Here is a 60,948-nt window from a genome sequence, read left to right as displayed (position 1 = left end):
TGATTTCTAGGGATTGCAATCCTGAATATTAGATATTTTCAACATGGCCATATAAACTGAAATCACAATATGAACAGGAGTTATTTATTGCTATGTTAATTAATAATGTGATATTGATAAATGATTAATGTATTCCACCTTCACCTGCCACTTTAAGTAGGCATTCATGGTTTAGCAGCTTGTGCTTCTCCAATGTAGGAAATGCTGCCCTTACTTTTTTAAGCTGTTTCCAATGCACTTCAAATCATGTCTAATCTAATTAGAAAGGAACAAACCGAAGTCCCGTTTTATTCTAACAGGCAGCAAATAGATCAAATGACAGTATATGATGTAGTGTTGGTGTGCATTATCCATTCTGATAATCTTTAACTTTACAATCAGGCACATTTGCAGTTTCCTCAACTTCCATGTCAGATAACATCTTTGATGACACATGATAGCATAACAGGCTGTATACTAGTATTGCAATACTCATAAATATACATAGGAACAGTAAGGGTGTACCGCTCATAGCAAATGAACAACTGCATAATGACAATAAGCAACATACTGTAAACCGTAATGCACACAACCATCTCAAGCAAACTAAACTTGCATCATTAATTCATTATCATCTTTTTCAGTCACTTTCTACTAATTGCTATCGTACATGTCCTAGAAAGACTTATTAAATTAAACAAATGGCTCATAAGTTATAACATATGTATATAAAGCAACAGAAAAACCATTATCACATATCCCAAAGAAAACTAAAGGTATCATTCTAATGTTTAATTTCACCATTTAGATCAATGGAAAATACACATGCATGGAAGTTGTATGTTTTGTTTCTCAAAGAGTGGCAGCTAAAGAATGTAAGGACACAATATACATCCATGTTTCAAAGTTTAGGAAGTAATGGCATGACATAACAAATTTTCTGGAGAGTTATTATGTGGAGCTAAGCATTCACGCCTTCAGATTGTGCTGGAGTATCTGACTTGTTTTGTGAACTTTGCGTTGCTACATCACCCTCACTGTCAGGAAAAACTTCTGGCTGCAGCGAAGGTGCAATCTTGTTAACTTGAACCCATGTTGCTTCCCACATGTTCTCTTCACTGGTGCTTGTATTTGAGAAAACCCCATTTGCTTTTAGCACCAGCAGTATGTTCTTCAGTAGCTCTGGGATAGCCTCTTGTAGCTTCTCAGTTCTTCTCCCTCTCACTTTGACTTTCATAAGCTTTTCTATCATGTCAAGTACTTCCAACCACAGCTTACTGAAGCTGCTCTGCGATGAAAGGTCATTAAGTGACTGCAAGAACACTTTGCATAGAAGTTTTACAGCATGCAAGAGGGACACCTCCATGTTTCTGAAATCCTTTGGTGAGTAATTTTGTGCAATCTCCAGCAATTCATCAAGCAACTGGAAAACAATATCAAATGACATCAACCATGCTGAAGATGACACTGATATTCCATCAACTACTAAGCACCTGTGCAACGATAATAACGCATGGTTCCTCACTTCCTCCCTCTGGTCCGTGCACACCTTCCGTAGTGCCTGCACTAGTCGCAGCCACATCTCAGCAATACCTTCTAATATCCTGTCAGCCTCTCCACTAGCTTCCTTAACCTCACGTGACCAGCGTGTAAGACAATTCACTGATTCTCCCATAAGGTTCAAAGCATGGATAGATCTTTCTGCTGAGCCAAGCCTAGACTCTGCAAACTGTCTTGAGGCCTCCACCGAAAGGACAAAGTTAGCAGGGGAAAGGTGTGCTCCCTCAGACATGATAAAAACTAGTGCTTCAAAACCAGCATCAGAAGCATCTGGATGGCGAGCAGTGATGCAGAGTAAGGAAATGATAGTTCGCCAACCCATCTGGGACTTGATATGAGTTGCATTGGCCTTCACCAAGCGTGTGACCTCCTGAGTAATGTTCTCACAATAAGCATCAGCTACACGAGCATCAAGCTTCAAAATTAGCTGAAGCGACCTCAGTAAATCATCAACAAGATTCTCCTTATAAGGAAGCAAGCGCTGACAGATGTGCAGCAGCCCAAAAACAGCCTTCTCCACCAGATTGCAGGGCATCACTGTAGACTGAACAATATGAGTAATGTGCTCAAAAACACCCTGCCACAAAAGAACAATCCTGTCTCTATTGTTCAAAGTGACAGTAATTAGAAGCTCTAAGCAAAAGACTGATGTGCTTTCATCATCAAGTGAGCTGGTGATCTTTTGCGGTCTACCTGCTGCCTGAGTGAGGGCACTAGCCAGATTCAAGAGTGAGTCAGCTTGCAAGAATTTGCTATCAGTGAAGATGGTGCCTATTTGGCACTTCTTTATGGCCTCCGAAGCATTCCTCTGAGCAGCAAGTTGCTCTTCAGTTGGCTGGAACCTTGGTTCTTCAGCATCTAAATACAGTAGTTGGCTGAACCTCCCCATTAGCCCATATGTTTTTTTAGGAGTGCTGATTGGCGCAACTTGTGGTACAGCTGGAGATGAGGCAAGCTTGCTATGCAGCATATCTGACGAGGACGACTCCTGATCATCAGCTGCATCACCAGTGAGGCAGCCAGGAAGTAGGCCTATCTTATGCAATCGTAAAATGCAATCAACTATGTTTCTCCATCCACTGCGTATGTGATCACCATGAGTACTTGCTATAGTAAAAACAGCCTCGGTTGCCATTCTAGCCTTTGTATCCTCACCAAAAGTTGTTACAGGATCATCAATATAGGAAGTGTTCAACAAAGTGGTGAACTTACATAGTGCCACAACAAGATCATTCAACACATCATCAAGATGGTAGAATGCCGCCAACTTTGCCACTGATAGAAAACCATTTATGCATCCTGTAAGAAATTCTTCATGCTCAATATTATCAAAAACTACTGAGATAGCAGCAACTGTTGGTCCAGCCATGACAGTGAACATGTCATGATCGACAAAAGGGTATGAGTCACAAGCAATGTATGCTGATGTCCTCTTTGACTTCCACATAAGATCAACCCAACGGCTGAAAGACATCTCAGCGCATCCAGATCCTTGCTCTGGAATGGTTCTGATTTCGTTCCGACAAATAGAATAATACAATTCTGACAAGAATTCCCTAGGAAGATCATTCCCACCATTGATACGGCGATTATTCCTAATAAAGTCTTCTTCGGTCATCTTCTTCTTAACCCTTACATTGTGCTGATCTGTGTTGAGCATGATTACTGAATATGACAACACCAGAGCAGCATCTCGGTTAACAAACATTTGTGGTGATTGTTCATAATATCTCTCAGAAAAGGCCTCAAGAATCCTTTGTATCTTTTGCGACTCGCCAGGCAGCCGAAAAGTTTCCAAGAAGAGCCTTAAGGCAGCATCCAAATTCATCTCCTTGAAGTCAAAGGTTTTAGCAAACTCATGAAGGACCAGAATGGAGAACTCATCATGATTTCCCAGGTAGTCCCCAAGAAGATTCTTATCTAACCCGGGTGTATACCGGAAAAACAGGGCAACACTGTGTGGATCAAGTTTTTCAGGAAGGAGATGAGCACCTTGCAGGTACTCAAAGCCCTTCTTTTTGTCCCTGTTGAAATGTTCAACACCAACCATTAGTTTTCTCTTGATGCTCTTTTGCTGGTGAACAAATCTAACCCATTGATCAGGATCATTAGTGTTCTCACATTTCAACTGCCAAAAAGGGAAATATTCACTTATTTCTAGCACTGTTTGTTCATGATGCTGAGGTCCATTATCAGTCCTCTCTGCTATTGCCTGAATGACAGAAACCAAACCATCCAGAGCAAGCACATTCAGGGTGGACAAAGGACTTCTCACAGGGAATGCACTTTTAGACAGAAGGTTAGCAAGATCTTCGAAAATATTACTGGATTGCAAGTCACAATCCATGTTTGCATACATCTCAGCCATAAACTCTTTCTGCCAACAGAAATCCACTAGAGCCTCCAGAGCAACTTCCTGTTGCTGATAACTAGCACCATATCTACTCTGGCCTAGTCTTATGATCACACATGAGAAGAAAGCCTCAAGTTGTAGCTTAAGTTCCTGACGCAAATGGTAGAAGAGAGTAAAAACAATGCTGCACACAGTTGATAGAATCAAAGGGCTCATTGACAGGCCGAATTGCATTAGGTTGCGGAACAGTTCATCTTGTACAAATGCCAGCAATTTTGGGTGTTTGTGTATGGATGAAGCCGACAACTCAATAGCAGAACTGATCAACCCAAGGGCAAAGAGTGGCACATCCTCATCAAAGTCAATTGGATTAATCCTTGGGTTCACTTCAATGTCTTCTGCTATGTTCAAGAGGGAGCACAAGAATTGCAATATCTCTACCATGCAAGGAACCCCAAACAGCTCCATCATAGCCTGGTCTTGAACAACACCAAATCCACCTCCCACCTCATCTCCAGAGCTATTCAAGCACACAAAATCACTCTTCCCATTCCCTATCCCTCCAGCACTCATACCTTGGTTCTTGCTACCAGCCATCTGCAGAACAAATGCTATTACCAGTATTAATGCATTTAACTTAGTACAGGGACATACGAACCTTCTTACTACAAAATGCTCCTTCCTAAACAAATATGATCCATGATACAGGTATTCAGTAGAGGCCAGTACAGTCAGTTGCAAGAGTGGAATGGCAGCATTCTGAACTACGTAGACAATAAACCATCTAACAAGAAACATACTATATTCATTTGTTTAAACTCACCTATATGAGTATCGCAAGTTAAATTTATCATGTTCAGTGGAATACGATCACAACATTTTCCATGTTTCAGTGCACAAGTAGAACAGCAAGCTTGAATCATTTCAGGAAGGAACCACACCTGCCCATCGGCAACCACGGTGGCGTCAACATCAGGCAGGCGAGCGAAGACACAACGGACAACCTCCTGCATCGTCTGCCGGGAGACGCGCTGAAGCAGCTCCCCCTTAGTGCCGGCCTGCTGCACGACCCGGAAGCAAGTGCTGACGATGTTGCAGACGTGGCGGTTGGCCAGAGCTGGCGCAGCGCGGCCACGCACGCACGCGAGAAGCACCTGGAGGACACGAGCCAGCACGGTCTCCTCGGACGCCGGGTCAGTAACCTCGAAGCGGCATCCCGTGACGGCCTCCACGACGGCGCCCATGGCCTCCGCGACGTTGGGCGCGTCGGGGCCGACGAGGTCGAGCGTGAGTATCTTATGCAAGGACGAGAGCGCGGCGCCCGTGATGGGCGCGCCGGTCTCGTCGGAGCGGACGACGTCGAGGAAGGGGCGGAGGTAGAGGAGGGGCTCGACGTCCCGCCACTGGAGCGAGTCCCAGCCGGCGGCTCGGCGGCGCAGGGACTTGAGCCCCGCGATGAGTGGGTGGTCGAGGTGCTCGTCGTCCGCGCCATCGTCGCCGCCGTAGCGGACGCCAGCCCAGCGGACGTTGCGGCGCATGATGGCGAGCACCGTGGCGACCTCCGACGACAGCACGCACGCCATCGCCACGCGCGGCGTAGGATCCGATCCCGCCCCGGCGCCTCCGCCCGACGAAGGCGACGCCGCCCTGAGGCCGCCCATGGATCTGGGCGCACGGGGTGGGAGACGACGACGCGGCGGTGCTCAGCTACGAGGGCATTTGGGAATTGGGATCTGAGACAGGGAGGAAGAGGGAGGGGGATGGTGAGATGAGATCTGATTTTAGTGTTTTGCACGGGCTTTGGATCTGAGAAGAGAACTCGTAGTAGTGGTCTAGTTAGTATAAGTCTGCTGTTCCATAATTCCATTCTCTTTTGTGACAAAATGTGATTTTGTGCTTTTTGAGTGGTTTTTATTTTGGTTTAGACTCTCTTGACTTGGTTTGATCTAACTTCAAAATGATCTCACTCACAAACTTTGAAATCATTTTAATTTTACAATTCATGAGATTATTTTGACTTTTCTTTGACAACTTTCGGTCAAACCTTTGATATTTCTAAAATGGCAAAATTTGGTATAAGACATCATAATTTTTCATCATATGGTGTATGACATTTTTAAGGCCACGTTCGCCCCTCCCTCTAAGTTAACTTATCTATCTTGTTTTCCACACGCACACTTTCCGAACCGCTAAACGATATATTTTTTGCAAAAAAATTCTATAGGAAAGTTGTTTAAAAAAAATCATATTAATCTATTTTGTATTCTTTAATAATTAATAACTAATTAATCATGTACTAATTTATTACTATGTTTTCCGTGCCGAGATAAATTAAATTATCCCCCCTCAAAAGAAGGCAGCCTAAAGGTAAAACATAAGAATTGTTATCAAGATGTATGGTTACCAACCAGCTAAGCTAAGCATACAAGTAGATAGGGTAAAAATAACCTCAAGCATGATATGAAATAGAGCAATAACGAGCAAACCAAGATAGGAGACTTATGATTTGTTTTGCTGAAGTTCGGGTCCACCGATCATAGTTCTGTTGAGGTGCCACAAAGGTTAGGTCTCTTTCAACCCTTTTTCTCACGGGGTTGCACAAAATGCACTTCTCGATTTCACTCTTGATTTCTTTCCTTGCGAAGACAAAATTGAGACCTTCATAAAATTCCCGTGACACAACGTAACCTTGGGTGCTCAACGGCAACTCCTATCTATATAAGATACCTTAGTATCCAAGAACGATTTGCTTGTTGTGAACTCAAGTGCTCAAATGAATGGAGTCAAGCTCACTAACTCTCAACTTCTCAATATTTGAATCCAACTTTCTCCTTGTCTCAAATCCCTATCACAAAGAGATACCACTAAGGTAAGGGACTAAGGTGAGCTCTTTAGCTTTGGATAGATGTTTTTCTTTAAAATCACAACCCAAAAAGGACGGAGGGTAGAGGAGTTTATATACCCGAGTCTCTCAAAACTAGTCGTTACACACATCAGGTATCCCGTTGAACTATAGGAAATTATGATATTTTTATTAAGATAGACAATAGAACCGACCATGCTCCTTAACAAAACTTTCAACACAAAATAACAGAATTTCCATTATTAACTGAACTTTCGATGTTATTCCAATAAAACGGGCATAACTTTTTGCTTGGAAGTCCATTTTTTATGATCTAGTACTATGTGGAAAACTCACTCATAGGATATCCAACCAAACTCTAAAACTACTCAAAGGATATATCAAAACGGGATGAAGGTGGGCGCAACTGGCAGCTTGGGTGGAGGACAACTGCAAGCGTGGGTGACGCCCTTGAGCGGATGACGGTGGCAACGGTGTCTTCGAGCAGCTAGCAACGACCATGGCAGCACCTTTGAGTGGCATACGACGGGGTTGTCATCTTAAGTGGCGGATGGTGATGGCCTCACTGGTGACTTGAGTGGCGGACAACGGTGGTTGAACGACGCCCTTTAGCGGCAGACGACTACAGCGACACCTTGAGCGAGCTTTGGAGCAATGGAGCAGCTTGCGTTCGGAGCGGGAATCGAGGGCTATGGGAGGTTCCAAAAACTGAGGCAGTGATGATGAGATGAGTCCTATGTGGATTGCTAGACAGAGATGTCTGTGAGCAATCTGAGCTGTTTTATGAGAGGATCTGACGACTGAAGAGTGAAGTGAAGGATTTTTGTGTATGTTTCATTGGGTGACCATAAAAGAACCAACTCCTTATTTTTTATATTTAGTACAGATATAGATGAATTGCATACATCTCCTTAGTGCTGATGTGAAAGCAGGGAATTTGATAGACGCACTTCTGCAGTTTTTTTGAGCTTCCTAGTGATTTTTTCAGGTAAGCTTCCTAGCAAGTTACTCGTACCAGCAATAAGTTAAATAGTCCACGGTCGTATTCCCAATCCCCCTATCCAAGCAGAGGTTTTAAGGGCCTGTTTGGGGAGCTTTAGATTCTAAGAAGCAGCTACTTGGTCCAGCTTCTGTGAATCTGGAAAAGCTCATAAATCCAGCTTCTCCAATTCCTGGCTTCTTAGTTCATTTTTCAAAATCTATAACTACAGATTCTCAGAAGCTGTGGACAGTTTCTGGCAGAAGTGGCTTTTGGAAAAAGTTACAGCTAGGAGAAGCTCCCTCAAACAGGCCATAAATATCCTCTAACAAGTCACCTGTCATCTTCATGCTAAACCAAACAAGGTATAAGGATTAAAAATCTAACTCCAGCCGCGTTCGTTTGTAGGTCTAGTAATAGGCGTGTAAAACATAGGAGTGTATTAACGTATGGTTAATTTGTTATTGGTTAATAAAAACTTGAAGAATAGATTGATATAATTTTTTAATCAACTTTTCTTTATAAATTTTTTTAAAAAAACACATGTCATTAAGCAGGTTGAGAAGTGTACGCACATAAAAGAAGTAAATTTATGTTAGTTAACATGGGCTGCATTCGCCCCCGGCCATAAGTTAACTTAACCCTCTTGTTTTCCACGCGCACGCTTCCCGAACTGCTAAACGGTGTTTTTTTACAAAAATTTTCTATAGGAAAGTTATTTTAAAAAATCACATCAATCTATTTTATATGTTTTTAGGCCCTGTTTGTTTCCGCTTAGGATTATGTAAGCTGGATTATTAAGTTAAGATTACTATAAACTAGATTACAATAAACTAGAGGAGAATAAGTTGTAATTTGTTTGTTTACCGGATTATTGGATAGCACTAGATTACAGGGTTTGCATGACTAAAGTTCGGAATGCCCTCAACTATTTTGGGGTAAGCGGTGGCAAGGTGTGTAATTGCTTCAAAATATCAAAGGGTAGTGGGTCTTTAGCCAACCAATAATTAAAAAAGCACCTATGGAGGTGCTTATCAGATCATAGTAATCTAGCTTATAGATTATAATAAGTTATCACAATAATCTATCTGTTTGTTTAGATTATTCCTAACAATCTAGATTATAATAATCTTGAGTGGAAACAAACATGGTCTTAATAATTAATTAATTATGTACTAATATATTATTACGTTTTCTACGCCGAATAAGTTAACTTATTACCCAGCAGCCGAACGTGGCTTGGTAAAGAACCAATCCCACCCTCAAATCCCTGTCCAAACATGCCCATGAGGAGGAACATGCGTCACGCTGAGCAAACTAAAGCCTTACGTTCAACAAGGTGACTGATCCTCCGAAAATTGAGTTGCCTCCAGGAACGATATGTTACGTGGATGCCTCTTGGAAAGACAGTTTAACTAGAATTGAGATTTTTACACATGACCCAATTACACATAAGTTTCTTTCTCCTCATTCAGGCCTGTAGTTCAGATTGGACTTCTCCCTTGCAGGCTGAGCTAGCAGGAGTTTGGGGGGATGTCAACATAATAAATGTATTTTTTGGATAATAGATCAGATTGGTCCAGCTTTTACTGAAAGCATACGGAAATATGACAAAGTTGCTGGGGATACCAGCTTACAGATAGGAAACAGCTTAAACAAGCCAAAACAGATTAAGATGGAAAGGCTCTACACAACCTACAAAGTTCAGAGCCCCATCCAACAAAATTCCAAAGAAACAACTCTAAAAAACCTTCCAGAAACTCTTCCAACATAACTCAGAAAACTAACTAGGACTTTAACCCACACCCATTCTATTCCTGACATTGCAACTCCTCCTGACCGCCTCCAGAATCTTTTGAATCCACTTGTCCATTTCTGCATCCTCCTCTTGTTTCAGAAGCGCCTTCCATTGCCTGAGAAAACATCATAGTTTCTGTGATAGGGTTAAGACCCCTATCTGAGAATCAACCGTCCACCATCTGTACTAGCTAGGCAGGAAGTTCTCTATCTCCAGAGGTTGTTACTGACAGATAATTTTGTCATTCAGCTTGCTTCCACCAAACTTTGGGGCTTCAACCTGGGTTGACGGATTGACTGTCCACTGGAAGGTTGATTTTCGGAGTCAACCGAGCTGTGAGCATCAACAATACAGCACTTGATTGGCTTCTGAACCTTGCCGAATGACACATCCTTTTGGGAGTATAGTTCAACAAACCTGCAGATATAAAATAAATTTGTTGAGTATAAAAAAAATAAAGATTAAAAGGCCAAGAGAAATTGCACTACAGATACAAATGCATGGTCCTCTCTGGCACAATATAAGAAACCACATTACCAATCCAAAAAAAAAGCACACTCAACTCGTTTAAGGTCATGGAATGTTTTTGAAACTGAATACTCCATAAATTGTGTTTTAAGTAAAGAAAATGAAAACATATTGTGACCAGAAAACAAACTTGAATAGTCTGAGAACCCATAGAGTGGCTACGGGGTGTTTAAGGTTGGCTCAAAAGGAAGTGAAAACAAATAGAAAACATCGTTGAAGCAGCAGGGCAAATTTGCACATCAAATCATGTATGCTGCAGTCTGCATGATCGAGACATGAATGATATAAAAGAATAATGCATATCCAGTATTGCCTCCTAGAAGAGGCCTGAAACATGGAATCCATTGGCATATGACATTGAGGCGTAAAGTGCAAACATGCATCTAGCTTCACATCGGGCAATAAATCAAAATGTAAAAAATATGATATAAAAGATCTACATGAACTTCTTAATTTGGTCCAGCTATTTATAGAATTTTAATTTCAGATTCGACAAATGAGAAAATTCAGACACATGATAAATTAAAAGGGAAAGCGACAAGGACAAATGTAAATATTTAAATTGCAGAAGCAACATGCCCATGCATTTATAAATTTTAAAAGTCAGTGTGAACCTGAAAGAACATTTAGCTGGTAGGATAGTGCGCGCACACAGCCTTGAACATCAAATAGGGAAGCCATTTATACTGAGCAAACTTATCATTTTTGTTCTTCCACCAACACACTTTTCAGTCGGAAGTTCAAATTAAAGGATGCTTTCTCCAAATTTAGTCATGCTGGATTAGGGGCCTATGCTGAAGTATGACGGCACAATTACATCATAAAGGTATATCATAACTGACAAGGAGTCTTTTCCACAGCTAAAGCAAGCCAGGATACTACCATGAACAAAATGAAAATAATTGGAAATAATATAAAAGATTGTACAAGGACATTAGATGAACTGATGAAGCAAATGACCACAACATCCACACAGGACAACAACAAAGCGTAAACCAAATTTACAATAACGATTAAGCTGGATTGAGAGAAAGCTTCTTACGTACAGAAACTATTTGGCATCTGAAGGAGAAGTACTTGGGTTTGTTAATAGAGTAGCAATAATTTAGTGAGTTTCAGCCTGTGAGAATCAAAGTTCTTGGCTTATTCGGCGAAGTCATGTGCATTAGGGCCCATATAGATGTACCCCCACCCCCTCTGTCCAGAAATATAAGCATCATAGAGTTTGGAATTTGTCAAGAATATAAGCACTTCCTCATCTCAACCAATCAGAAGCTCACAACCATCCCTCATTTAATTTCCCTCCCATATCAACCAATCACAACCATCCCTCATTCTCAACCTTAATCTCTCTCTAAAAAAAACTCCAGATGTGCTTATGTTCCTGGATTGAGGGAGTAGTAATCAACATCTCTAGGGCTGGCAGCACTGCACGTGTGAACAGTAAAAACTAAGTTACTATTCAAGTGAGTGTATTGTCAGCAGGTTGTTTAGATTAGATTTATTTGTTTCTATAATCTATAGATAAGTTTCTTAAGGGTCAAGTCATCCCATCTATCTCTGTTAGTTGAGCAAGAAATAAGAAAAGAAAACCTTTAGTCCCCATCTTCTGCCTACCTTGTGGTGTGGCAGCCACCATGACGCCGTCGTACTACTTGGGTCTAAGGATGCCTTGAACAGGTCTGAGGATCTTGCCCCAACCATGCTCATCATAGCCATGCATCATGTCTTTAAGCCCAATAACCAGATTGTATGAGGCATTATGACAGCATCGAAGTTTCACAGTATGTCGGATTCAAATATCAAAATATGTTTCACATGTTACTATTGACAAAGCAAGAGCAGCAATAAATCACACCCATATGTGCAAGAATGATAAAAGTGAGGTACTATCCAAACACCAACTTCAGAAAGTAAACATTGGTAACATGACAAAGTCACATCAGGGTTGTATTTACACAACATACTAAAATTTTAAAATGAGGTAAAAATATAATTATTTAGAATTCTATTGGTGAAAATGTGCAAACCAAACATAACTTCAATGGATATCATGAATAGGAAACAAATCATATGCACTCATGGTCACATCCTTAACATATGACACAAAAATTCCCCCCAAAAGATTCAACACATCTAATCTTACTCCACCTATATATAAAATTTTATTTTTCAGATTGATTATATATAATGAACAGCAAACCATAGACAATTCTGACAAATTGATTATACATGGAGGTTGAAAGTTAATAAAGTATTGTACTAAAATAAATTACCTGGCAGCAGCCTCCACAGATTCCAGTTTAAGATATGCGAAACCCTTGCATATAGGATCACGAGTTTTCTTATTTGCAGAAACTGCTGGCTCAATATTTACGAGGCCTGGAAATCCCTTGAAAGCAAGATTCAGGTCCTTGTGTATGTTTTTCTTTTTTGGCAGGTTCCAAACACGAACATGGACACCGTCATTATTGACATCTGTGACAGTGACCATGTAGAGAGAATTCATCAAGAGACAATGCTTATGTCTTGTTAATTGTTTCTTAAAGTCAAACAAGATTATAAGGCATCTGAGGCATCTATTAATGAATGCAGATAAAACAATATAAAAATCATTTACCTCTATATATTGACATGTGAAAGAAAATTACAAATTGTATCACGTTGATACAAAGAGTGAAGCTTAATGAATTTCATGTGTACTGAAGGTTACTGAAATTTGTTAGTTTACTTACAGATGTTTACTGCCCTGTCGATAAGTAATATATAGTATATATATATATATCTGTATTTTGCTACCTTGTTGCCTCGAATTCAGTGAGAATTAAGTACTACTCCAATAAAAACTCCGAACTTCTTAAATGTGCAGCAACGGAGGATTACTTGTATGATGATTGATTATTCCTAAACTGAAATGAGAGGACAAATGGTTCACTTTTTTCAGTTCATGAGAGCGGATAGCGCTAACCTTCGCCCGTTCCCTTCGCCGAGTTGGCGGCCGTGCGGCTATTGGCAGGGATTGGTCCGCTCCCGCTCCTGCGCCGCCCGCCGCCCAAACCCATCTCCCGGAGAAGCTGCTCCTCAACGTCGGTCGAGTACGTCTTCCCGGTGCCGAACCCGACCGGTTTCGGTCGGTTCTTCAGAAATTCATCCTCATCAACCTCCACCTCCACCTCGCCGTCGTCGTCGCCGTCCTCCTCCGCATCCTCGTCGTCAACATCCTCCTCGCCGAAGCTGGTGGCCACGGGCTCGTGGTCCCGGCGGCCGTATTTCCTCAGGCGAGGGAAGGCGAAGAGGCGGAGGTCGGACGCGCGTAGCCGAGGAGGCGGTGCCCGCCAGAAGGCGGCTGGCGCCGGCCCAGCCGCCGCGGTCGGCGGCGGCAGTAGCAGCAGTGGCATTTCGCGTTCTATTTTACTACCGCACTCTCCCCCTACTTCAGACTTCAGAGTTCAGACCGCTGGTGTTTCCTCTTTTATCTTCGAGAGCGAGAGAGAAGTGAACTGCCCCCGTCCGTTCGATCCTTATCAAAACTGCATCCTCCGGCGCCTCTGTCTCGCCTCCACCTGCGGGCGGCGCCGCCGCCGTCCCCGTTCCCCTCCTACCCTTCGCTCGGCTGCCATCACCGGCTCCCTCCCCGGCTATCGTGGGCCATCAACACCGCCCCGCCCTTTCCCGCCTCATCTCCGCCGCTGCGAGGTGTAGAGTGTCGTGGAGGAGGGGGTAGATTAGGGCACGAGCGGGAGCAGGACTCACATGCTAGTCGACAGGTGGGGCTGATTTGGGATTGCCATGGCGGCCTTGCTTCGCCTTCGTCCCTTCCCGCTCCTCTGTCCGCCGCCACCGGGCACGCCCCTCCGCAGCCGGCTGCCCGCTTATTCGATCCCGAAATGCTCATTTCAATCCGCCGCCGCTGCGGCTCGGGCTCGCAATCCTCCGTGTCTGGCCGCCGTCAGTGGAGCCGGGTTTGGAGAGCAACGGCGACGCGTGGGTGACGATTATGACGACGATGAAGAAGAAGAAGAGGACGAGGACTTGGGCCAAGCTCTCGAGAGGACGCGGCAACTCGTTGAGTGCGCGATGTTCGCGTCCGTCGCTGGCCTCGCGTACTTCCTCAGCAACTCCCTCGCCATCGAGGTCCGCTGCCGCTGCGTTCTGCCTCTCTGTACTTAAAACCAACAACTCACAAGATATTGTGTTTTTTTTATGCCTGATACAGAATTACTTCAGCTGCTTTTTTCCATTGCCGATAGTTATCTCCTCCTTAAGATGGGGATTAGAAGCCGGCAGGAAAACTGCGGTAAATCCAATCAAATAATTGTTAGTATCTTTAAGTATCTTCTATTTTGCCCACATTCTGTATCATTGACTGTTTGTGTTGTCTCCCCAGGTGGCTACAGTTTTACTGCTATTCACATTGTCTGGCCCTGTCAAAGCATCAACTTATCTGGTAAATACCTCGACTCTGGATTTTGATTCATTGTGTTAGTTGGACGCGATGTCATCATCTGTTCGCTCCGAAGCTTCAAAAATTATGGAATCCCATGTTTACCTTCAAACTAACAGCTATTTTACTGCTAGTAACATGAAGGCTTGTTGACAACAATTTTCCTTGTTTGGAGGTGCTTACAAGATCAAAGTATCGATCATATCATTAAGTGCTAGGTTAAAAGAGTGGGACGGATTTACACCATGAAGTATTTATGTACTTGATGAAGCGAAAGGGTGGTAAAACTTGATGCACATTGGTTAAGGATCAAACAATAGGGGACAGTAGCACAAACTTTTTTTCAAGACCATAGTTACAGTTTCCTGCTCTGACAAGGAACACTCTCAAAGGACCGTCCATGAATTGGAATACCACAATTCTTTTGTGTGTCTTATTAGCTATTATGAGCAAGCTAGAATAAGTAATTCTTAGAAACTACCTCCTTATTTTAATAGATGATACCGTTGACTTTTTTACTCACACTTGACCATTTGTCTTATTCACGCAAATATGCGAAAATGTAAATTATAGTTAAAATAGATTTAGTAATAAATTCAATCACAACAAAGTAAGTCATAATTACATATTTTTTAAAAATAAGATGAATGGTCAAACATGTAAAAAAAAGTCAATGGTGTCATCTATTAAAATATGGAGGGATTATTACGTTTATCTTTGGGACAACACTAGGGATCAGGTGGTCAAAATGTTGCAGTTGACTGTTAGTGGAACATCAATTTAAATGTTGTGAAACAAAAAGTCTAGTCATTGAAAGTTGGAAATATTGAAAGAAAATGTGAAACACAGTAAAAATCCTAGTTGCAACATTTTTGTTCTCATGCAGTAAACATTGAATTTTAACTGTTGAAATGTATATATTTCTTTCATCAAAATATAATATCTGAAATCTTGTTCATAAAATTTAATTGCAATGATACAACGATGTAATTGGATCACAAATCAGATAAATATTTTAGGAGAAATAAATAATTTGAAGCTTCCTGATGGAGTCTTGTACTTATTGTTTGGTGCATCATCATGCAGCCCTCTGAGAGAGAAAGAGAGGTGTGTAGCCCAATGCATGCAACAGGTGCAAAGAGAGATAAAGAGAGGCGCATATAGTGAAACGCATGCAGTAGGAGGGCATCCGTGTCCCATGTTTGGCCTTTGATTTGAAGCACGCTCTAGAGTATTTCCCTTATCTTTGCTATGGCTAAGGCCAGTCATTGTCTTTTCCTGCTTGCATAGTACCAGTTCATTGATACCTCTTCGCAGTAAAGCTTTCCAACACTTTGCTTGCTGCGTCTGAGTCAATCTCATTGGCTCCTTGGTAATACACCCTTTCACACTCTCAAGGCAACCATAGTACTTATGTCATGGTTACATCAATATGCAGTTAAGCTTCAACTTAAAAGTTACCTGAGTTGGCAGTCAAATGGCCAAAGGATGGGCTGTCACAGCCAATCGTGCACCTGGCGTTTGAACACCATTGGAACGGATATAAATGTTGTATTCCTGGACTACAATGATATGCTTGTGACTAAAGTAAAACAATGTTCCTAGTAGAGTTCACAGACCGATATGACCAATGGTAGGTGTGGGATAGCTATACCGGGGGTATCCGGAGACTACACGAATACGTACGGTCAATAGGGTGTCGAATACGAAGGAGAATATATCTGTATGGTATCGGCTAGGAGTCTGGTACGTACCGGATTGCACGCCGAGTACTTCGGACCCAAGCCATAACTGAATTGAGATTGATCTTAGTCTTGTTAGATTAGGACTCTATCATATCGGTAGCCTCTCCCCCATTATATAAGGGGGTATGGGGCGCCCCCTTGAGGGCAAGAGAGATTCATCTGCGCAATACAATCGCCAAGCAGGAATAAGGTATTATTTCGCCACGTCGAGAGCCTGAACCTGGGTAAATTGTCTCCCTCTTCATCTTAACCATCGAATTCCGAGCCTGATAGCCACCCTTTAAGTTTATTGCCGACATCAAATGTCGACAGTTGGCGCGCCAGGTAGGGGGTGCGCTATCTTTTCTTTTTCGATCTAAAGCTCTTTTCAGCGAAGTTCGATGGACTTCAACTCGGACATCATGAAGAGGAAGTTCTCGCCGGGCTCGACCTTCAAGTTCGGCGGCATCAGGCTTCAGACCGACCAGTTCGGTGCGTTATCGTACATCGACTCGAGCTCCTCCGACTCCGACGAAGAGGTTTGCCGGTTCGAGCCCGATGAGAAGGCATCAGGTCAGACCCATATCCAATATGGGTCACACGACATTGAGATGCTCTCCCCCGGGTCGGACCGGCAGGCAAGTCAAGGCGCGACTCCGATGGAGGTTGAAACCAATTTCGAGGCGGCGCTGACTCCTTTGGCCGACGCTTCCGAGACGCGTAGCAGCACCGGAAGCTTTGTGCCGCCCCGAGAGGTCTTCGCCGCCGGCAAGCTGGTGTCACCTTCTGCAGCCAATCGACAAGAGGAGGAGGCGGCCCGATTAGCAAAAGAGCGCCGACTCGAGGAGGACAAAGAACACCAGGAGCGGGAGGAAAAGGAACGACATGCGACGCAATCTCACGTCGCGCTGTGACTCCAATCTTGGAAGATGCAGCGCGATCTGCTCCAAACCCAAGTCGACGGGCATGATGTCTTCAAGACGCCCCAGCAGAACGTTTGTGCAGCCGCCGATCTACTCGGCGATATCATCCAGCAGCTCCCACAGCTAGATCTACCTATGGTAGAAACCATAAACAAGGTCAAGGCCATGGTGACTATTGCTGCGATCCAGCACTCCCTCCAACGCACGACAGGTACCCCAGCCGCTCGTTCGGAGGCTCAATCGTCCAGATCTCCTAGGTCTCGGGCGAACGTCTCCCGGCAACCGACTGGGTCCCGGCCGCATAGCGAAAGCAGATCACGCTGGCACTCTCCTGACTGGGCGCGGAAGAGAGACTACGTCGAAAGGTGACGCCGCATCGACGACGAGATTCGCCGACTGGATCGGCAACGCCAAGAGCTCAGGGCTGAGAAGCGGCGCCTCAATCAAGAGGACTCCGCCGACCTCCGCTGCAAGCTCGAACACCAACGCCACACCCGTCGGGAGGACCATCGCCGTAACCGGGACCACCAAAGTCATAGCCAAGAACTTAAGTCAGTTGACTCGTCGACTGGTTTCAAGCCCACTAGCATTAAGAAGTACGACGGCTCCATCGACTTGAAAGCATGGCTCACAGTATACTCCATGGCCATCCGGGCCGCAGGAGGCGACACCAAAGCCATGGCCAACTATCTGTCGGTTGCCTTGGACGATTCGGCCGGACATTGGTTGTTGGGGCTCCCCAAACGGTCCATTGACTCATGGGCAGAGCTTTGCGACCGGTTCATCGCCAATTTCCAGGGCACATATGAAAGACCAAGGACAAAGTACGATCTGTACCAAGTCCAACAGAGGAAAAGCGAATCCCTGCGGCCCTACATCAAACGGTTCTCAGAGGTTCGCAATTCGATCCCGGACATAAAAGATGAACATAAAAGATGACGGTCATCGCCGCATTCCGGAAAGGAGTACGTGATGAGCCATTCATCGCCAAATTTACTAGGAAAGAGCCGACTACTGTCAAAGATCTCTTCGACATGGCTAACTCCTACGCAGCGGCCGCCGATACGGTGTGCGCCTCACGGGGAGACAAGAACGATGAGAAAGGACAACCATCTGGCAAAGGAAAGGAAAAGGAGCACAAGAAGGACTCGGACTCACGGAAACGCAAGCCCGAGGAGCTGGTCGCCGTTACAGATCGACAGCTGATCCAGCGCCCCAAGATGTCTGATTATGACAAAGTCATGAACAGCAAGTGCCCCTACCACCTGAAGTCCTCCCACTTGGCCAAAGATTACTTTGTCATGCGTCACTACGTAGAGCAATTAGCCAAAGGCCAGTCGAGGGCCACCAGGACAAGCAAGACGAAGCCCGCCGACAAGAAAGACGACGACTTCCAAGACCCGCAAGCCGAGCTAAACCACATCTTTAGTGGCCCACTCGCATACGAGTCCAAGCGGAAGCAAAAGCTCGCATCAAGGGAGATAAACGTCACAACGGTGGACGTCCCTCAGTACCTATGATTGTCGGAAGTTCCGATCACGTTCGACCGCTCGGATCACCCTGACTGAGTGGCTCACCCGGGGCGGTACCCACTGGTGCTAGCCCCAGTCATCAAGAGCGCTAAGTTGAAGCGCGTGCTCATCGACGGAGGAAGCGCCCTCAACATCCTCTTCGTCAAGACGCTTGATGACATGAAGATCCTGAGGTCGGAGCTGCGCCCGAGCAACGCGTCCTACCACGGGGTCATTCCTGGGCTGTCGGCAACACCACTCGGGCAAACCACTCTTCCGGTAACCTTTGGAGCAAAGGATAACTATCGGACGGAGAATATCTGCTTCGAAGTCGCAGACTTCGAGACGGCGTACCATGCCATTATCGGCAGGCCCGCGCTGGCGAAGTTCATAGCGGTCCGCACTACACCTACCTCATGGTCAAGATGCCCGGACCACATGGCGTCATCACCCTGCGCAGCGACATCAAGCAGACCTTCAGCTGTGAGGCGGAAAGCTGCGAAATCGCACAACAGACTGAAGAGCAGGCCGGCTGGGAGCAGATACGCGGAGCCTCGACTCACAAGACGGGGGACGACGATCTACCGTCCAAAAAGACGGGAAAGATCACCTCCAACGAGAAGCAGATCGCCCTCGACCCCGCTAACTCGTCTTAATTTACATTTATAGGAACTCAGAACCTAAATAGGAACTCGCGCTCGTCACTTTCCTTCAAAATAATAAAGATATTTTGGCTTGAGCACTCCTTGAATGTAAAAGATGATGCTAGGCCAGTTAAGCAGCGCCTGCACTGCTTCGCACAAGACAGGAAAGACGCGATTAAGGAGGAGTTGACCAAACTGCTCGTGGCTGGCTTCATCAAAGAAGTCAAATACCTCGACTGGTTGGCCAACCCCGTCTTAGTCAAAAGAAGAACAACAAATGGCGAATGTATGTGGATTACACGGACCTTAACAAGGCATGCCCTAAGGATCCGTTTGGTCTGCCGCGCATCGACCAAGTCGTAGACTCGACGACTGGCTGTGCATTACTCAACTTCCTCGATTGCTACTCGAGCTATCATCAGATCAGCCTAAGACACGCCGATCAGATGAAGACCGCCTTCATCACACCATTCAGGACGTACTGCTACATCACGATGCCATTCAGTCTGAAAAACGCAAGGGCAACCTATCAACGAACGATCCAGGGTTGCCTCCACGACCAGATCGGGCGAAACGTAGAAGGATACGTCGACGACGTGGTCGTCAAGACGAGGAAAAAGGATGACCTACTAGATGACCTAGAGGAAACTTTCAATAACCTCCGACGATACAGGATGAAAGTGAATCCTGAGAAGTGTGTGTTTGGCGTCCCCTCCGGCATGCTCCTTGGTTTCGTCGTGTCCCGACGAGGCATCGAGCCAAACCTAGAGAAAGTCCAGGCCATACTCAACATGAAGCCTCCCAGCGAGCTCCGACACGTCTAGAAGCTGGCCGGATGCATGGCGGCCCTCAGCCGGTTCGTCTCACGACTCGGCCTACGAGGGATGCCCTTCTTCAAGCTGTTAAAGAAGACCGACCAGTTCACATGGACCCTAGAAGCACAAGAAGCCTTCGAGGACTTCAAGAAATACTTGACCTCTCCCTCCGTGCTAGCTTCGCCCAGCCTAAGCGAGCTGCTCCTACTCTATGTCTCGGCCACAAAACAAGTCGTCAGCACGGTCCTTGTGGTCGAGCGGGAAGAAGATGGACACGCCTAATTGGTGCAGTGACCAGTCTACTTCGTCAGCGAAGTACTCGGAGAGTCCAAGCTAAAATACGCCCAAGTCCAGAAGCTGCTCTGCGGCGTCCTGATCACGGTAAGGAAGCTTGTTCATTACTTTCAAGCCCATCAGGTTTCAGTCGTCACATCCTACCCTCTCGGCGACATCATACACAAGGAAGTGCAAGGCCGCATCGCAAAGTGGGCACTGGAGATGATGCCATACGGCATCACCTTCAAGCCCCGCATCGCGATCAAGTCACAGGCACTCGCCGACTTCGTAGCCGAGTGGACCGACGTGCAACTGGAAACCACGCCAAAAGAGCTGCCCCACTGGACAATGTACTTCGACGGCTCCCTACGCATGTCGGGGGCTGGGGCTGGAGTGATGCTTATATCGCCCAATGGCGAAAAGTTCAAGTACGTACTCCAAATCCACTTCCCGGCCTCGCATAACGTAGCCGAGTACGAGGCACTCCTCCATGGGCTGCGGTTGGCTATATCCCTTGGGATTAGGCGACTAATGGTTCGTGGGGATTCCCAACTAGTAGTCAACCAGGTCATGAACGAGTGGACCTGTGCTGATGAAAACATGCAAGCCTACCGACAAGAGGTGCGCAAACTGGAAAACAAGCTCGAAGGACTTGAGCTAGTCCACGTCCTACGGCACAACAATGAAGTCGTCGACGAATTAGCCAACCTCGGTTCAAAGCGACTGCAGGTACCAACTGACATATTCGTCGAACACCTCACGAAGCCAATAGTCGAAAGGAAGGCTGACCTCAAGTCGACTCCGAGCGATGGAGTAGATGAAGGGACCAACGGCAAATCACCAAACCCTGACGACCGTACGGTCGCAGTCATCAATGACGACTGGAGAACCCCGTTCATCAAGTTCGTCACGGAGGAAGCCCTCCCGACCGATAAAGTAGAAACCGAGCGCGTCAGCCGACAAAGCTACTGCTACATCATGTCAGACGGAGAGCTCCTTCGACGGAGCACGTCGGGCATCCTTATGCGCTGCGTGCTCCCTGACGAGGGCAAACAAATCCTCTAGTCGATCCGCTCGGGCCTCTGCGGCAGCCAAGCCTCAGCCAAGACGCTAATCGGAAAGGCATACATGCAAGGGTTTTTTTGGCCAACCGCTGTCACAGACGCGCAAGAACTGGTTAGAAAGTGCGAAGGGTGTCAATTCTTCTCAAGGCAGACACGTGCCGGCACAGGAACTGCAAACTATCTCGATCTCGTGGCCGTTCGCTATTTAGGGACTTGACATTGTCGGGCCCTTCAAGCGGGCACCCGGGGGCTTTACCCACCTGTTCGTCGCCATCGACAAATTCACCAATGGATAGAAGCCAAACCAGTCGCCACAATCGACTCGGCGCATGCGAGAGACTTCATGCAGAACATTATCTACCGCTTCGGCATTCTGAACCGTATCATTACGGACAATAGTAGGCAGTTCATCTCTGGAGTTTTTCAGGATTTTTGCGAGGAGCGTGGGATCAAGATTTGCTATGCGTTCGTAGCACACTCGAAGAGCAACGGGCAGGTCGAGAGAGCTAACGGCATGATCCTGCAAGGAATCAAAATCATAGTCTTCCACCGATTACATTCCTACGCCGGACGATGGGTACAAGAGCTGCCACCAGTACTCTGGGCACTCCGCACCTCCCTCAGTCGGGCTAGGGACAATCGCCCTTCTTCCTTGTCTACGGAGCAGAAGCAGTCTTACCCACCGAAATCGACTATGAATCCTTTCGCATACGCAACTACGAGTCCACGGTAGACCTGGCTAGAGAAGATGACCTCAACAGACTGGAAGAAGCCAGAGATATGCAACCATCCAGTCGGCACGCTATCTATAGGGACCCTGCCGATACCACAATAGGAATGTTCGTGGATGGGCGTTCCTCGTTAGCGACCTGGTCTTACGCAAGGTACAAACCACAAAGGATCGACACAAGCTCTCTCCAATCTGGGAAGAGCCCTACATCATAGCCGAGGTCACTCGGCCCGGCTCATATCGACTAAGGATGGAAAATGGAAGGCTGCTAGAGAATTCATGGAACATCGAACAGCTACGTCCCTTCCACACATACTCGATTTCTTGTAATTTTTTCTTTTTAAACCTTCGACTGCCCTTGCCAAGTGGTCCCCACTCGGAAGACCAGTCAGGCGCTACAATGTACTCTACCTCCGGGTTCCTTTTAATAAAATCTGCTGCCAATGAGCTCTCTAACTGTCAGTTAAATCGAAGTCTGAATGCAGTGGTACATTCGCTCGGCCACACCTCGCTCCCCACCGAACCGAGTAACACTACGCTAAGCTCCGCGCTGGCTAACTCTTCACATGACGACGAGACACACCACAACAAAAGACTCAAAAGCAAATAGATTAAATAAAACCATTACAATTGTTCAGCCTAAACGACAAACTACTGCAAATTCTCCTACTTTACAGGCCGAGGTTGTCTGCGACTGACTCGACGGTCTTGTGCGCCTCGTTGACGTACTTCACCGCTGTCTCCTCGTCGTAGTCGGTAGCAAACCCGTCGTAGATGGCGTCGACCTCCACTCGGGGATACAGTGACTTCACGATGGCGAGGGCATGGTCGGACGCTAACTTCGCTGGTTCCTGCAACTCGGCGCTATGAGCCGCAGGCATCTTCTCGAGCTGCTGGACCACCTCGTCTATGCTGATCGACGAAGAGCCCTGTGGCAACAGCGGCATCACCCCGAGCACGTTGAGGGCAACTGTGACGAGCCTGGGCCAGCTCAGCTTCCTGGGTCCTGGCCTCGGCAGCCTCCGCCATGGACTTCGCCCGGGACTGTGCCTCTACTAGTGACGTACGAGTCAGTGAACATGTGGAGGGAAGGAACGAAGGATGGGATAAAAAGGAACTTACCTACGAGCTCGGCGACGGCCGTGTCCTTAGCCTTCTTGAGCTGAGTGCATTCGGCTTCCAGCACAGCCTTTGAGGCTGACAGTTGGGAGCGCTCAGCTTCAAGCTCGTTCTTCGCTGCTAGCAGCTTGGCACATTCGGCCTACAGGCCAGCGTTTGCCTTCTTCAGCTCCCCCAAGGCCACGTCTTGATCTGGCAAAAGAAGATAACCTTCAGTTACGAAGAGAAAACAATAACCAAAGACAAATCGTCGCACCTTTGATCCGAGCGGTACTTGACACTAGCTCCACGCAGAGGTCGGTTATCTCACCTTGTAGGCGACCCTCCATGGCCTTCGCCCGCTCCAAGATTTCGTTGCGATCCTGGCGCAGGGCATCCATGTTCCCCAGCTGTGGGTCTAGCGACCGAAGGGCCTCTGACTTCGCCTTAGAGCGCGCCTGGATTCCCTGAACGATATGACAAGGGTTAATGGGGTCGCGCACAAAGGGTGGCGGCTGAAGAGCATACCTTCATGAGCTTGACCAACTTCTCGATGTATCGCTCGATCTTGGCGATGTCCTTGGAGTCGTCCGACAGGTCGATCTTGACCTGCTCGGTGCGGCTCTCTCGGGCCCCCGGTGGGAGCACTACCGAGGTCGTTGTCACGACCGGCGGAACAGACACCCCAGCACTGGCTCCGCAGCGCCTGTGGCTGGGAGCACTACGGCGATGTCCAGCTCCGCAGTCGGCGCTGGGGCGGCGGCCGGGACGATCGCCAGGGTCGCTTCGGTGCTTGGTCCTGTAACAGGGCTAGCTGGCGAAGCGCGGGCCGAGCTCGGGGCGGCTGGAACAATGGCCATTGGCGGACCCGAGGGCTGAACGTCCCCAGAGCCGGCCGGTGCGGCAGGGTCAATGTTGCTCGATCTCCTGAAGAAGCCAGGTGATATGATGTCGGCAAGCATAAGAGTCCTAATCGGATCATAGCATAAAAGTTGAGTCATGTTACCTTGGTCCCGTCTTGAAGGTGGGTCTCCTCAAGCGCCTCAAGGGAGGTGGGCTTGGAGAGCGAGACGGGGTCGGAGCGTTGTTATCCTCTAGCGCCACGGTGAGCTCGGCGTCTGGATCGAACGCCATTTTCTTGGCGGCCGGCTCGTCAACTGAAGCTTCCGCCCCCCTTTTGAGCACGAGCGAAGCCTGGCTTGGGGGGTAGGATAGGAATTGGTGGCGGTCCTGCAAAGATTACATAAGTCGAATTATGACAAATCAGGGTAAACACCCGAGAAGCGGGAAGTAAACGTTTCGAAAGAGACAAAGGACTCACCGGAGGGGATAGCTGGAATAGTGGTGTTTGGGGCGAACAGCCACCGAGCTCTAGCCTGGATGGCCTCCCACCGCAGCACCTCTGCTGACTCCTGTGTTGGGTCGTCGCTCCCGATGCAATCAAAGGCGAATCGGACCTGTTCCTTGAGAGGCTGGATTCGGCGCCGGATGAAGTGCCGGGTCACCCAAACGCCGGTTAGGCCGGTAGTTTTCAAGTTCTCAATCAGATTGAGCAATGAGTTCACCTGTGGCATCTCCTTGGTCGTTGGAAGGGACGACCAAGCCTCCCGGGCTACTGGGGCGTGGCCGACGAAGGAAGGGAGTCGGCTAGGTTGGAGCAATAAAACCACGTCACATGCTAGCCTTTGAGGGAAGTCTTCATTGGTAGGGAGAGCCAAGCTTTCTTGCTCCCCTCACAGAGCTGAATGTCGGCGCTGCCCACCACCGATGGATGATTCCGGTTGGGTTGGGGCTTAACGGCGAAGAGATGGTGGAAGAGGTTGAAGTGAGGGGGAATCCCAAGGAAGGTTTCGCAGGTGTATACAAACACCACGATTTGAAGAATGGAATTGGGGCTCAAGTGATGGAGTTCGATTTCATAAAAATCCAATAAACCCCGAAAAAAGAAGACACCGGCAGTCCGAAACCCCGCTCAAAGAATGGCTCGAATACTACTACTTCCCGCGAGTCGGGGGTAGGGAATTCCTCACTGTGGGCGCCGCGGTACCCTATGTTATGGGCCCATGGCCGCACTCGGGCAGGCGTCGGTCGATATCGCCCATGGCACTTAATTGCGCTTTTTAGCCAATGCCTAAACTTTGAGTAAACTCGAATATACTCGGTACTAAATACTCGGCTATAACGGCTGAGCCAGTCGGCGCAACCTATCCCATGGGCAGAACACAACCGAAGGTTGTATGTCTGAGGAAACACGACACAAAATCATTTCCAATCCACTCGGGTTCGGAAGCACTTGATACAGTGCAGCTCGAGTCGGAAAGCTCAAAAACTTCGAGAAAACCTTCTGGGTAAGAGTCCATAGATGACTCTATGTTTAATTGTTACGCATTTAAGCATTAGAGTCAGGGGCTACACCTATTAGGTGCACCTAATGTCTTCTTCCATTCGGAGCCATCCACAGCCTCTACAATCATCACAGAGTATTCGGGATCACTCGGGAAGCACTTGGGGAGCGCCTGAAAAGCACTCGGATAGTGTCAAGCATATAGCGCAGGTATACGCCTAATGATCAACAATCTACATAAATGACTTGCGTTGCTATGGACGACTCTGAGGGCTGCTGTGGGATACTTATACCGGGGGTATCCGGAGACTACACGAATACATACGGTCAATAGGGTATCGAATACGAAAGAGAATATATCTGTATGGTGTCGGCTAGGAGTCTGGTACGTACCGGATTGCACGCCGAGTACTTCGGACCCGAGCCGTAACCGAATTGAGATAGATCTTAGTCTTGTTAGATTAGAACTCTATCATATCTGTAGCCTCTCCCCCATTATATAAGGGGGTACGGGGCGCCCCCTTGAGGGCAATAGAGATTCACTTGCGCAATACAATCCGCCAAGCAGGAGCAAGGTGTTATCTCGCCACGTCGAGAGCTTGAACCTGGGTAAATCGTCTCCGTCTTCATCTTAATCATTGAATTCCGAGCCTGATAGCCACCCTGTAAGTTTATTGCCGACATCAAACGTCGATAGTAGGGTTATTAGCCATCAACATTGGACTTTGTAAAAATAAGAAGAATGAAAAATTTATGAACTAAATTTGTGTGTAATGTCAAAAGCATCAGCAAACAAATATCGGGGTACATCTGTACATGTTATGTTTGATATATTTATTGTAGCTTCAACAGAGTTAGAACATAGAAAGAAACCGATAAAGACAATATGTACCTTTGGTACTGAAAAGGATAGACTATTTTTCAAAACAGATTCATAACTTACGTGCCTTTGTAGTTCTTGAATTGTGGTAGAAGTCCTATTTCACAAAAGATTTAGTAATTGATGTAGATATGTTTGAGATTCTACTCTAATAATATCAGCATGTCAAAATGGTTAACTTTGTTTGGAAGGTCAATTTTAGTTTGTGCCTTTAGAGACAGAGAACTCCAAAGTTTACCTTAGTAAATAACACAGTTGATGGTTATGTTTTGTTACTACTCACTACCACCCCTTCCATCGGACAAGTGATACATTTGAAACTACAACCGAAGCGCTGGGATAACTAGTAACCTCATGCTACAACTAAACACACATACAAAATTGTGCAAAAAGTTGTAATATGTGTCCATATCTACATATGCTTGTTCAAATCCATGTTTTTAGGCATTGTTTAAATCCAAGCAACATGCTCTTTTACTATACATCCATAGCGCAGCATGGACAATTGACTATCACCCTCCTCTTTTCTCTTCTGCTTATGCTTATAAGCCAAAATTGAATTTTCAGCGTTAAATTTGAAGTTGATTTTGGTTTTTTTTTCATCGTAGTTTATTTTCCCGCCTTTGCTTTTAGTTTGCTAAGAACACATATATAAAGGTTTCATTCACAAATTATTTTTCTTGTGTAAATATGTCGTTTGTGTGTTTTCCTGAAAGAGCCAATCACCCTCTGTCTAGAAGCAATAGAGAAGACGCGTCATCACCAATAAGAAGAACTAACATTTCTTGTAATCAATAAGAGTCACTCATAGTTTATAGGACTAGTTATTACCTGTAAGATCTCAAAGATTTAAATCGCTCTACATTCCATATGAATTTAGGCTTTTGTCTGCATTTTTTTAATACATTATCTAACTCAGCACATTTGTGTTTCTGCAGCTCATGCATGGAGTTGTAGGTCTGGCCATGGGTACTATGTGGAGGTGAGGAATGCAAAAATTAAAGATTGAAGCATTTTCTTTTATATGGCCTCTTTTCACTAGAAACCTCTACTTATCTGAGATACATGTTCAACTGCTGTTTCACATCAATGGCTCGATGTTACATCACATTTAAGAATAATGGCATTTTTCTCTATCCTCAGGCTGGAGACCAATTGGATTGTTTCCATCATGCTCTGCTCAATTGTAAATTCCCTTTTCTAAATTGATATTTTCTCCTTTTTATATGTTTTTGTTAACCTAATATGTGGAATTTATTGTCTCATATGCTTCAGATATGCATGACAGCTCAAGGTCAACCTGTCAAAAGATTTTACTTAGCATTAATCTACTATCCTTTTTTACTTAATTTTATATGTTTACACTAAATTAAACTGTCTATATAAAAGCTTTATTATATAATTGCAGATCTTATTCGCTATTTCACACCTCTTATATATCTTTGTGAAGAACTATTTTGTCACAGTTAAGAGACATCTTGGTACTAGCTCTCCACACAAATTACTGGGAAAATTACAACCAGCGACAAAATTATCTTGTGTTAGTTTTTTTAGTGCATGTCTAACCTGAACAAAGAGAAAATTTGCACAGTATAAGAACAGATTTAAGAAAGGATAAGAGCTGCAGCGACAACAGCTCATATTTGTAAAGGAGGAAAGGATAATCCAAGGTCCAAATAATATCAGAATTCAGGACCATTGAGTAGAAATAAACATACATGTAGTTTTGGTTGACAATAGCACTAGATCCAAGTCTGGATGGGAATTTTGTCTAGTGATATATTCAACTGACTTTATCTATGTTTTGTTATTTTTCACTGCATGGATAGAATTTAATCTAACCTGTCAATTTATTTTGCAGACTCGTGCTCTGGGGGCTTGTGGATATGTTTTATTGTCGTCATTCCTGATAAGAGAGAATATTCTTGCACTGGTATATTCACTTATCTATTCAACATTAAGATTGAGGGGAAGAGAGAATATGGTCTATTCAGTAACTTGTGCTCAATTTCAGATAACAGTCAATATACATGCTTCCTTAACATACATTCTGGCAGCAGCTGGGGTGAACACAATTCCTTCCATGGATGCAATATATGTGCTCTTTGGAACACTGGTAATGTTCACATTGACAAATTGTGTTTATTAAGCGAGCTTTTTCTTGCTGTAACTTTTCGTTTTCTGTTACAGCTTCTACTTAACTGTGGATTCTTTATCTTCCTACTACATATAATGTACACAATATTCCTGACTAAGCTTGGAATAAAGCCTTCATTGAGACCGCCAAGATGGCTGGACAAAGCGATTGGAGTTGACAGGTAGAGTGCCAGCATACTAATTTGTAGATGTAACTTGTGCGCTGACTGAAGCTGAAGCATCCAGTTTTGTTTCCTGATGTATATCCCGCACAGTGGCAGTGCTGACTGCGGAATTCTTTACGAAATGAGGATTCTTGCCCTTTTCTTTGGTATGCGAAAAAAATAATTTGTGAATAAAAATTTTATATATGTATTCTTAGTGATCTAAAAGCTAAGGTTGAAAAATAAACCACGGTAAAAAAAACTCAAAATCAAATCTAAATTTTAGGTTAAAAAAGAAGCCAAAAGACAGGATGCTAGATATACATGGGGCCTGTCTGTTACTGTACTAGTTTACAGCAAAGGGAGGGGATCGTTGTGATCGTGAGAGAATGGGTCAGTATATTACTATATTGTATATACCTTGTGCACCTCCCAAGGCAGTTGGTTCTTGGTTGACTGATTCTCTGGTTGCAACGAAGGGAAGAAGTATGGGCAAATAATGTGCCACGGCGCACGAAGCCAGACATTTAACTTTTTGCCACTCTTATAAATGGTTGATTATAGATTTACCACCTACTGTCTATGACACGTGGATCCTCATGTGTCTATGACATGTGGGTTTAGTAATAAATATGTTATGACCAAATGTAAGAGTGGTAAAAAGTTAATTATTCCTACACAGCCACTTCATATGTGTGAAACATCCTGCCAACCAGGCACGAGGCCATGACAACGGAGTGAATTCGATGCCAGACGAATAGCTCCGCTTATCTGGTCTAAGCCACCCGAACACGAAGTTTATGGGTCTATTCAGTGTCCTGCAGTAAAAGAATAATTCTAACATAAGATATTAGTCATATTTTCTACGTGTTTATGATATCACTCTTTAATATAAATATAAATAATTTACACTAATCTAATGTTACATATGTTCCATTATGTCTTGGGTATTTGTGTGAGATATGGTTTTTTCTTTATTTATTTAATACTTATTTGTCATATCACTCTGACATCCTATTTAATTTATAAATATCATCCTAGTCATTATATTGGCAACCATCAAATTAACGTGCGGCGCGCAAACGACAAAAACCAAGGCAGTCGAGGCTGACCTTTTTCACGCATTATGCCTCCTGCATCGCTTCTGTCCGTTGTTAGGCCACTATAAGCTTGGCTAGTTATTTGTTTTTTCTGTTGTTAGCATTTTTCTTTCAAAAGTCATCTCTGAATACTTTTTGTGTTTAAGAAAAGTTTTGTATAGAGAGTTATTCAATTGAATGTTTTCACTGAAATTTGATAAATTGAATAATGTTTCAACTCAAAATTCAAAACTTTCAAACTCAAGCTTAAAACTTTTAACTCTAATTTTGAATCTTTCAACTCAATGTTCTAAAATTCTAAATTACCATTGAAAATATGCATGTGAGGACGTCTACACATGCATATTACATGTTGATTGTCACGTCCAAAAATTTACATCAATTTCTGAATAATAGCATGCATTAATCTCGGTCCAGAAATCAGCCCGAGTATACACTATGACAAATTAATACACAGTTTTACGACTTAAAAACCAATAAAAACAATTACCTATCGAAATGCAGTGGAAAAGAGAACAAGACTAGAACCATCTAATCTTCAGCTTGGCGATGACGGCTTCACACCACAGGCATTCTTGACGGCAGACTGAACCTCACTTCAACCTTCGGAACTACCTCCTTCTGACAAGGCTCTCCTTCTGACAAGGCTCTGGCTCTTGCTCTGGTGGAAAAAAATTAAGCAAGGCTAAGTACAAGCCACGATACTTAGCAAGTAACACCCAAGAGAGAGAATAATGAATACAATAGAGTAACACCCAAGAGAGAGAATAATGAATGCAATAGGGTATCAAGGACAGGCTCAGGTTAACTTGCACAAAAGCAGCATTTATTTAGCAAACCAGTAAATAAAATAGAGTAAAATGAGTAAAGTAAAAATTTAAAATAAACATCCACTGTCCAACGTTAAACCACGTTACAACAGGTCCAGACCGCTATCGAACGTTACACCACGTAGCGACAGGGTCAACCCTTTATCCAACGTTACTCTACGTTACAACAGGCCGAGACCGTTGTCGAACGTTACACCACGTAGCGATAGGGTCAAACCAATTCCAAAGTTATCAAGTTATTAAGGGTTCGTCTAATCCCAGTGAATCTATAAGTTCGTCCCATAACCGCGGGCACGGCTATTCGAATAGTTTTACTCTGCAGAGGTGTACAACTTTAACCACAAGACACAGCTCCACTACGCTTGAATGTGCGCCGGTGTATCACCACGATACCACGGAAAAGAAACTGTGATAGGACCCGTCACATAACCCTCCCTATTCAATCACACCGCACTTTAGGTTTCAACTTCTCCTTTACACCAAGTCGGGCAGTCCCCTCTTGTGCCCTAGTGAATCCGAAAGCAGCATAGGCCATCATTACACCACGACTCCCATCCATACTCCATCACGCCCACCGTTGCCTTGGTACATCGAATAGTTCGAAGCTACGCTTCAAAGACCACCTTGCCCATACTCGGCTTGTGGTTAGTACGTGTAAGACTTTCAGGGTTTCTCAAGAACCGGTCCTTAATTGACGTGGGCGCGACTCTCAAAACCATGCACCCACAGCCCACCATAAGCAATATTTTAGTTATTATTAATCCACATCGGGAGATTAATCATGATCACAACCATTAAAGGTCTATCAAGTCTATCAGTAATTAAGTGATAACAGGTGAGCTAGTTGAACTAAGCATGGCTAAGCATTGCCTAACCCTAATTCTAGTCAAATTAACCCTGGGATGACAATAATAATAAATGAGAATCAACGGATATAAATAAAGGTAATTACCCAATAGATAAATAAAGTAAAGTAAATTTGCATAAAGTAATGCATGTTTGAATATAAAGCGGGGGAACTTTATAAACATGGGATCAATATGATCAAAGGGGGTGCCACTTGCCTTGCTCTGACCCACGAGGAACTTCAGCGATGACTTCGAGAATGATCGACACTGCAACGGGGTCGAAACCTACTACAAACAAAGCAAAACAAGCGAAAATAGACTATAAAACTACTGAGACAGAGATAGAAACTATTTTTATTGGATTCTTGATATTTTTCTAGATTTAATGAAATTTGAATGGAGTAAAACAGAGACTAGATGAATTAGTTATGAATTTTAGAAGTTTAATTGTGTTTTTAAACTAAACATGAAAAACCTTAATGATTTATTGCGCAACAATTGGAGGTGCTCACGTCGGCGGAGGAAAAGCTGGCGCCGACAGCTGGGCCCCACTGGACAATGAGACGGCAGAGAGGTCGAAGTATGACACGTGGGGCCACGGGTCATAGGCTCAAAGAGAGAGGAGGGCGAGAGGCTGACGAACAGGGCCCATGGGAAGAGAGTGAGGTTGGCCGTGGGGCCCATGACTCACTGACAAGGAGAGAGGAGAGCCGCTGACAGAGCAGGCGTTAACACCAAAATTTGGTAAATTTCCGTATTGGATTCGGATAAGGAAAGGTGCAATTGCCGATAGATATTTTATCCGGAAGAGACCGAATTCAAGAAGTAATCGTGAAGACCAAGGCTTGGCGGTGTAGATTTATCTATTAATTAGAGTTAGTTATGATTTTCATTTTATCTCTAAGGTTGTTAGAGTTCGATCGGGACTTATGTGTTAGAGATAGAATCTATCTAGGAGTTTGATATTTCTTTTTATCTATTAGGAGTCGTGTGTTGTGTCCGACATGGACTACTATCAACCTGAGGGTATAAATATGTGTGCCCCGGGTCATTGTAAATAATCCACATCATAATTAGATCATCTACTTTCGGCGTATCGCCACCCTCTTTCGAGGTTTCAACTCCGGCGGAACTTGGCACCTGACGTGGGGTTGCATCGTCTCGATCTCCGACGGAGGGGTAAGTCCTACGTTCCACCAGGCCACGGTAATCGCGTCTGCTAGATTAGTACTGTCTCGGTTCAGTCTGATCTTCTAATTTGGTCTTGCGATTGCTAATTATTGTATCAGTTTCAACTTGAGTTACTTCTACGTCTTGAGATGATCTGGTCGACCACTTTGGACGATCTACGTGGATTTGATATTTTCTGTTTGACATATTCAATCTAGTACTATCTCGATTAGGTCCGATCCAGTAGATTGCGTTTGTCAGATGGTTTATATCAGATCAATGTATTTTGTTCATTGTTTTATCAGAGTACCAGCCGATAAGTTAGCAGTCATCGGCTCATTGGGTTGATAGCAATCTAGATCTGTTTAGTATCTATCCTGATATTGCTAGGTTCAATCTTGAACTGTCTCGGTTGGGTCCGATCTTCTATGATTATTCTTAGCAATCTGGGCTAGATATTTTATAGATCTTGGTTGTTTGTCCGTCATCTATAGCCGACGATTTTTGCCGATCTACATGCTTATCATATTTACATCAATAGAGTACCCGATTGCTTTACCACATTATTTTTATACCAATCGGCTTGATTTAGTTAGATCAGCAGTTATTTATGTTGCATCGGCTTATGAGAATTACATGCAAATTGGTTTTAGCCGATCGTAACATGTGAGTCATGGTTTATTCCAAGTAATTCGTCGGTCTAATTACTAGCCTTATCGATCTTCATGTTTCCTATAATCATATCGTGCTTGACTGCATACTGTCTTGTCTTGGTTAAGTCCAGTCTCTGCACGTCTAGTTCGATCTGGTTATAGGGGCTCGTCCGATCGACTAAGATTAATAAGTAACTTGGCGGATCACGTTGGTCTAATATCCAATTTAACTCTATTTCTATCAAGTTTCTAGTCGATCCAAGCTTTTTACAGCCGATCGTTCATCCTATGGGCTAACCATTGCAGCATCAACATCCAATCGGCTAGATAGTTAGTTACCTATCGGCTCGATAGCCAATCGGCTTGTTTTACTGTTTATATTGTCAGGTTTGGGATCAAACTGACTGGCACGCCCGCGCACCTTCTAAGTTAGGTCCTACACTGGAGCTGTGAAAGATCGACTCGCAGGCCTTCGTGTGTGACACGTCAATGTTCATATTTTAACGTCAACAGCGGGCCCATAAGGCAGCGAGAGGGAAACAGAGAGGGAGAAGAGAGACTAACAAGCAGGGCCCGCGGTCCATTACGAGAGAGAGGAGGGGACTGGCGCATGGGGCCCATGAAGCGGTGACTCAAGAGGGAGAGAGGAGCGGCTGACAGCCCGACCCCACGGGTTAGTGAGGGCGAGGGAGGGGAAGAGGCTGACGGGCGGGGCCCGCTAGCCGGTGATAGAGAACAGAGAAGGAGGGGAGGAACGGCGCAGCCGAGCGGCGGGCTTAGCGGGCGCGCGGGAACGGCTGTGGTCGGCGGGTGGCGGCGCGGTGATGAACTCCCAGCGAAGGCTGGCGGCGATCGGCGGAGACGGCGAACGGGGAGTGGCTAGGCGGCGGCGATGCATGGTGTCACGCCCGGAGTTTTATCCCAAGCCTAAATTCGTAAAAGAAATCCATAAATAATAATTGGCTTAATTAACTCAGGAAAAATCCCTCTAAAGGAATTAATTTAATTAAATCGTGTTTCCAAATCGATTAACAAGATTTAAACTTAAATTACAGAGTATAAAATTTTGCCAAACAAAATAATTTAAAATTTGGCAAAAGTGGGGCTTCCCTTTTTCCCTCCTTTTTCTTTCTTTTTCCCTTCCTTCCCAAATTGGGCCGAAGTCCAATTTTCCTCCTTTCTTCTTCTTTTTCTTTTTCCTCCCCTCTCCTTTTTTCTTCGTTTTCTTTTTCCTTTCCCCCCCTCCTTGGGCCGGCCCAGCCAGCCAGCCAGCCAGCCCAGCCGAGCCAGCCCATCCCCTCTCCTCCCCTCCGCGCGCGCTCCCCCTCCTCCTTGTAGGCCGCCGGCCCATTTGCCCGTGCGCCGCCCCCGCCCGCGCAAGTCTGCCTCGCCTCCCTCGGCCGGCCGGACCGAGCCCGCGCCACCGCCGACTCCAACTCCGCCGCCCGCAACGGCCGCCGCCGAATCCGGCCGTCGCCGACTCGGTCTCCTCCCCAACCGCCGCCCCCACCCTAGCCGACGCCACCTCCCCTATAAATTCCCCTCCCCCACGCCGTCTCGCCACCTTTCGCCCGTCGCTCGAGTTGTCGCCGCGCCCCGTCATCTCGCCGTCGTCGGCCGATCTCACCGCCGAACGCCGCAAGCCACCGCTTGACCGCGTCACCACCTCCGCCTCGCCCTCGCCGACGCGCCGCCGTCTCCGTCGCCGGCGGTGAGCACTTCCCCTCCTCCCTCTCCTGTTCCCTCCGCCGTCGCCGCCGTTCCCTCACCGCGCCACCGACGCCGGGCGCCGCGAGTCGCCGGTCGTCGCCGTCGCATCATCACCCACCATCCTCGTCGCCTCGCCGTCACCGCCGCGTTGCCACCGTTCGCCGCCGGAGCGTGCCCGCCATCCGACGCGCCGCCGTCGCCGCCATGCGGCCGAGCGTCGTCGCGACTTGATGCCGGCTGTCCGCCGCCGTCGCCCCTCCCCGTCGCTCGTTCCCACCGTCGTCGCCCTCGCACCGCCGGCCATCGCCGTCGCCATCGCCGCCCTTCGCCTCCCGCTCGGCCGGCCGTCGCCTCCCTCCTCTCCCGGCCGAACTCCTCTCCCCCTCCCCTGTTTTCCCCGTTTGCCATGCGGGCCCCAGCCGCTAGCCGCCCGACTCTCCCCCCTCTCCTCTCTCCTCCCCTCGGGCCCGCCGGTCAGCCTTTCCTCCCCTCTCCCCCTCACTGACAGGTGGACCCCACCTGTCAGCCGTCAGCGCCTCCCTCTCTTCTCGCTGACGTCAGCGCCCCATTTAATTGCGCAATAATTGATTTAGGACTTTTCTGTTTAGCTAAAAAACCCAAAAAACTTCTAAAATTCATAAGTAATTCATCTAGTCTCTGTTTAGGTCCATTCAAGTTTCATTAAATCAAGAAAAATACCAAGAATCCATTAAAAATAGTTTTTCTCTGTTTTAGTAGTTTTATAGCCCGTTTTTCTTGTTTTGTCTTGTTTGTCGTAGGTTTTGACCCCGTCGCAGCGCCGTTCGTTCTCGAAGTCGTCGCCGAAGTTCCTCGTGGGTCTAAGCAAGGCAAGTGGCGCCCTCCTTTGAACATATTGATCCCATGATTATAAAATCCCCGCTTTACATTTAAACATGCATTGTTTTATGGAAAGTTATTTATTTTATTTATCAATTGGGTAATTACCTTTATGTCCGTTAATTCCCACTCATTATTATTGTCATCCTAGGGTTAATTGGACTAGAATTAGGATTAGTCAATGCTAAGCCATGCTTAGTTCAACTAGCTCACCAATTATCATTTAATTACTATTAGACTTAATAGACCTTTAATGGTTGTGGTCATGATTTAATTTCCCGATGTGGATTAATTTAACCAAAATATTGCTTATGGTGGGTTGTGGGTGCATGGTTTTGAGAGTCGTGCCCATGGCAGTTAAGGACCGGTTCTCGGGAAACCCTAGAAGTCTTACACGTACTAACCACAAGCCAGAGTGGGCAACGGTGAGACTTGTAGTCTAGCTTGTCCCTATTCGACGTACCGAGGCAAGGGTGGGCATGATGGAGTATGGATGGAAATCGTGGTGTAACGATGGTCCTATGCTGCTTCTGGATTCACCTAGGCACAAGAGGGGGCTGCCCCACTTGGTGTAAAGGAGGGGGCGAAACCTGAAGTGTGGTGCGATTGTCTAGCGAGGGTTAGGTGAAAGGTCTTATCGTGGTTTCCGTACTAAGTTATCGTGGTGATACGTTGGGGCATGGTAACATGGTTGGGAGCCATGTCTTGTGGGTAAAGTTGTACACCTCTGCAGAGTAAAACTATTCGAATAGCCGTGCCCGCGGTTATTGGGCGAACTGACAGATTCACTAGGATTAGTTGAACCACTTTAATAACTTGATGAATCTTGGAACTGGTTTGACCCTGCGCAATGGGGTGTAACATTGGCAGTGGTTCGGGTCTGTCGCAACGTGGTGTAACGTTGGACAGAGGGTTGACCCTGTTGCAGTGTGGTGTAACGCTGGACAGTGGTTTGGGCCTGTTGCAACGTGGTGTAACGTTGAACAGTGAATGGTTATTTTCAAGTACTTTAATTTACTTTTCGTTTAAGTCTATTTTATCTATTGTTTTGCTAAATTACCGCAGCTTTGTGCAATTTAACCTTAGTCTATCCTTGTACCCTATTGCATTCATTATTCTCCCTTTCTTGGGTGTTTGGGTGTTACTTATTAAGTACGGCGGTTTGTACTCAGCCTTGCTTAATTTTTCTCCCACCAGAGCAAGTGCCAGAGTTTCAGTCAGAAGGTCGTCTGCAAGGTTAAAGTGAGGTTCAGTCCGCCGTCGAGAATGCTTGTGGTGTGGAGCCGTCTTCGCCAGCTGAAGCTGAAGATTAGATGGTTTAGTTTGTTTTTCTTTTCCGCTGCATTTCGAAAGATAATTGTTTTTATTTGTTTTTAAGTCGTGGAACTATGTATTAATTTGTCATAGTGTGTACTCGGCCTGATTCCTGGACCGAGATTTAATACATGCTATTGTTCAAAAATTTGGTGTAAATTTCTGGGCGTGACACATGGCGAGTCATGGCGACGGGCCAGCGGCGGCGCTAGCCGCCACGACGTTAGGCGGTGGGCTTGGGCAGCGACGACCGGCCGACCAAGGACGGTGATAACAGGCCGACCGTGGGCGGCGAGCGGCGGTGCGAAGCAACAGGCAGTGGTGACAGCCGAGGGACGGCAGACGGCGGTCGCGGCGAGGAGGCAAAGGGGAAAGACGGCGGCGCGACGACGAGCAGCCGACGCACGATGGAGGTGGTTGCGACGTTGGAGGCGGCGCGACCGATGGACAATGGTGAGGACGATGACGACGCCGATGAGGGTGGCAACACGCGGTTGGAGAGGAAGAGGAGAGGCGGTGCGAGGAAGGCATCTGACGACACGACGTCGCGCGGCGCGATGGCACATCACAGCTGACCAGCGGCAAGGAGAGGAGTGGGAGGGGATTGAGGAGAGAGGTGGCGCACTCCGTCGACGGCGGCGACGGCTTGTGTGCACGGAGGCGACGGGAGAGAGAAGGGAGGAGGAAGGGGAACGGGAGACCGAGGTGGTGGAGAGCGCGGCCGGGGAAGAGTGGCGGTGGCGGCACGGCACCGGTGCGCTCGGCGACGACGCACGGGAGCGGCGACACGTGCGGCGGCGGGCGGCGGTGACACCCGAGAGAGAGGGAGGCGGCAGCCAACCGGTGCGGGACGACGGTGCAGCTACGCATGCACGGTGGAGGCGCACGGCTGACGACGGCGGTCTGTGAGGAGAGGAGCGGCACGCGGCCGACGACTCGATGGCGCGACACCACAAAACAGAGGAAGGAGAGGGAGCCCATCGGGGTGGAGCGGCGGAGGGGAGGACGGCATCGATGGAGGAGACGGCGCCCGGTGGCGGTGGAGGAGACGGCGACGGGCAGCGGTGATCGATGACGCGATCTCGGCGGTGACGATCATGGTGCCCGGCGGCAGTGATCCGACAGTGAAGGGACCGACGGCGGACTGCGGGTTCGGCGATGGCGACGTTGGCAGCGGCGAATCGTGTTGCGATGGAAAAGACGGCAACAGTGGGCAGCGGAGGGGTTTAAATAGGAGGGGAGGGTGGTCGCCTATGTGGAAAGGAGGGAGAGGGAAGGAAGGTGGTCCCAAATTAGGAAGGTGACGACGCAATCAGTGGAGGTAATTGAGGCGGAGGTTGTGGCGGAATTTAGGGAATTGACGGCAGAAATTACGATGGAAATTACGGCGGAATTTGTGGTGATGATTGCGTGAGTGCGGCCGGTGGATACGGACGCGGCGTGGGCAGAGTGGCTGCGCGGCGGGATGCGCACGCGCGAGTTGGGCGTGGCGCGGCTCGGGGAAGAGGTTAAAAGGGGTGTCACCGGGTTTTTGGAAAGGAGGGGGAACATGGAAAGCGGGGATTTAGGCAAAGGTTTGGGGGAGTGATTGGTGGGCGGTGATTGTGCGCGTGATTTGAGGGATTGATGCCGGAATTTGAGGGATTGACAGCAGGTATTGCGGGATGCGGGGACGCGGGATGCGAACCGATGATTGCGGGCGCGTGCAGGGACACGGCGACCAGTGGCGCAATCGTGCGGATGGCAACGCGACGCGGGCAAACGGGTGGCGCGGCTGCGCGGGAGGCGATGTCTCGGGAAATCGCGAATAGAACATGTATTCACAAAACAGAACCAAAACGGTACGAATAATAGATTCGCACGACGGATTAGAACCGTGACGCGAACCTGTGCACCGTTAGCGGTGCAACGGCAAGATTTAACGACCCGCTAAATCGAGATTTTAATGATTCGCTATAAAAAGAAAACTAGGGATAAACTAGGAATCCATCTCCTATAAAATGAATTGATTGAGTCTTAATGGAATAGGAAATAGAGTACTAATATGTGGGGATTGATTTTTGGCATGAAGGAGATATTTGTGGAGGGGGGAAAGGAAAGGGGAGTTCAGCCAGGGAGAAGGGAGGGAGGCAGGCAGGCCGCAAGTGGAGGAGAAGGAAGGAGGAAGAGAAAGGAAAGGGGAAAAAGAGAGAAAGAAAGAAAGGAAAAAGAAAGGAAAGGAAGGGAAAAGAAAAAGAAAGAAATTACCTCCAATTTTGCTAATTTTTATTTAAGTTATTTAAGCAAATTATATTCTCTGAAATTCAAATTTAAATATTGTTAATAATTTAAAATGCTTTCAGGACATTTTAGAATATCCAAAAAGCTTCCCGTTAATTAAATTAAATTACATAGGGTTTTCTATTTGACTTTAATTAATAAATTATTTTTAATGTATTATTTAATTATTTTCGGCTAGAGTAAAACTCTGGTCGTGACATTGATGATATGGATCGGCAATAATACTACGGGGTGGCTAACGAGATACAAAGATCAATGGTAAGCTGTATAGAAGGGGTTACCTAGGTTCAAGCTCTCGGTATGTGTTAACGCTAGATTTTGGTAAATTGTCGTTAAAGATTAATGCACGATTAGAGACCAAATCAGACAAGAAAGAGAGAATGGCTGAGATTGAAGTTGATATGGGTTCAGCCGATAGAGCCTGAATCGGTCAGGATTGGAGTCGGATTGGGCCTAGATGATCAGAGAAAGATTTAAACTAGTTTAGCTCTAAGCTTCATGGTAAAAATTGCTAGATTAATTGGAACTAAAACAAGGGTTAAAAGGAAGGAAATTCCTAATTTAATTCAAGGAGTAGCTAATTTCCGGGAATAATATTTTTAGAAGAGAGAAAGTAATTAGCTGGATTTTTCTATACTCAGAGCAGTGGCTAACGTACTACTGCAGTTTGGTTTGTAGGGAGCCAAAGCAGACTTGCTAATTTTTATGGTTGCGCATGGAGGGAACAGTGAGGCGAGCAACAGCCCAGCTGGCCCACCACGGCTGGCCTACCAGCCCACGGGCAGGAGGACAGAGAAGGAGATACAGAGGGGAGGAGGCGTTCGGGAGAATAGAGGAGGGGAAAAAAGACTGACCGGCGGCGGCGACTGAGCCAGCTCCTGGCGGTCGGCGGGGCGCAGCAGAGTGGAGCGGAGGGAGAGGCAAGGCGAGGTGAGGGCGCAACGACGGGAGGTCGCCGCTCTCCTCTTTTATAGGCGCGCCCGGCGGCGAGAGGTGCCGGCCGGGTCCACGGCGACGTGGGCGAGCTGCTGTGTGGGGAGGGCGGTGCAGCGGCGACGCGATGGCGACGCGACATGCACGTAGACGGGGCTGCGGTGGCGCGACGGCATGGTGGCGACGTGTGGTGGCGTGCGCGCGCGGCGCAGCGCGTGGTGGCACGGCGACGACGGGGCACGCGTGGCACGGCGGTGGCTCGGCGCGTGGCGGTGGGGTGGCGCGGTGGTGGAGTTATTGCGACGTGCGCGGGCGGCTGCAGAGACGGCAGCGGCTGGCGCGAGGGAGTTAAGGCGTCGTGCGGCGGCAGCAGCGACGTGCGACGTTAATGCGAGGCGGCAGCGGCAATGACGTGCGGCGGCAGAGGCTGGCTCGGTGGCGTGCATGCGTTCGACGAGGGCTAGCCCGGAGGCACCTCCTCTACTCGTCGGCCGGAGTGAGAGAGAGAGAGATGAACAGGGAGGGGACATGAACCAGGAAGAAGGAAGAACGTGAAAGAGCTGGCTTGAGTTGAACTATGAGTTTGATTTCAGAATTTGGAAGTTGGAGATTGAAATTTTAATCTGATATTTGGGAGTTTGCAATTTGGACACTGAGCTTAAGAATTTGGACTAGATGCATTAGGAAATCCTAATTTGGATTAAGTTTTGCAATTAACAGAATGTTACAAATCTACCCCCCTTAAATGAAATCTCGTCCGCGAGATTTGAAGCAGGAACAGGGAGTCGGAGATAGGGTGTAGGTTGCGGCCATGGTTCCGGGATTTGGTGATAGATACGTTCGGCCGGTAGATCTCTGCGATTTGCCACAAACAGTGGTGCTGACAGGGCCCCTCTTTTGGTACACTACGGCTTGGCGACGCGTGGCAGGGTAGTGCGACACTCCGTCTTACTTTAACCTTTCGGGCCTCCTATAAATTTGAGCACTTCCTTCTTCCTTCGTGGTCACTCGAGCGCTTCAACTCAAGTACCCCTTGGTCTCGCGAGAGCCTGGTGATTCCAAGTCAGGGAATGAAGCAAGGGTTCGAAGGGGATTGCTACGACGGTCAGGGGCAGGTTGTCTCTGATGAGGAGTACCACTCAAGTGGCGAAGGGCTGGAAGACGAGGCTGGGGAAGATACTGGTACTGGGGGAGGCCATGGCCTCGAAGTACCTAGGCAGGCGGTTCAGGCAAGGGGTTTCGGGTCGCGCATAGTTTCCAGCTTGCGCCTAGGGCGAGCGAGGGCAGGGTTAGGGAGTGTGTGGGCTAGCTTTTGCGTTGTTTCTGCTCTGGGGGTCTCTCTATGGGCTCAGTGGGTGGATATGATAGTAGGCGACCGGACAAATCATTTGTGTTTGGCTGTTGTTCTCCTTATGATTCTGGCGCCACTCGTTTTCTTTTCCATGCTGGGGCTAATATAGTGTTGGTGGGCAAAAGTTAGCGAGCATGGCCATTTGTAATCTTTCCCCCTTTTGGTAGTAATGTAAAACCAGGGCCTCTGGCTCCTTCCTTCATCTTTTACCTTACTCCTGTGGCGGTTCTTGCATTTCTGTTAACATGTGTGGAAACTCTCGCTGAAGGTAGTCCTCTCGTTCCCAGTTTGCTTCATCTACGGTGTGATTTTGCCATTGGACCTTATACATTCGGATCACCTTGGAACGGGTTCTCCTTTCTGCCATCTCTAGTATTCTGGCAGGTTGCTCTGCGTAGGTCAGATCACTTCTTAATTCGATCCCCTCTACTGGTACTTGTTCCTCGGGTACTCTCAGACACTTCTTCAGCTGGGATACATGAAAGACAGGGTGCACATCGGAGAGGTGCTCAGGGAGCTCGAGTTGATAGGCCACTTCCCCACGTCTTGCGGTAATAGGAAAAGGTCCCACATATCTCGGGGTTAACTTCCCTTTAACTTTAAATCGCTGAGTTGCACGGAGTGGTGACACCTTCAAGTAGACGAAATCCCAATGTTAAATTCCAAATCACGTCGGCGATTGTGTGCATAACTCTTCTGTCGCGATTGGGCTACTTTTAGTTTGTCTATGATTAGTCTTACTTTTTCTTTTGCTTCTTTGATAATATCAGGGACGAATACTGCCCGTTCGCCCGTCTCGGCCCACATTAGCGGTGTGCGGCAACGTCATCCGTATAAGGCCTCATTTGGTGACATCCTTAGACTGGCTTGATAGCTATTCTTATAAGAAAACTCTGCATACGGTAGACATTTCTCCTAATTCGTCGTGAAGTCTAGAGCGCACACTCTCAACATATCTTCGAGAACTTGATTGGTTCTTTCCGTTTGTCCAACTGTTTGGGGATGGTAAGCTGTGCTGAAAGCGAGATGAGTCCCTAAAGCCTCATGTACCTTGTTCCAGAAGTGTGATGTGAATTGGGTTCCTCGGTCTGAAATTATCTATTTGGGAACTCCTTGCAGACACACGATCCTTGCCAGGTAGAGTTCGGCTAGTTTGGCTCCTCCATAAGTGGTTTTGACTGGAATAAACCTGGCGGTCTTGGTTAGTCGGTCTACTATCACCCAAATAGAATCAAAAACCGGAAGTGGTTCGGGGCAGTCCCACGATAAAATCCATCCCAACCTCATCCTACTTCGATTCAGGGATTTTCTAGGGGTGTAATAATCCTGCCAGTCGTTGATGCTCCGCTTTTACTCTCTGACACACGTCGCATAGAGCCACATATTCAGCGACATCCCTTTTCATGTTACTCCACCAGTAAGCTTCTTTTAAGTCCTGATACATTTTTGTACTCCCAGGGTGCAAGGAGTAGGCAGAGTCGTGGGCTTCCTTCAGTATCAACTGCCTTAGTTCATCGTGATTAGGGACAAATACTCTTTGCTTGTACCACAGTGTCCCATTTTCATCTACTCGGAAGCCCATGGCCTTCCCTGCTCTTATCTTTTCTTTAATTTGCACTACTTCGGGATCCATCCCTTGGGCTGCCTTGATCTGATCACTTAGCAAAGGTTGAACTTCTAGGGACTGTACCATTCCTTGAGCCACCACTTCTAGGTTAAGATGATGTAGGTCAGCCTGAAGTTCCTAGGGTATTTCAGATTGTCCCGATCGTTTGCTTTGTGTCTTTCTACTCAGTGTGTCTGCCACCACATTGGCTTTCCCGGGGTGATAATGTATTCCCAGGTCATAATCCTTAATTAACTCCAGCCAGCGGCACTGCCTCAGGTTTAAGTTGGGTTGGGTGAAAATATATTTCAGACTCTTTTGATCGGTATATATGTCGCATTGGTTACCGATAAGGTAGTCTCCATATTTTTAGTGCATGAACTACAGTGGCAAGTTCCAAATCATCAGTAGGATAGTTTTCCACGTGTGGTCGTAGCTGACGCGAGGCATAGGCCACCACCTTACCATCTTGCATCAAAACACCGCCCAAGCCATTGCGAGAAGCGTCGCAGTAGATCACAAAATCCTTGCGATTGTCTGGCAGTACCAAAATCGGTGTGGTGGTGAGCTTGTCCTTCAACTTCTCGAAACTGCGTTCGCACTGTTCCGTCCAAACGAACTTCTTTTCTTTCTTCAACAATTGCGTCATCGGTCGAGCTATCTTTGAGAACCCTTCTATGAACCTTCGGTAATAACCAGCCAAACCAAGGAAACTTCTTACTTCAGTGATTTTGGGGTCTTCCATGCGGTCACGGCGCTGATTTTGTCTGGGTCCACTGATACACCGCCTTCTGAAATAATATGTCCCAGAAAAGCAACTTCCTTAAGGCAGAACTCGCACTTACTGAACTTGGCGTAAAGCTTTTGTCCCCTTAGCTTCTCCAACACCAACTGGAGATGTTCCTTATGTTCTTCAGGGGTCCGGGAGTAGATGAGATTATCATCGATGAAGACCACAGATGAGAATATTAGCGATGAAGACCACAACAAACTTGTCAAGATACTCCATAAATACTTTATTCATCATATTCATAAAGTAGGCAGGGGCATTGGTCAAGCCGAAAGACATAACAGTGAACTCGTATAACCCGTAGCGGGTGGAGAAGGCTGTCTTTGGTATGTCCCCTCTCGTATCTTCAACTGATGGTACCCTGATCGCAGGTCGACCTTGGAAAACACTGTTGCTCCTTTGAGTTTATCAAACAAATCATCGATTTGAGGCAGAGGGTATCGATTCTTGATAGTCACCTCATTCAACAAGCGATAATCCACACACATCCGCATGTTCCCATCTTTTTTCTTCACAAAAAGAACTGGGGCTCCCTAGGGAGAGGAACTAGGCCTTACAAATCCTTTAGTTCTTCCAACTCATTGGCAGATCTGCTTCTTTAGTTCTCTTATAACTCGCGGATCTGCTTCTTTAGTTCTTCCACCTCATTGGCGGGCATGCGGTAAGGCCTTTTGGATATGGGTGCCATTCCTGGCATGAGCTCGATAATAAACTCGATATCCCTATCTGGAGGCATTCCTGGCAGTTCTTCTGGGAATACGTCAAGGAAATCCTGCACCACGGACATTTCTTCCTTCGCAAGCATGGTGAATGCTCCTGCATGGGATAGATCATGTAGCCTTGGGTCCTAGTCCATGGTGACTTTTATTTCACTCCCCTGCTTGTCCGTTACCGTCACCTCCCGGCGTGAGAAATCTATGACACCCTTGTGCTGGTTTAACCAATCCATGCCTAGGATAACATCCAATGTTTGGGGCGGTAGTATTATAAGGTTGGAAAGAAACTCGCTCTACCTAAGTCGAATGGGTACTCCGATACAGGCGGTCCGTACTGAAGTCCCAGAGAGACAACCTAGAGAGGGGGTGAATAGGTGTCCTGAAAATTCTTTCAAATCGCAGCGGTCAGTACAGGGGCCGGACCGTCCGGTCGGCACTCTCGGGTTGGGCCGAGAGCTCTGGCGGGACTATCCTGGTTAGAACACCGGACCGTCCGGTCAGTGAAAAATGCGGACTTGACAGTCTATCTTTTTGGTGATGTTCCTGGGAACGTGATATGATTGTGTGTGTAATAAAACAGCAGAAAGATCGCAGGAACAAACAGAACACGAAATCATAAGAATAAAGACACGAGAGATTTATCCCGAAGTTCGGATCTTTGGATCCTACTCTCCGTTGAGGCGCTCCTGTGAGCGGGATCTCTCTCGGTCCTTTCCCTCTCTTGGCTTCCTCCCACAAGGCCAACACGGGTCTCCGAATTCACAACTAGGGACTAGCAACACCTTCGATCGACCACCAAGGTCAAGATCAAGACGGCTTGCCCAGCCCTAGATTGCAATTCGCTCTACCCTACAGCCTTCTATGAGAAAGCACAAGAATGCACTATCAATCTTACCTATTCCCTTGCAGAGGTTAGGCACCAACCTTCACAACTTGCTCCCAGGCAATCCACACGAATCGGAGGCTCGCGGGCGACGCCTATCCGTCTAGGAGATCAATCTCCAAGAGTAATAGGCCACCTTGACTCCACATTCATCCATCAACGCCCGAGAATGAACACCCTATCACTCACTAACCTTAACACTCTCTCTAAGACATGATCCAACGATTAATCTCTCTAGGAGGTGTATTGGGTTAGTGGGGAGGCTCGAGAGGTGCTAAACTTGCCCTAGCAACCAGAAAGCTCGAACAGAAAGCCTCTCCAACGGCTAGATCTCAAGAGCTCCTTATATAGGCTGGCAGACGTCACATAGCCGTTGGAAAAGAAACCTAACCGGACTGTCTAGCTAGGGGGCCGGACCGTCCGGCCGACACTTAACACATTCACTCCGAGCAGGGGCCCGACCAAAGTCCGGATCGTTCGGTCCCTGTTGCTTGCGAAAAAAAGCAGCGAGCCTTCGCTCGACTTCGACTCAACCCTATCCACTCTTGGATGCATGCTTAGCTTCTGGTGACCCCTCTTAATAGTACGGAGTTCCTACGACTCAAAAAGAAGAAATAAAATACGCCTTTGAGCGCCTTCGTCTTCGTAGAGCCGTCGCTTCGGGTCACACATGCTCTAAGTTTTATCAAGTAATCCTTCAATCGAATTGATCCTTTAAACTTCTCTGCAATCACAGCTCATTAGCGCACACATGCTTGGCTAGCATTGTCATTAATCATCCAAAACTTCGTTTAGGGGCTAGATGCACTTTCACGTACTAGTATGTCACCTCCAGGGGAGTGTACGACTAGTGGTTTCTTTAATTCTCGGCTCGTCAGCTTGTGTCGTCTACTGGCTTTTAGAGAGATGAAAGAATGCAAAGCACAAGAATCGAATAAAACAGTAGCAGGGGTAGTGTTAATAGAGAACGTACCCATTAGTACGTCAGAAGCTTCCTGAGCCTCTTCAGCTTGCACGTGGTTCACTTGTGCCTGTGGAAATCCTGAAGTTGTCTTGGGGCTTAAGGGGGTCCTGAACAGGCCACGACCTGGATTCGGTATACTGTGGTCCTTGACAGTGACGGCATTGGCTCCAGTACGCACAGGGGTGTTGCATGCCTTCGGGCAGCTGTTTGCGTAGTGACCAAGTTCTCCACAATTGAAACAGTTCAGGCTTCTCTTGATGCCTAGGGTGGGGAGAGTGGCCGCAGGTGTCTGGAATTTGGTAGGTGTTGCCTTAGGGGTAGCAGGGTGAGATGGCATTGCTGTCCCAGTGGTGTTTGGGAAAGGCTTCCATGCTAGTACCGGGTTGAACTAGGGGTGTTGTATAGCTATCTGTACTGGGCGGTTCATGGCCATTCTTCGCTTGCGGTTGTTCCCCACCGTCTTCTGGTCATTCTCTAAGCGAACAACCTTGTTAATCAGGCTCTAAAAACTGACGTGATCTTGTTCGATCATGGCTCCACGCAGTCCATCATTCAGCCCTTCAACAAATTTCTCAATTTTCTCTTGTTCATCAGCGAGGTCCTTTGGGGCATACCTGGCCAACTAGGTAAACTTGTTTAGATACTCCTGTAAGCCCATGTTCCCTTGGAGAAGCCTCCTGAATTCGTTCTTCTTCATCCGTGTAACCGCAGCTGGCACATAGTTCTCACGAAAAGTTGTAACAAACTCCTCCCAGTCTGGCTCGAGTACGTCATCGGTACGCGCTGCCTTGTAGGTGTCCCACCAATCGCTTGCGGTTCCTTCCAATTGGTTGGTGGCGAAGATTACCTTGTCTCCATTATGAGCCCTGACCAAGGTGAGCTTCTTTTCAATTATTCGCAGACAATCTTCCGCTTCCATTGGTTCCTCGGATCCTACGAAGGTTGGTGGCCTGGCTCGCATGAACTCACCATATGCCGAGTTGTTTCGTCCTCCTTGATTGTTGGCGAGCATCTGTAGTAACTGGGTCTGCTGTGACATGACCTCTGTAAAGGTGGCCATCTCCGGGGGTGGGGGCGTGCCATGGTTATGCAGCGATCCCCTGCGTGGTGGGCTTCTACTCCAGCGACAGTTGGCCATCTGCTAGCTAGGATCGTGAGTGACAAGTGCAGATCCGTCTTATAATATTCCAAGATTGTCATAAAGGTAGACACAAGACCATAGCATTTCATTACTAACACAGGGGGAAGAAGTCACATAAAAGGTACAGGACACCAACACAGGATAGGGCTACAACTGATAGATATTGGGGTTAAGGCCTGGTACAGGGTACAACTGCTACGGTCTAACACTAAGGATGGAAAGGCCTCCCTTATTACCCTAGGATACAAAGGTCTACTCCTCAAGCCATCCTGCGGTACCGGGCGGAAGCAAGGCGAGGTACCTTGCAGGGAAGAACTCCAGCTGTCCTGTAGGGCTGGTGGGGGTAGCTGTCGATGGTGCCCTCGTGATAGGTCTGCTTCTGGCGTACTGTGGTGAGCTGACGGTCCACCCACAAAAGTGATCTGGAAGGTGGACTCGGTCTCAGTGTCGGTACCATAGTAGAGCTTGGGTTCTGGGTCCTCTTCTGTGCTATCATCATCCAGGCAGATCGGTGCGGTCTCGCTACCCCCGAACTGAGTGATGTCAGTGCGCATAGGCTTGACCTCTACGGAGCCCTCGGACTCTGCCTTCGGCAGTAACAGAGGTGGGGCCGCCCTGGTGGAGTAAGGGTCGAGGCCTCGTGGTGCAGTCGTCGGTGGAGGGTGGAGGCAGGGCATTCGTAGCAAAGTTGTCACTTGGTCTTCCAGCTGCTGGATCCGGCGTGCACTCTGGCCCAGCTGATCATCACGCGACTTCAGTTGGGCCTTGAGGTCTGCAATCATAGTGTCTTGCGCCTGGTGCTGCAGCTCTAGCTGCTGGTGGATGTGCGTGAGGTTGATGAGATCAACCTCTTGGCTCCGGATGCGTCCCATATGCTCTCTGAACTCCAAGAGAGCCTCCTCTAGTGGTCATCTACCACTTCCGCCCAACGAGCCAACCGTTGTACTATCGGGTTGTAGCAACAGGGGGCGTCCTGGACGGTGCAGAAGGTATCCTCGATGGGGCGGTACGGGTGGTGACTGAACTCTGTACGGCTCACCTCCACTCGGTGCAAATCATGGAGTCACAGGAAGGCTTCCTGGGCAGCATCTTGAATGGCTGCCGCCTCGTGGTCGCGGCGGTGGTGACAAGTGAACTGGCGGGTGCCCTCGGGATTAGTACGAGGGGTGATGGTGATCCGAGCCTCCCATTCTTCACGTTTGTAAATCTTAAACGCACGTGTCTCCTAGGCGGGAGGGCTAGGGTAGCGCAGACACCTCATGAGCTTGCATAGCGGCTCATGGAAACCTCCTGGGTAATCAAGTTGGACGTCTTCCCAACCAGCAGTCCACCCGATTTCAGCCATCTACAAAAAGGGAGAACACATCTTAAAGGGTTCATCGGATGTTCCTAAGGAAGAGGGGTCAAGGCTTCCCTATGGTCTTTTCCTAACAGGTGAATGGTAGCTTAGTGGTTGTTGCCTGCAGTTGCGTGGCTCTGATACGAACTCTGTGGAACCCCGATCTCAGGTATCGGGATTACCTCATGCTTAATTATACCATTCCCTGGATCGAGTAGATGGTACACACGATATCGAGTCGTGGCATCAGTAGTTCATACAACAATGCCTCACAGGGCTTATTACAACCAGGCACTTGACCAGATAAAGAGTCTGAAGCTAAAGGACAATAATTAAACAGAAGCAATAAAAGGTAGCAGCATCTAAGCGGCGATACACCACAGGCGACAACTGGAAGGCAAGGCACCACTACGCGTCTTCTCCTTCAGGGAGGTCCTCGAAGCACTCGTAAGGGTCTGCAACCGAGTCTTCCTCAAACACTGATGGTGAGCAAAGCAGGGGTGAGTACGGGGTACTAAACAAGTCACCACGGAAATATGCACATGCATGGTTATAACGAGGCTGTAGGGTTCTTTTGCATCAAAGCAGCTTTCACAAATAGTTTTCACAAGACCTATTTTCTAACAGCAATTTCTATACCATGAGTGTAAATAAATAGCCATGAAGGTTCTGTCAGCCATTCACTGATGGTTTTCCCTCATGGCATCCATGCCACCTTCTAGGTAATTCAACCCCTTGCATCTCAAGGAGTGAATCACCTAGACACACATATAACATTTTCATTCTCATCCCATACTCATCTATTGAGTTTTATTAGTCTAGCCAACTATATGTCATGTCCCGGTGCTCATATCCAAGAGCGCGACTATTCGAATAGATTTAAACACACTGCAGTGGTTGTGCACTTTCCCTGTGCTCCATGACTACACAACACATGAGCTTCGTCCCAACACATGAGACGGTCGTGGCAAAGCCTTTCGATAACCTTACTTTGACAGTGTCCGCTCCATAAACTTTAGTCCCTATTGCACTCTAGATGTCCTTTACTAGCAGTGAGGGGAGCTCTAGCGTTCCCAAGTGAGGAGTAAACCAATAAACACATACACAACACATCACAACTCACTGGGACTGACCTACCCGGTCATCCCCTATGCAATAGGCTTCCTGCCTACTTGCACATTCATAAGAACCACCACGGCTTGGGCACCGCCTCCGCTCGGCTATTTACTAGGCTAGGTCTATACCCATTCGAGAAACACGGTTGTACGGTGTTCGTTTCATGTATAGCTGCATGGCTTGGTCCTTAACTGATCAGGGCGGGCTAATCATTCCCTAGAACCACCCATATTCTCATCATTTCGCCCCGATCGAAAATAGTTTTTATCTCAACAATTCATTCACAACATGGCCGGGTGGCGCTCATGTCTCCACCCGCCATCATGCAATTACTCCCACTAAGTAATGTCTCAACATCATCATAAATATTTCAAAAGTGTAATATTGAATAAAATGCAGCTAATAGCATGGCTAAGCAATGTCATCAATTGACTAGATTATAATTGCAACATGAGGCGACAAAGGTTTCATGGTAATCAAACATATGACAGGTTATATCTAACTAAAGTGGGTCTCTACTTGTTCTGCATGCAATTTTAAGTAAAGGAAACATTTTCGCAATATAGGTACAACATGTTCGATGGGGGTAATGACTTGCCTGGCTCAAAGTCCTATGAATCTGGCCCCTTGCCCGATTCATTCGCGGCTACGAAATCTGATAAAACGGAGGGTCGATAGTCATGACATAAATATAGGTCTCAGGGTGGTCAAGTGAATAATGGGAATTTGTCAGCTAGCCGAAGTATCTCGCAAGTCCAGAATTAATGTGGCTGAGAAATTATGGATACGGTTTTGGTCCGGGAGGCGAAAGATTTAAACTAGTTTAGCTCTAAGCTTCACGGTAAAAATTGCTAGATTAATTGGAACTAAAACAAGGGTTAAAAGGAAGGAAATTCCTAATTTAATTCAAGGAGTAGCTAATTTCCAGGAATAATATTTTTAGAAGAGAAAGTAATTAGCTGGATTTTTTATACTCACAGCAGTGGCTAACGTACTACTGCAGTTTGGTTTGTAGGGAGGCAAAGCAGACTTGCTAATTTTTATGGTTGCACATAGAGGGAACAGTGAGGCGAGCAACAGCCCAGTTGGCCCACCACGGCTGGCCTACCAGCCCACGGGCAGGAGGACAGAGAAGGAGATACAGAGGGGAGGAGGCGTTCGGGAGAATAGAGGAGGGGAAAAAAGACTGACCGGCGGCGGCGACTGAGCCAGCTCCTGGCGGTCGGCGGGGCGCAGCAGAGTGGAGCGGAGGGAGAGGCAAGGCGAGGTGAGGGCGCAACGACGGGAGGTCGCCGCTCTCCTCTTTTATAGGCGCGCCCGGCGGCGAGAGGTGCCGGCCGGGTCCACGGCGACGTGGGTGAGCTGCGGTGTGGGGAGGGCGGTGCAGCGGCGACGCGAGGGCGACGCGACATGCACGTCGACAGGGCTGCGGTGGCGCGACAGCATGGTGGCGACGTGTGGTGGCGTGCGCGCGCGGCGCAGCGCGTGGCGGCACGGCGACGACGGGGCGCGCGTGGTGCGGCGGTGGCTCGGCGCGTGGCGGTGGGGTGGCGTGGTGGTGGAGTTATTGCGACGTGCGCGGCGCAGCCGGCGCGAAGTGCGGCGGCAGCGATGGCAGCGGCTGGCGCGAGGGAGTTAAAGCGTCGTGCGGCGGCAGCAGCGACGTGCGACGTTAATGCGAGGCGGCAGCGGCAACGACGTGCGGCGGCAGAGGCTGGCTCGGTGGCGTGCATGCGTTCGACGAGGGCTAGCCCAGAGGCACCTCCTCTGCTCGTCGGCTGGAGTGAGATAGAGAAAGAGATGAACAGGGAGGGGACATGAACCAGGAAGAAGGAAGAACGCGAAAGAGCTGGCTTGAGTTGAACTATGAGTTTGATTTCAGAATTTGGAAGTTGGAGATTGAAATTTTAATCTGAGATTTGGGAGTTTGCAATTTGGACACTGAGCTTAAGAATTTGGACCGGATGCATTAGGAAATCCTAATTTGGATTAAGTTTTGCAATTAACAGAATGTTACGATTAGGTCCAATCTTTTAAGATTAATTGGTTGATTGAGCTACTTGGTGATTATCCTACTTCTAATTTAGTCGATCGGGCATATTACTATCTACCATAATGAAATTCCTGTAAAGCTGATCGTTTAGTTCATCGGCTAGGGTTCTGAAACGGTATCGGCTATCCGGCCGATAATGATTTTGGGTTTAACTGCTTTTTCGTGTTATATTTTGTCAGTTACAGGATTAAACTGACTGACACGCCAAGCAAATCTAAGAATTTAGGTCCTGCACTCGAATGGTTTTAGAGTAGCTTACAGGCCTTCGTAATATAGCTTCATAATATTTTTCTTTATTTTTCAATTTTTTAAAAATTATTTTATATTTTACAAGTCACGGATTATACACGTCGTCACGGTTTTGGTAGAAACCAAACGTTTTTGACCAGAAACCAGCAGGTTTTGACTTGGCAACCACGGTTACCGCAGCATTTGAATTCAATTCTTTTATATTTAAATATGTCATGGTTTCAACGGCGTAGGTGGTAACCGGAACCGTGCATCCGATGTCCTACGGCAAGGACGGAATGGACAGGATCGTGAACCCTGCACGTAGCATGGAGAGACTTTTCTCACATCATTTAACACTTGGTCTGCAGTACGGGTCCGAAAGCGCCACTCGGTCGGTAGTGATCCGTATAACGATCCTGTTGCTGCGCACGTCTCCGAAACCGAGAAAGCACACAAGCCCCCCAACTCCAGAACGGCCCCTCGGCGCGGCGAAAAGGCAAGGAAAAAGAATATACCAGGAGCAGTTGCAGTTGCAGTTGCAGTTGCGGTTGCTGCCCCGGCCCCCCGGCGACGAAAGGGACCGAGCGGACGGGCTTGGCTGGCCGCAACAACTCCAAAAGATACTGCAGCAAAGATCCCCCACCTTGATTCCGTTCCCCGTAGCGGGACGGGATATTCGAGGCGCCGAGGGAACATTCCGAGAGCGAGGAAGAATCACCCGGTGATGCTCTATGGGCTGCCTACCACTTGCACTGCCATGTGGTTAAATTTTGTAATGCTCGATGTATTCTGCTCCATCTGCTTTCAGATACACGATGGCTTAAAATAGATTAAAAGTAAAAGACTAGAATATCATTCGCTTTCTTAGATCTCAATACAATTATTCACTACTTTACCTATTCACACTATATTTATTTATTGCTTTCAAAAACTTGAATACAATGATTACATAGAAATAGCATATTTTTAGATAAACTAGAATTGATAAAAATGATTTTATTTTAGATCGGAGGCCGTACATTTTTATGACCAAATTTCAAAATCATTTTTATATACAAAATAATAGCATTTGATATATAAAACTTTTATTGGTTGATTTATCAAAAACACTGTCATATGGTGATTTATCAAAAACACTATCATATGGTTATATCTTTTAACAATTTCTATAAATATATAGATAGAAAAAACAATTTCTTGTCTTCAAAACAATAAGACAAATACTACCTTTGCCTCAAAATAAAAAATAATTAGTGCTAGAATATAAAGTATTGGGATATTGTTCATACATTGCAGCTAGATTTTATTTTAAAAAATTATTAGCATGTTATTGATATATTTTGCCCATAACAGTACTTGTTACGGATACGTGCATCCATTCTTTGTATAGTTTTTTCTTCTCATAGACAAAAGAGTTAGCGGAGGTGGTTGATATATAGATCTATACTCATATTTTTTTTAAAAAAATCAGGGGGTTGGTGGGATGTGTGGTAAATTCACTACCACCATTGAAAATATTTATAGGAATAAAGATATATCAGTATCGATGCCTAAAGCAACAACTAAAACCAGTTTGAGCCAAAGAAAAAAAGAACATGGCAGTAGTATTTAGGGCTAGTTTATTTGCCAACCATAACTTGCCAATATTTACAATAAATACCGCACTGGTCTAGAAATGAGGTGATCAAAATATGTGTCATATCTTAATAAAGTCTTATGAGCATGTCTAATGGTTCATCCAAACTTGTACATATCCGTTTGTACTACACCTGGGGTGATTAAGCCAAATAGCATATTTCAAAATAAAAATTAATTTATGAATAATTTTTTATATATGTATTCACAAATTATTTTCAGTTTGTAAATATGTTATTTACCTTTTTACATGAAAAAGACAGACAATCACCTAATAGGTCCCGTATTAGCTAGCCCTATACCGTTTCTGATTGGATCCCGTATTAGTACATGTACTGTACTTTCGAGAACTTTCGAATACAAAGCAATTTTTAGTCTATGTTATTCCTTCCGAATTATTTTTAGGTTTTTCTGCACACCCTTCTAAAATTACAAACGGTGTGCGCTTTGTAAAAATAATTATATAAATTCCATTATCTTATGTTTACAAAGTAAATTTATTTTTAATAGTTGATTCTATCGTTTATACTATTAAATATTAAATAGTAATAAAAATTCAAATTTAATCTTTTATGTACAAAACACAGCCCTAGTAGTATAACAAATTCTTTTTATTGAGCTGCAAAACCAGTTACTTACGGCTTAATTTTGTCCCTCGCAAATTAAATCAGCAATGGGAATGCATTTTTTCCATAGAAAATGAAGGCAGAAAACACTTACATTGGTTCAGGAAGCAGGCAAGCGGCTGTAAATTTTTATTAGTAATCAATTAGCACGCAGAAATGAATATATTTCAGGAGAATAATGTCCATGGCTTTTCTCTAATATTAGTATGTCCTAAATGCAGGAGTATTTTATTATGTATTTTTTACCCACCAGACAGCAAGGTGACGTATATATGTGTATCGCAATTCTGATCACGTAAACAAAATGGATCACGAATCAATCAGTAAGTAAGCCTTAATTAAGCTAGCTAGCTGCAAGCCTGCAAGAAATCAAGCTAAACTCACATGTGATGCACTCTCGTACGTACGTACATGTAATCGACGAATCTACAGTAACCAAGCGGAGGTGGTCTACGACGACGACGACACCGCCGGGGAGGATGAACTGCCGCCGCCGGTGTCCCCGCTCCCTTCCGAGCCGGAATGTCTCTGCCCTTGCTGCTGCCGCTGTTCCCGATGCGAATGCGGCTGCAAGCCTGGCGCCAGCATCGCCACCGGAGCGTACACGGGGTTCGCGCTCACTGACGCATCGGCGGCGGCCAGCTGCACCTGCTGCTGCTGTGCAGCCGCAGCGGCGGCGTATTCCGGCGGGGGCACCCAGATGCTCCCGACGACGACGAACTGCGGGGCGGGCGGGGCGGCGACGCCGGCGGCTGCGCTGCTCTGTCCCGTCGAGCTCGGCCGTCTCGTGTGTAGACGATACTTCTGAAACCAAAGCAAAAACAAAATAAGGACATAATAATCGAGAGAAGTAAACAAAGCTAATTAGGGCAAGTGTGTCTGTCCGCCATTGCTGACCTGCAAATGGCTCTTGACCTCGTCGTTTGTGAGGCCATCCACCTTCATGAGCTCCCGGATCTGCTTGGGCGTCGCCACTGCGTAAGTTAAGTACAGGGTTAATTACTTAGCTTGTGCTAGGCGGGCAGTACAAGTGAGATTAATTAGTGCTACGAAGCATCCTGCACTGTTTGTTGATAAGATAGGATAATGTAATTTGGTCAGTCCGGCCGAGCTGTCATGGAGGAGGAGATGGCACTAACCATGGGACCCGCCCAGCTGCTGCAGTGCTTGCAGGAAGCGGCGGTGGAGCTCCGGCGCCCAGCACCGGCGAGGCTTCCGGTGAGGCTGCGACTGGCTTTCCTTTTCTTTGTCCTTGTCCTTGCCATCCATGCCGTCGTTGTCCGTCTCCCTGGGTTTGTCCGTGTCATCGGCGGGCTTGTCGCCGCTGTCTCCGACCACGGTCGAACTCGCCGCGGCAGTGGTTGACGACGCCGGCAGCTCGGCGCGCTTCTCCTTCTCGAAGGGCTGGAACGCTCCGCCGGTTTTCCTGGCGTTCAGCGCCACCGGCTTGCACGGTAGATCCTGGCAGAGTTCATCGGGGATCCATGCATCAGCAGCAGATCAGCTTAGGAGATCAAGCAAAGTGCAAATTACCAACAACATTTGCAGCTGCGAATTAATCGATGACGGCCAACTAATTACCTTGGCAGGTGTTTGACTAGGAGATGATGGCTGCTGGGGTTGTTGGCTCCATAACTGCACGGACTGGAGCCAGTCCGGCGTCACCCTCTTGGCCTCCGGCAGCGTCTGCGGTGACGAATGCCTCTCAGACGTCTGAGCCCCCTCCTCCTTGCCGGCCTTGTCGGAGGCGGCGTGGTTGCTCTCCTCCTCGGAGGAGGACAGCGAGAGGCTGGGCTTGAGCGGGATGAACTCCTCGAGCACCGGCGGCGGGCCATGGTCGCTCACCGTCTCCTCGCTGCCAACGCCGTCCATCTGGCTCCTCATCCCCTCAATAGCTGCACCACACGATCAATAATAATCAGCGCTCACTCGCGCAATCCAGCCGAAGAAATACCAATGCATCGCGAGGAGCAACACGGAGCGAGCGAGGGAGCGAGCGCGTATATACTCTGGGTGACGAGGTCGAAGCAGAGCGGGAGCTCCCGCTGGAACACCTGGATCTTGCGACGCTCCTCCTCGAGCGCGAGCAGGTACTCGCGGCACCGGCGCCGCGCGAGGTCGCGCTCCGCGTGGTCCACCACCTCCATCTCCGCGCGCCCGTCCGCCGCCGCGCCAGGTCTCGATCCGTCGATCCGAGGCGAGAGAGAACGGGCGGGGCCGGGGAAAGGGGTGGTACCGGGCGCGTGCGTGGGCGTGGGGGAAGAGAGGGAGGGAGGGAGGAAGGAACAAGGGAGGGGAAGAAGAAGTGGGGAAGGGAATCGGGGTCGGGGCGTCGCGTAGGGAGCGAATCTTTTTGTTACTAGTGGATCGCCTTCTTACACAAGGGAAGGTGTGTCGTGGAACGGAGGAGCGGAGCGGGTGGGCGGATTGGGACGTGCGGAAAATGCTGTAAAAAAAAATGGAGAGGGTGCGGGTGAATATTCGGCGGGGGATTCCATTCCTCCGGCGCAGACGTGGGGTCCGCATGGTGGTGTCGTGTGGTGTGGTGGCCCACTTGTTGGCGGGTCTAGAGAGAGCGCAGGGAGGGGAGACTGGATAAGGGAGACGCCGACTGGACGACCCGCGGAGGATGCCGCGGATCGAAGCGAGCGATGCGGAATCTGCCCGGGGCCACCGCCTGGCTGACACGATGCAGAGGAGGGAGAGGCGAAACTTTATGGGCTGTTCAGGGTATGTTTGGTTACAGGGATAGAATAGGATGGGATGATATCCTAGATAGTATTTGGATAGCATTTGGTTTATAGATCAGAAGGGTTGGATTGGACCTAGTAGAAAATATTCTCTCAATATGCTGGGTGAGATGGTTTCATCAAATTGGTGAGACAGGGTGGGACGAGAGGAACCCGGGACGGGGCTGGCATCGCGTCGCACAGGGAGGGGAGTGAGGGCATCGCACATTCGCACTTTCTCTCACGGTGGCTGCCAGCGCCGCCACCTGAAGGGGAGTGTGGTCACTGCCACCGGGGGGTTGGACGAGCTCGCCGCGCCGTGCCGGGAAGTGAGCGGGGGTGGGGGGAATACCTCGCCATGCCGGGGGGAGCTCGCCGCCGTTGTTGGAGTGTCTGGGGTTGACGGTGAGGGGGAAGAGCTCGCCGCACCGGGGGAGAGCTCGCCGCGCCGGGGGAGTGACCGGGGTTGGGGGGGAGACCTCGCCGTGCCGGGGGAGACTTCGCTTGTGGTGGGGGGCGAGGTCGCCGCACCATGGGAGTGACCGGGGTTGGGGGGAGACCTCACGTGCGCCGAGGGGAGCTCGCCGCCGTCGCCCGGGGGAGCTCGCCACCGCGCCGGGGAAGAGGAAGTTTTGGTGCTGTTCTTTTTCTTCCGTTGGCTGTGGATTATATGCTTGATACAGCAATGCATATATGTTTCTTCTTGCACATAACCAAAAAATACATATATGCTTATTCTAGTTGTAGCAGTACATATATTGGAAAATATGTGTAAAACTTTATGCAATTATCTACTATTACGTGAGACTTTGAAATGGAAAATATATGGACTTCGATTTTGTCCATATTCATATATTAAATTGATTTTAAATATAACTTGTAAAAACACAAAAAATACGTTAGGTTATTCAAATATTAATCCTACTATCTCTTATGTCGTATTTGAAAGATGAGAGGTAACTTCACCAACTCATTATGGAAGGTAATCATATCTGGTCATCCCACCCCCATCCCTTGAACCAAACAAGAGATGGGTTCACTCCATCCCATCTCATCCCTCCAATCAAACAAAAAACAGGGTCCAACCCATCCCACCAACCAAACAGAAAAATAGAACCACCCCATCCTGGATACTAGAGATGGAACCAACCCATCCCACCTAGTCCACGAACCAAACAGACCCTTAGTTCCCAAATTTTTTTCTCAAAAACATCACATCAAATCTTTGGACATATAAATAAAACATTAATTATATATAAACATTAAAACTAATTACATAGTTATGTAGCAAATAGTGAGACGAATCTTTTGAGTCTAATTAGAACATGATTAGCCATAAGTGCTACAGTAACCTGTAGGATCGAACAAGATCAAACAAACCTACCAGAGGGGGGGTGAATGGTAGGGAAAAACAAAACCCAAAAATCTTTCGCGGAATAAAGGATTACCTCTGTCGAAGAAATTGACGAAGACTTGCTACCTTAATCACGTCGCTCCTGTGTCGCCGCTACCTTGATCGTGCCGCTCATGTGCCGTCGAGCAGATCATCGAATCGCGCCACTCCTATGACGTCGATCGGATCGTCGGAATCCAAAAAATCACCAGTAGATGAAAGTCGAAAACGTAGATTGAATGATCTTGACTTTATTGCATCAACTGGTATTTACAAAGTGCACCAACAGCACTCCTATCAAAATCGTCGATCTAGAATCAACAACTAAGTCTCACAAAAGCACACCGGAGGCATACCCCTCGGTCTCTATTTATATCGAAAAGTCTATCACCAAATAGGAATAGGACTCCTTATCCTAATATGGCTCATCTCTTAGTTTTCCTAATCAAATCCAACATGCCAAAATCAGGCGTGCTACAGTAGTCCGACTGATACAGTACCCGCCGCGCTACAGTAATCCGATCCGGTTGCTACAGTGATCCAATTGCTACAGTATCGTGCGCTACAGTATCCGACGCTGCTACAGTGCCCGACCCTGTAGCAAATTTCCTTCCTTTTCTCATCCAGTTTTGATCCGATTTACTTCCTGATTTTTTCGGCGCTTACACACACAACATGTGAAGCCCGTTACGATTCCATCCCACACGGTGTTGCTCCACCATGTGCCAACTCGTATTCAATATCGTCACCTGGCATCCTCGATCGTCCGGACCTCAGCTCCTCCCTGAGCCTAGTCACGATCCCACCGCCATTGACCGATATTGACCTCAAGTCACCTGCACAACTAGAGACAAACCAACCGTTTCCGAGCACAGATATCGCAACCTGACTCACATTAGTTACACACACTCGCACCAACACCTTAATTGTTTCCAGACCAAATTCAATTTATAAACCAAATCGCAAGCCAATTGTTCATCAAAAAATATTAATCATGCTTATGATCTTACATAACCAACATGAGCTAATGACGGATTAATTAGACTCAAAAGATTCGTCTTGCGGTTTCCAGGCAGAATCTGGAATTTTTTTGTAATTAAACTAAGTTTATTACTTCAAATGTGTGTTTAAAGTTTTGATGTGATGTTTTTGCAAAAATTTTTTGCAAACTAAACAACCCCTTAACATACCGCTCATAACTAAAAAAATTAAACGATTTTCTGAGTGACAATCTCGATGATGTTGAGGTATACCATCTCAACCAGATATGAGCCAAGGTAGCAATAAATTGTTAAGACACACTGCATCTTCAGGAGAATAACTAAACTTTCACTATTTAAATCTAAATTTAGTCATTTATATTAGGTTTGACAACTTCAAGTCTAATATGCATAGTGTCTTATTCACGTAGGACTCATAAATAGCAATCTTATTGGTGGGATAATGACTGGCAGATTTGACTATTGAGTGTTAGATTGATCTCCTACCTTGTTGAGCCCAACGGCTCAAGAAGGGACGTTGACCGCGCCAAATAGGGTGGTGGGCCCTATCACCCTGCGCCATATAAAGGGGGTGGAGGACGGCGTGGCATTAAACACGAGATTCACCGCCGCCGCCACTCCACCCCACAAACCCTAGCCGATCTAGTGGGGCGTAGCCAGTGACAGGAATCGCCACCAGCCGTGGCGCGATCTCGCCGGAGTTCGTCCACGACCACCGTCCCTACCGTCAGCCCCAAGCCGAAGCGAAGACGATGGCTGGCTCTTCCTCCTCGGCGTCTGGATCGACTGGTCGGTAACCCTAACTCTAATCCCCTCTTCTCCCAATTGCAATCCCATTGATTCATACAACAGAGAAACAAACTAG

The 60,948-nt window shown here is 47.2% G+C and overlaps 4 protein-coding genes across 5 annotated transcripts; 1 reads left to right on the top strand and 3 right to left on the bottom strand.

The window, feature by feature from the left end:
* Nucleotides 1–500: 500 nt before the first annotated feature.
* Nucleotides 501–5,657, bottom strand: LOC102711131 (ARF guanine-nucleotide exchange factor GNOM-like). The gene is made up of 2 exons (XM_040520486.1): nucleotides 4,834–5,657; nucleotides 501–4,489 (listed from the first exon to the last, which is right to left on the bottom strand). Exons 1-2 carry the CDS (start codon nucleotides 5,551–5,553, stop codon nucleotides 941–943), a joined length of 4,269 nt encoding a protein of 1,422 aa, XP_040376420.1. The 5' UTR covers nucleotides 5,554–5,657; the 3' UTR covers nucleotides 501–940.
* A 4,045-nt stretch (nucleotides 5,658–9,702) lies between these two features.
* Nucleotides 9,703–13,508, bottom strand: LOC102710849. Its single transcript, XM_015833490.2, has 3 exons — nucleotides 13,029–13,508; nucleotides 12,337–12,538; nucleotides 9,703–9,949 (listed from the first exon to the last, which is right to left on the bottom strand). Exons 1-3 carry the CDS (start codon nucleotides 13,456–13,458, stop codon nucleotides 9,778–9,780), a joined length of 804 nt encoding a protein of 267 aa, XP_015688976.2. The 5' UTR covers nucleotides 13,459–13,508; the 3' UTR covers nucleotides 9,703–9,777.
* On the top strand, nucleotides 13,485–29,058 carry LOC102710561. The gene is made up of 8 exons (XM_015833493.2): nucleotides 13,485–14,194; nucleotides 14,277–14,357; nucleotides 14,448–14,507; nucleotides 27,452–27,495; nucleotides 27,657–27,699; nucleotides 28,375–28,446; nucleotides 28,528–28,629; nucleotides 28,704–29,058. Exons 1-8 carry the CDS (start codon nucleotides 13,850–13,852, stop codon nucleotides 28,833–28,835), a joined length of 879 nt encoding a protein of 292 aa, XP_015688979.1. The 5' UTR covers nucleotides 13,485–13,849; the 3' UTR covers nucleotides 28,836–29,058.
* Nucleotides 29,059–55,066: 26,008 nt separating this feature from the next.
* Nucleotides 55,067–57,291, bottom strand: LOC102710275 (transcription factor NIGT1-like). 2 transcript variants are annotated; one of them, XM_015833661.2, is made up of 5 exons: nucleotides 56,969–57,291; nucleotides 56,542–56,855; nucleotides 56,100–56,421; nucleotides 55,858–55,934; nucleotides 55,067–55,764 (listed from the first exon to the last, which is right to left on the bottom strand). In XM_015833661.2, the coding sequence occupies exons 1-5, from the start codon at nucleotides 57,105–57,107 to the stop codon at nucleotides 55,411–55,413; spliced, it is 1,206 nt and encodes a 401-aa protein (XP_015689147.2). In that variant the 5' UTR covers nucleotides 57,108–57,291; the 3' UTR covers nucleotides 55,067–55,410. The 2 variants fall into 2 exon arrangements, with proteins under 2 accessions (XP_015689147.2, XP_040377188.1); XM_040521254.1 differs by having other exon boundaries at nucleotides 55,067–55,761; nucleotides 56,969–57,156.
* Nucleotides 57,292–60,948: the final 3,657 nt, after the last annotated feature.

Source organism: Oryza brachyantha, chromosome 2 (assembly GCF_000231095.2).
Source record: "Oryza brachyantha chromosome 2, ObraRS2, whole genome shotgun sequence".
Lineage (NCBI taxonomy): Eukaryota > Viridiplantae > Streptophyta > Magnoliopsida > Poales > Poaceae > Oryza > Oryza brachyantha.
The sequence above is the reverse complement of the archived record's forward strand: the minus strand, read 5'-3'. Positions and strand labels throughout refer to the sequence as shown.

Bases quoted from the DNA above. Each gene is read 5' to 3' on its own strand.
- LOC102711131 (XM_040520486.1), bottom strand. From the start codon at position 5,553: ATGGGCGGCCTCAGGGCGGCGTCGCCTTCGTCGGGCGGAGGCGCCGGG. The intron at 4,490-4,833 runs GTGTGGTTCCTT...TTTGTTCTGCAG, and splicing joins CCGTGGTTGCCGATGGGCAG to ATGGCTGGTAGCAAGAACCA.
- LOC102710849 (XM_015833490.2), bottom strand. From the start codon at position 13,458: ATGCCACTGCTGCTACTGCCGCCGCCGACCGCGGCGGCTGGGCCGGCG. The intron at 12,539-13,028 runs GTTAGCGCTATC...TCACTGTCACAG, and splicing joins GGCGAAGGGAACGGGCGAAG to ATGTCAATAATGACGGTGTC. The intron at 9,950-12,336 runs GTAATTTATTTT...TTATATCTGCAG, and splicing joins TCTGTGGAGGCTGCTGCCAG to GTTTGTTGAACTATACTCCC.
- LOC102710561 (XM_015833493.2), top strand. From the start codon at position 13,850: ATGGCGGCCTTGCTTCGCCTTCGTCCCTTCCCGCTCCTCTGTCCGCCG. The intron at 14,508-27,451 runs GTAAATACCTCG...GTGTTTCTGCAG, and splicing joins TCAAAGCATCAACTTATCTG to CTCATGCATGGAGTTGTAGG. The intron at 27,700-28,374 runs GTAAATTCCCTT...TTTATTTTGCAG, and splicing joins CCATCATGCTCTGCTCAATT to ACTCGTGCTCTGGGGGCTTG.
- LOC102710275 (XM_015833661.2), bottom strand. From the start codon at position 57,107: ATGGAGGTGGTGGACCACGCGGAGCGCGACCTCGCGCGGCGCCGGTGC. The intron at 56,856-56,968 runs GTATATACGCGC...CGTGTGGTGCAG, and splicing joins CTTCGACCTCGTCACCCAGA to CTATTGAGGGGATGAGGAGC. The intron at 55,935-56,099 runs GTTAGTGCCATC...TAACTTACGCAG, and splicing joins GCAGCTGGGCGGGTCCCATG to TGGCGACGCCCAAGCAGATC.